The sequence below is a fragment of the Silene latifolia genome, chromosome 6, assembly GCF_048544455.1.
Source record: "Silene latifolia isolate original U9 population chromosome 6, ASM4854445v1, whole genome shotgun sequence".
Taxonomy (NCBI): Eukaryota; Viridiplantae; Streptophyta; class Magnoliopsida; order Caryophyllales; family Caryophyllaceae; genus Silene; species Silene latifolia.
In genome coordinates, this window is record NC_133531.1 from 28,613,287 (window position 1) to 28,685,375 (window position 72,089).

Sequence of the window (72,089 nt, forward strand, 5' to 3'; positions counted from 1 at the left end):
ATGTTCATTTTCCCCTAGTCACTAGGAAGCGCAGACGCCACCACACCGTCATACCGACAAGAGCGGTAGTCTTTATCGAAGCGGATGTCGGCTCACACTGTCATACCGACAAGAGCGGCAGTCTCCATGAAGAAATAGGCGCCGTCGCAGTCACCCCAAGTAGTAGACGCCACTAGCGATCACCCCAAGAGGTTTGACGCCGTCGATCACTCCAGTGGTAGACGCCACAGCGATCTCCATGAAGAAATAGCGCCGTCGCAGATCACCCCAAGTAGTAGACGCCACGGCGATCACCCCAAGAGGTTTGACGCCGTCGCAATCACTCCAAGTGGTAGACACCACTAGCGAGTCTCCATGAAGAAATAGGCGCCGTCGCGATCACCCCCAAGTAGTAGACGCCACAGCGATCACCCCAAGAGGTTTGACGCCGTCGTGATCACTCCAAGTGGTAGACACCACGGCGTCAATAACAAGAAGCGAGATCTTTGGCTCACACTGTCACACACCGACAAGAGCGGCAATCACCACCAGGAAGCGGACACCTCGATGGTCACGACCGGCGCAGGTGATACTCGCATAAGCGTTCAAAATGCCTCGAAGCGTTAACACGATTGAGATACGCACTCTAGACGCCTCGGCCAAGCCGAGGCGGAAACAAAAGAGACACTCAATTAATAACGAAGGAGACAACCAGACGAAGACATAGACGCTAAAGTACAACCGAGACGCTCAAATACTAGCGCAAGAAAAAGAAGTGAGGTAAAAACCTCGGCCAGGCGGAGGCGAAGAAACGAAGTCTTATTAAAAATGTTCAACGAATTACAAGAAATTACAAGGATAAGCCAAAAGACAAAAGGCTACGGATATCATCTCCTATGTCCGTTGTTGCTCGCCATCGGCAGCCGGCACCTTCTCCGATGGGTAACCCAAATAGTTCCTTAGCGGCCTCGGCTTCGGCAGCCTCGGCCTTAGCCTCGGCGACCTCGGCCTTTGCCCTTGCCCGATCGGCTTCCTCCTTGGCCGCTTTAGCCTTCTCAAGCAAGAGCGCCTTCTCCGCGGCCGCCTCCTTCTCTATCTTCGCCTCACCGCCTCCTTGGCCTTCTCCGCCACGGCTTTCTCCTTGGCTTCAAGCTTGTCATCAAGCGGCTCGTCATATCCGCCCACGGAAAGGAACCATCAAGAGGGAAGAGATCCCCAATCACTTCCCTAGCAGCTCCTTCGGCCAAATCCGGAACTCAAAGACACATGTTAGGGAGCATGACGGTTTGGAGCATCTCAATGTCCTTCTCCTTTTGCCTGGTGACGGCCTCTTTGCTCCGAATCACCTCCGCTTTGGGCCTTAAATAGGTCCCCGGATTCGTTCCTCTGGAGGTAGAGGTCGGCGTGCCTCCGAACAAGTTTACACTTCTCCCAGCTTTCGCAGCTTCGGCTGCCGCGGCCTCGGCCTTGGCTCTCTCGTGAGGACCTCCTTTTCGGCGTCCGCCTGAGTTTTCTTTCAGACCAAGAGCGCCTTCTCAAAGCATCTCCCTAAGCCTCTGCTCATTGAGAAGATCCGGCTTCGCCTTCGCGGCCACCTTCTTAGTGGCATTAAGCTCAAAAGCGGATTGAGCCACGGCTTTCTCCTGCTCTATGATACGAGCACCGGTAAGATCGTTCCACCTCTCCGGCTCCTTAATCGCTCCGTGCCTTCCTCTATAAGTCGGGAGACGGAAACCTTCCGGGATGAGGGAACAGTGGTGACATTTTGATCACCGGCCTATAGTTGGGAGAGGAAGCCTTCCGAGATGAAGAGACAGTGGTGACATTTTGATCACCGGCTTTGTAGCTGGGAGGGAAGCCTTCCGGGGACGAAGAGTTCACGGTGACGTCTTGATCACCAGCCCGCACATAATTCCCCCCTCCACTTGCCGCCCAACAAGAGCGGCGGACGATGCGGGCCGATCTACAAAATTTAAAGTAAGCATCGTATCAACATACACAGACATGCCGGAGAGCTCACACGGCAGCGCCTAAGGAACCGGCTAAGTCTCGAGCCACGAGTGATCAATACCGTGCTTGGCCTTCTTGGCCGAAAGGGCGCACTTCCTCGTCGCCAGTTAAAGGAAACGCGGCGGTAAAGGCATCCGCTTTCTTTTTACGGACAAGGCGACCCCTCCTCTTCATCGGAGTCATCCCGTTGGAGATATAAACGACCTCCACCGTCTCCTTACGAACAGGGGAGATGGAAGGCGGAGCCGATGTCGATGCCATCACCGCCGAAGGTTTTGTTTTTCGCGTATGGCGCGGCATGTTACTAACAACCTTCGCCAGGCCTCCACCGCATTCATGTTTTTTGACTGGTCCATAAGATCATTCGGAGACGTCCTACGGTCATGGGTCAGAGCCTTGGGATGCAGGTTAGCAACGGTTTTGTCTTTGTGCAGCCCCATTCTCCGGAGGAAATCCTCAGACAAATCCCGTCCAAAGTGGTCTGCAAAAGAAATAAAAGCAAGAGTTAAGTAGAAGAAATGAATCAAAGTTCGAGACACAATGAGAACGGTGATGGGCCTCACACCGACCCCACTCACCCTGCGCTAGGGCCGGTATGAGGCCGACATGGCAAAGCGGCTCATCCTGAAGAATGATCTGCGTTGGGGGGATCCATCTTTTCGGCAGCCCGCTCTTGTCCAACTCAAAAAGCCTCATCGCCAGCTTCTCGTCCTCCTTGAGAAGGACCTTGCTGGCATCCATTTTAAGCTTCTTCCGGCTGACCCATCTGTCATGCTCCGCCTTAGTCTCACGCCGCAAATTCACTTGGTGCTGAAAGGAGAGGGGCAGCGGATAGTCATCCGGCACCTTAACATACACCCACCGATCTCTCCAGTATTTGCAAGAAGTAAGTTTGTCAACAGAGACATAACCTTTCTCCGTGTGCACACTGTACCAACCGACGCGGCCAGAGATCGACGGCTGGAGATAATGAAGCCGACGGAACAAATTTACCGTCGGGGCCTCCCCCTTGAAGAGACAAAGCCACACAAAGCCGACTATCGTCCTCATGGCCAACGGATGCAGTTGGGCCACAGCGACGTTCATAGCTTTAATGATGGCCATGACGTACTCATTCAGCGGAAACCGGAGCCCGTACTCCAAGTGTCGCATGTATACGCCGGTATGGCCCGGCGGAGGGCAACAGACGGCCTGGCCCTCCTCAGGGATAACAATCTTGTATCCCCTGCCAAAGAAGAAATGACCCTCGAAAAATTTCTCACCAGAACAACTGGCCAACTTATGGGTCCAAGTTCGGTCAACGCGTACCTTGCGAGGACGTCACCGTGATCCATAACGCACCGCCTCACCTCTTTGGGACGAGCCTCAAAGCATCATCACCAAAATCGTCTGCGTCATCATCGACATCAGATGCATCCTCCCATTCCTCCAAAATTCGAGGATCGACTTCAGGAGAAGGAGACCTAGGGCCCCCAGGCCTTATCAGGAGGGCGTCCAACTTCTCCTCCTCATCAAGGCGCGACGGGGAACCCCCCCGCGTCGGTTTTCTAGGCCCGCATCGTGAGAAGACATGTTTACAATAATAACTTACAGAGTTAAGAAATTGGAAAGTTTGTTTACCTTGAAGAAAAACACTCGCCGGAGTAACAACTGAAAATCAGAAGACGAAGAAGCCTTTGAAAGTTTAGAGGAAAATTTTGGAGAACGAAATTGGTGGCCAATTTCACGGGATAATCGCCCTATTTATAGGAGAAGCCCATGAAGAAGGACCAATCGAGAGAATGACTTGACCCATGAAGCGTCAACCAATGCGTGCGGAGACACGTGTCGGACATGCAACCACGGGATGTCAATCGTTGCAACGCGATTATACGTCAATCAATGCAACAAGAACCAAGCGTCTTCAACACGCCTATTCATATCTCTTGCCTATTCACCTTCCTCAACAAATTCCCAAGCATACATTCTCCGCGCCACATGGTCAACCAAGCTAAATAGCGCGCCGGGGGCAATCAAAAACAACCGGCACACTCAATCCTCGGTCTCGGCGGCGTCACTTCCTTTTCCACATCGGATGCCCTTTACACATCCATGTGGAGGGGGGATATGGTAAGGCCTAAGAAAGACCAGGCCGAGGTAAAAGAAGCCGCCGCAGAAGAAGCCGATCGAAAAATTTTCCGCAAATTACTTACGCAGAATATACGCTCAAACGTACATCGGAGCCCATACCACGGCATAGACTACGCCGGGGGCAAATTGATGGGGCATATTGACGCACCGCCGACCAAGTCAACATATTGAGCAAGGTCAAAGATATCCACAACAAGTCAACGACTTAGACAAACCTAGCCGATGCTGACCCATCGGCCGGTCGGCACGGGTCTCGGCATGGCAACCTGCCGCCAAAGGGACACATACCCGCGTACTCATATCCAAGACCCCTCGGTGAGTCAACAGGGTCCGCCGGCCTACCATAGGTCCCTCGGCCGAGGGGTAGATCAGTCTTTCCACCTGCTAGCCACTTGGCCACTTGGCCACTACGTGACAAAAGGTGAAAGCCTATAAATACTCCTCAACCTTCATTGAGGAAAGGATCCAACCAATCCACAACTAAACCTAAATACACTATTCATCTGGTAATATCTTCCTTATCTCTCTACAATATACATTCAACCAAGTAACAACTTATCCCTTAAGTTTACTGACTTGAGCGTCGGAGTGAGTACGCTTGGCACAAAGCCAAGCCCTCAGTTCGTTCATTGTTGCAGGAGAGGCCGAGAGGAACGATTAAGACCAAAGGAGAATCCAACTCAAGACATCATTCAACAAGCCACGGGTGGTAACTATACTTGCTCTGGAATTATACCCGGAACAATAATAATAATCCTCCCTCCATACCACACCAATGGTAACATTGACTTTTTCGCACTTGTCGAGACACGTTTTGCAACGTAAATATATTTTGTTACACATTATTAAAAATTATAAAAATTTGATATTCTTATAGCATTTATGACGATAAATCAAACAAGATCTCACATGACTATATTTTATCTTATAGATTAAGAATAATATCGAAAATCCCCTACGACCATAAATAGTGGCAAAACGGTTAATGTTACCATTGGTCTGGTATGGAGGAGTAATAATAATAATAATAATAATAATAATAATAATAATAATAATAATAATAATAATAATAATAATAATAATAATAATAATAATAATAATAATAATAATAATAATAATAATAATAATAATAATAATAATAATAATAATAATAATAATAATAATAATAATAATAATAATAATAATAATAATAATAATAATAATAATAATAATAATAATAATAATAATAATAATAATAATAATAATAATAATAATAATAATAATAATAATAATAATAATAATAATAATAATAATAATAATAATAATAATAATAATAATAATAATAATAATAATAATAATAATAATAATAATAATAATAATAATAATAATAATAATAATAATAATAATAATAATAATAATAATAATAATAATAATAATAATAATAATAATAATAATAATAATAATAATAATAATAATAATAATAATAATAATAATAATAATAATAATAATAAATAATAATAATAAAAATTACTCCCTCCAATTCACAATAAACCTCCTTATTTCCTTTTTCGGTTATTCACAATAACCTCCCCATTTTCTTTTTTGGTAAATGTTTGTGTGGTCCAAATTTAATTATATGGTGGGGTAGTGTATTTTTGTGGTCCAAATTTAATTATATGATGGGGTAGTGTGTTTCCTTAATTTTTGTGCCAAAATGAAATGGGAGGTTTATTGTGAATTGGAGGGAGTAATAAGTCAGAAAGAACAGGGCCTAACAGAAGCTACCTTGATCTTTAATTGATAGAATTTAAATAACACCGATAAGAAATAATCCGACTCTATCAAAACATTACCATGAACTAGAGTGGCCTAATCAAAACACAAATTCTCACTTTAGACCCACTTGTATTTTGTGAGAGGACCACTATCCGTCTATAGCTTTAGAGAGATAATGTCCGTCTACAATGAAAATAATCATTAACAAGAAAGGTGAAATAAACTATTTCTAGAGAATAAATCCACACAGAATTTGTAATTATGATCCTCTCCATTTGTTTCTCTCCATTTTCTCTCACAAACTCATTTAATAATATTTTCTCTACACAATATTAAACCTTTATTTCTTTGTATAAATCTTGAACCGTTTGATATTAACAGGATGTAATCTGTTCCGTTGAAAGGAAATGGCATTTCCTTTTCATTTTAGGAAATGGAGAGGATCTTGACTTCAGAATTTGAGAGCAAAGTAGCTACTTCAAGTAGGCTTTACTTTGTACACAGAATTAGACGCAAGTGAGAAATTTTTACAAGAGTAAAGTCACTATCTCAGGTAGCGGCTTTGCTCCTAGTGTTTAATACAATGGAGTTATTGAAGTAAAAAGTAACGTCGTTACTAAAGTATCGGCTTTGCCTCTATCAGATTTTTCCTTATAAAATATGCGTTGTTTTGTATATATAGGGCAAGCAGCAAGGTCACTACTTACTTTAGTCCGTCCTTATCCTACGTACACTCATTCTCTACAAATAGTTTCACCTCTAAGGCTCTACCCCATTTGCAAATATTTTTGGTTTTGAGACTTGGGTTACCAAATCGTTCCTCGTATAATTACAAGTAGAATGAAACTGAAACTCAAAATGAATTGATTAATAAATAACCCTGATTTTACAGGAAATACAGTGTTTGTTTTTCCGGAAACCAGTGTTCGATAGTGTTTGTAGCTAGCATTCTTTTTGGTGAATAGTCCTGAGATAGGTGAAGTAATATGATCGCGATGAACAACAGTACATCGTATGTTTCTTATTACAGGTATAAGCTTTACAACCTTGCTGAAATCCCTAGCATCATACATTGTTCTGAACTTCTGATCATGATGCTGTAGGATGTAAATACCTATCCAATCTTATCTATATTCAGTAAAAATTCACGATCATCATTCAAAAATACCTTTTGTCGAAGGCCATAGATTACTTGGTTGTGTATACATTCAAATGTAACCACGAACTATGAGCCAAGAGTTGCTTTCTATCCATGATGCACTACAATGTAGCAACCACCACAATCCTCGTTGGAACGGATCTTCTAGCATGAACAACAAAAATGATAAATTGGAAAAAATGATTTTAAAACTATACTTATTTTTTAGTCATCATAAGATCATACTATACCAATTTAACCATCACATAAAACGACCTCATTTAATTCAATTAATTACACATAAAAATAACATATCTTATTTTATTTTTTACCTTCTAATTTTATTTTACTTTTACTACAATCTCTCTTCATACGAATATTTCAAGTACCTCCCTTTACTAAAAGATCCATGCCAAGGTGTAGATTTGTGCAGTCATCGCTTCACATTAGTACACTTGAATGATAAAATTTGGCTTACTCGCCAATAGATCATGACAACGTGATCATAAATCAAGATACAATGCATACATTGATGGAACTCATCAACTTACCACGAAATGTCCTCGCTCGAATGATATGTCGAGAGCCGTCACCATCTCCTAATAAGTGAACTTAGCAACTGCAGTAAACCAAAAAAACTCAAAGTGGGGCATCAAGCAAAAATTATGTACATTTAAAGTGTTACATTTAAACATTTACTGAAGAGCAATGTTACTCAGCAATTCAGCATCTTCATACTAATTATGTACTTGTGTGCTGTGTCAAATACTTGGCACTAGGATATGATCATACACTTGAACATGTCATTTAAGACAGACATCCCCAAGTCTTTCATAAACAAGAGTCCAACCTATGTTACTCCGACACTTCACTTAGCTGCCGTGTCGAGTGTCCGACACCTATGTGCTCGACACCGACACAACACTTTGACACTTCATTTTAGACCTAAAATTTGAAATATTCGCACAAAATAGCCGTATCCGACACTCGACACGTGTCGGACACGACACCCGTGTCGGAGAGTCAGGGTAACACAGAGTCCAACACTTCAACAGGCCCCTGCCTAAAACCCTAATTTAAATAAGCACGCTTGAAGCATGAGCTCATCAACTGCTCAAGGATCACTGAGGCCTCAGCCAAAATGCATAGAGTGGCATATAGCGTCTTTGCATAAGGCGCATCTCAAAGACGCGTCTAGCTCTTATATTAAGCCTTTTGTTTTGGCTTATCATACCTCGCTTTTATTTTTGTAGATGCTAACACTCTCTTAAATCCAAAACAAGAAAATTGTTGCAAATAATATAGATATGAAAATACATATTGTTGGCAAAAACAGAGGCACGCCAAGTAACACAACTCAAGGATAAGCGATTTATGGTTCTATAACCTAGAACTAATAACAAAAGACGACATTTTCATTTGAGCATATTTCAAAATGATTCTTGAATAATACTTCCTCTGTTTCATTAAGGTGTATACATTTTCAATATATGTGAGAAGGATTTTGAAAATGTACACATTTAATGGACCGGAGGAAGTAATTAATAGTGATGAGGATCTGACAATTAGAGAGTGAACTTCTGACAATCCTATAGATAATTCCCTTTTGAACTCTAAATAGCAAGGGAGGGGGAGGAGGAGAGAAGGGAAAGGAAAGTTAGCTATAACTATTTTCCTTCCAAAAAACTGCAATGTTGGAAAGGTTGTAATTTAGCTTGGTGGAGGAGATGGGTTCCCTTCATTTCCCTCTCAACTTATCAACCAAACAATCGAAATTAGCCCTTTTCCCTTCTTTACAAATCCCTGCATCTAAACAAGACCTAAGGAGTCTTAAGCTCCACCTTTTATAACCTGAAGCTCAACATATTTTTCAAATGAGTGATAACTACTGTGACGAAGAAGAACAATTCAATACCTTGAATAATTCAAACGGACTTCCTTTCCTGTACACATCATCTTTTTTGCTCCCGCCACTGGGAAGAATTTGGAATAACAGTGCCCTCCAACCGATAAGCAAAACCGCTGTGCTACCAAGAGTCACCAAAGCGAAATTGGTGGGAGGCAGGTGTCCTGAAGTCAATGCTCTTATCCCCAGTCCTATCTGTCAAAAAACAATGGATGTGCACAAAGCAGCAGTCAGCTATATCCACGTGTAAAATTGCAACAAAATTTTAGCGAGTGCGATCGAACATTTTATGACAAATTCCTCACCAAATCAACACCAAAACACACGACACCAAATCATTTCACTAAAACACTTTCAGCTTTGCTCAAATACAAGAACAAGAACATTACCCATTCCATGAAGAGCTCTTATTAATGGTGCAGTGGTGAAGGGTCAAAGAGTGTTTCTCAAATGACCTAATTATGCCTACTTTCAGCTTTCCTCAAAACAAAAAATGCACAGAATGCACAATTTCACAACATTTAAGTTAACACAACAACTACTGTATATAATGATCTCTTTTGGCTAAAACTGTAATTAAAACCCGAAAATGTATAAGAGGTTAAAAACCCATAGTAGAAGCGTCAAAAAAGTATCTAGAACAATATTGGACTAAGGTTATCGATAAGAGGATAAGATTCGGGAAAGCCACTTTCCTTTTGTGCTCATCAAGCAAGACTGTAAGAGTCAAGATAGGTACCAGTGAGCAGCACTGGGGAATGTAGGATTTAGGTGGGGGTACAGGATAAAAATATGACAACATGGCTATCAGGTTACTGAGCCTAGGCCAGAGGCAGCAGGACTTGGAAGTTGGAACACAATAGTTACGAATTCAGTTTACAAGACAAGAATTGAAGAATCTTTCAGGTAAGGGTTAAATGATCCAAAAATTTTGGTTAAATCAATATATTGTAGCCTTGCAAGAACTAAATGCCCTACAAGAAACAATTCGACATATTAGACAGTTGTTCATGAGATTTTCTTTTGTCCATAAGGTGTCGGCACAACAAGCCATAACACTATAGTTGGATACGAGCATACAGAAGCACTTTGCATATTTATACAAGCAGCTTAAATTTCGAGCTACATAATTTAGTAATGACCAATAGCCGAACAAGGTTTTGCATGTAGTCTAACTAAGTGCAAGTGCGCTACACTGGAATGAGCAGAGTAACATGTGGAAATAAAAGAAATTCCTCCTACAGACTTCATCTTAGTTCTATACTCATCTTCCTATTTCACATGCCATAGATGCATTCCTTTGTAAACATGCTTACTATAAGTTTTGCCACGAGGAAAACCATAGTCTAGAAAATGTTGCATAACTATCTTATTGATCAAGCTCGTTTCAAGTTTGAAAAGGGAGACCAGGCACCTTCTCCAACAAACAAACTTGCCTCAATTATGCCACCACATTTGAATCATGCTGACTAGGCGATCACTAAAATGTCTGTAGAAGAAAAGGTTACAATACGAGACGTTATAAAGCGAAATGGCTCACTCAATTGATTGCACTTCTTATTTAGTGACGTTACTAAATACGTCTGACTATCTACCCTGCGGTAGACGGGATCGGCATTGGGTTAAAAATATTGTCGGTATTGGTAGTGATAACTTCCTCCAAAATTAAACTTATAGTGGGATGATGGGCAACTGCAATAATTTGGTTTCTCAGTGCGTTCCCTGGGACAACTTAGAAATATTAAATCCCACGATGGAGAGTTCCTAGTTCCTAGTTCCTAGTTCCTAGTTCCTACTAGAGAACGCTTTACTAAAACAGGTACTAATTGGAAGATATGTACAGGAAAAGCGCTTCAGCCTGCTGGAATCTGATTCTCCTCTTCCAAATCATATCATCGTCTTGTTGTGAGATAAGATAAGGGGTGCGTATCACATTTCGGCTCAAAGATGTGGACCATGACACTTGTGTCATCAGAGCACGCTTGAAGCATCCCATTTTTAAGTGACTCGTTGGTTCATTGATCAGTACAATGAATGTCTATTGGTTAATGGGCATCTTCTAGAAATAATCCCATAGGTTCCTTTACAAAAGAGATGTGGTGCGTCTTACATATTTATCTACTTGATCAAAACCTACCAATTGTAGTATGCAAACTAGTTTTTTGTTATTCTTTTCTTCCTATTGGTTTAGTTTATCTGTGTGTGTGAACACGTACTCAACTATCCTAAAGCTACAGTCTACAGATGGAAGCCATTGAAGAACTTTAATGAATCACCATGTGAAGCTGTTCTGCAAATTGCAATCATGTAACGGCACTATATACCAGCAGAACGACGTCATTTATCATTTTCAGCTTAGAATTTAGAGCTTCTGCAAGCGGTGTGAGATTACAGCATTGTAATGAATTCAGCCAAACTGGTTATTAATTAGAAAAAGGTTATGCAACAGACTGTAGCTCCAGGTGCGCATATATTTCTTAGCATGGTAGACAATTTCATATGTTTTAGGAATACACAGTAATGCAAGCTACCTCGCTCTAATTACTAGAGAATTATTTCAGCAATTCTACAAATAATTGACCACAATCATATCTGTATTCGAGAAAACAAAATGAGGAAAAGATAAGAGCTAACATCTGAGATGGTCTGACACACTCGGGATGGGGAACGAACTCCCAAGTCTCAAAATGCATTGAATGCACACAAAGTTCTCACACGATAGCTAAATGCCCCAACTCTTTACTCCTTAGCGAGACTTGCACCTCTAAACAACAGAACTTTAAGGAACTAAGCTTTAAGCTAAGAAATCTTCAATCTTGAGATAACAGCTATTGGTGGTTGTACACTCTACCTGATACGCATAATGGGAGAACCCACCCCAAAAACCTATCTTAAAGTGTGGAAGAGTCCATTTCTATACAAACCTTACATCAAGCCCTCAATATGACCGACATGGGCCTCAAGTCCCACACCTTGCAACAATGTAATGAACATCATGATATTAAATATCAGCCATTATGCGACGTGTTCTGTTGTTACGTAAAGGATATTTAGCTTCCTGAGCCAATATTCTCCTATATGTAAACAGATACCAAATATACAATATTTGAAAAAATATAACCAATGTTTGACTAATACAACAGCGAGTTCACTGATGCGACCGACACTTGAGTGGTACAAAACAAATTCAATGAATACTAGGCCGGTAAAAATAAGTTGTGATAAGATGCGACAGTGAACTTGACACCATGTCCTAGTAAGCTATAGGGTTCGCAATCGGTATCGCGATTCAACAACAAGAAACAAACTACAAATGCATTAAAAGGCAAGAAAAAGGGAGTGTGAAGAGTCCATCTGCGAAGCTGCTACTCAAAACCACTTTCCCCCGTGATTTACGGTTCTCAATGTCCACGTGCTTGGTTTTCATAATTTCTATAGATATTTTCTAGGAAAAGCTTAGTTAAAAAAAGCTTGAAATGTTGATGATAATGACTTGCCAAAGATATTCGACATCTTATTTAGGGATGGCAATGGGTCGGGTTGGATCGGGTTTTGCAAGATCCAAACCCGATCCACTTACTTATTGGATCACAGATCCATATCCATACCCGATCCATATCCAAAATTTTAAAATCCATACCCGATCCATTATACTTTTTTCAAACCCATACCCGCTCCAAATCCATACCCGATCCACTACATAATCCAAAACCCAATACGAAACTTGATTTGACTACATAAAAATTTAATCTTATATAAGAAAATTTAAATTTCAAGGTTAATAAAGCCTAAATTTTCAATAATATCCACTTGGATTGGGTTCGGGTTTGGATTTGGTTCGGGTTTTCCAATAGTGGATATGGATATGGGTTTTTAAATAGTGGATCGGGAACGGGTTTTTAAAGAGTGGGTTTGGATCGAATTTTTTCCTTCGGTTCGATTCGGGTTCGGTTCGGTTTGGGTCATAATTGCCATCCCTAATCTTATTGCTCAAAAATACTTTTTCTCTACTCTGAAACTGCACTCCCTTTTCATTTCCATAACTAGCACTCTAATCAAAATAATCTAAGGCTACCAATCACAAAATTTCTTGTGAGATTCTGATCTTCAACATGGCTAACAGAAAGGCACGGTAACCATGCGAATCTCCTAGGGTTAAGACTTGTAAATTCTAATATATGGAAAATTAGGTTTAGAAAGAAGTACCTATAGACGTAAAAACCGGTACGGTGTTGTTACTTTTTTTCAAATTACACTTTCCTAATATCCTGGATTAGGAACTGTGTTACACTGACTCTCCGACACGGGTGTCGTATCCGACACGTGTCGAGTGTCGGATACGGCTATTTTGTGCGAATATTTCAAATTTTAGGTCTAAAATGAAGTGTCAAAGTGTTGTGTCGGGCACATAGGTGTCGGACACTCGACACGGCAGCTAAGCTAAGTGAAGTGTCGGAGTAACATAGATTAGGAAGGATCAGGTACGGATATTATTTACCCATATCCTTGATTATTCTGTGGTACATGGGTATGACCTTAGAAATGAAGTATCGCTGTCCTGTAACATAGAGCATCTCATAGAGGATAATAATTTCCTGCAACATTATGAACTACCTTTACAAGCTGAGTTACTAACATAACTATGAAATGTGGATATAGCAAATAATAATCTACTAGCAAACAAAATTCAAAACCATAAATCTTCGCATTTTTCGACTTACTGGAATACCCAATGCCCATGATTTAGCAGCAGCCGAAACAGCCTTATTTGAACCATTCATCCCTCGACCATCCTCGCTATATCCTCCCAGAAAATATGCACTAAGAAACCATCCTGCATCAAATTCCAGCAGTTTGATAAATACAACCAACAATAAACACTCAAATGAGCCCTGCATAATTATTAACTCAATAGTCATCTTAATATCACAAACCTGCAATAAAAGGATCAGCTGTGCGCAGCGTTTCAGCATCAAAAACAGTGAACCCATGACTGAACCTTCCAATTGCAGCAAACATAAACAATGCCAACACATCACCGCCTGCTAACAATGCAATTCTCCTGCATCATTAAAAAACAATAAGAATCATGAAAAATTTCCCAAAACATGCACAAATACCCCCAGTCCCCACACACCTAACTTGATTGGCCACATCGAAATTTTAGGTCGCATTTTTGACAATCATTAGTACCCCCTTCAATTTCACCCAATCTAAAAGTATATGTAAGCATATGGATGGACAACAATGCGTAGTTGCCAAAGGTCATGATTCATAAGTCCTCATAACAAGGGTTAATAAAGTAGTAGTCAAGAAACTAGTGGTTCCTGCATTACTAGTTAGAGAAATACGTCTTAAGAGTTGACTAGATCGTGTTCAAAGTCTTATCCCTCCCAATTATTCCCAATTTTGCAACACCAACATAAGTCTCCTTCTCCTACTAGCGGAAACTTGTACAGAGAGTGATCCAACTTGGAAACCAATCTGTAAAATTGTAAAAATTCCCAAGAATGTAACTCAATAGGAGTACCTTCTATTATTCTCCAATCTCTGTCTAAAGTATCATATGGAATCTAGTACTCCCTTTTTCCGTATCATTTGTTTACCTTGGATTAAAACACAAAAAATAAAAAAGGGTAAATAAATGAATGAGACGAAGGGATTACAATGTTAAGAATACTAAAGTACCATCAAGGTTTCAATCTCCTTATCAAGTTTCTATGTCACACCCCCTACTACAAGTTACTCAATTCATCTACTGCGTTACAATTATACATTATATAAGAAGAACAAACAAACATGCAAAAGAAGGGAAGAGAAAAGTACCCCCATTTCTGAACCCGAGAAGAGGAAACAGATGGTTTATCAAACTGAATAACACCTTCCAAAGGAACACCGTCTTGTCCAACTGAAACGACGTCGGTTTGCTGAAAAGGAGGGGGTGATTTGGTGACAGGGGTAGAATTGGAATCCGAAGATTTAGCGACAACGAGGGGAAATCGAGTGTTGTTACTAGTATTGTTGCTAAGATTGGTGGTGTTGCGTTTTGAGAAGAGGGTGGTGATGGGCTGGTTGTTGCGGCGGCGAGTGTTGACTGCAGCGGTAGACGCGGCGGAGGAACAGGTGCATCGGCTGGTACTGGGTCCCGCTTGGCTTAGCACCAGCATTTTTGAGTCGATAGATTCAAGGGATAGATAAGGTAGGAATGTAGAATTTAGAATGACCCAATTGAGGAAAACTAAAGCTGATGAATTCAAATTCGATCGTACACTTGTCTTGACAGTAATGGGATGTCATTTGGGCGGATCTTGCCCGCACCCATCCTAGATGAAGCGGGTGCGAGTAATGATTTAATGGGCTGTGAGGCCAGGATAGGTATCAAAAGTGTTATCCACTGCGGGTTATGGGGCGGATGTGGGTATCACATAGGGATGGCAATGGATAGGGTCTGGGTAGGGTCCGCCTAGACCCGGACCCCAGATTTTCCCTTTGGACCCGTACCCGACCCAGACCCGCAAGGGTCTAAAATTTGAGGACCCATACCCGGACCCTATGGGTAAGGGTAGGGTCGGTCTGCATGGTCAGGAGTTTCAAGTGACCACTTTAATGAATGGTAAGATTAACGGTATGGGGTCTATAATATTAAAAAATAAAATTCATACTAATTTAACATTATGAGTTTATTAATCTGCCGTTAATGGTGGTTGTCAGTCGCCGCCTATTAGAGAGGTGGTTGTCAGTCGCGTATCAGTGCTGTGGTAGTGGTTTTATTGTGTATGTGGTGGTATTGCTAGAAGAGTTTGGTTGGGTTTTATCACTTTATGGGATGAGGGAAGAGAAAGAGACTTTAGTTGGGTTTCTACAGTCACAAGAGTATGAATTGAGAGAAAAGTTGTGATTTTGATTTTTTTTTTCTTTAATAAAGGGTCTGAGGGTCTGGTATGGGTCTCATAACTTAGACCCGGACCCGGACCCAAAATATTTTCTTAAGACCCATACCCGACCCATACCCATTGGGGCTGAAAAAATGAGACCCATACCCGACCCATTAGGGTCCGACCCTCAGGGTCTGGGTCGGGTCCCCGACCCACTGCCATCCCTAGTATCACATGAGACCTGCCCTATACCCACCTCACCCCGCTTAACCTGCCTTGACCCACCTATCTAACTAAAATATATACTCCATTTCATCCAAATCAAATATAACACTTTTTTTTTGGCATTATTTATGGTCGTGCGGAATCTTTGCTATCATTTTTCATCTATAAAACAAATATAGTCATGTGAGATATTGTTTGATTTATCGTCATGAATGATATAAAAAAGGACTTGCTAAATCCCGCACACAATTTTACTAAATCTCGCACATTTTTACGTATAATTCCTAGTCTACCCCTTTCATCCCCCCCCCCCCTCTAAAGAGAGACACAAAACAAAAACCCTAAAAAATAAGAAATTGCCCCTATGGATCACTACTCTCCCTCAGTCCCTCACCTCCAAATGTTTTCACCCACCAGCCGTCCTACCAACTGATCGACGATAGTGAACGATGAAAGTCGACGACGACGTATTATTCTGAGTAAGGATGGCGTTGGAGACGAGAAAAGGGGTTTGGTTCAACGACGGTGTTCATGTGTCGCTCACCAGGCTGGGTTCGACGAAGTGGATAGGGTAGTCGTCTAGGTGAGGGGGTCAAGGCTGGGGGAAGGGTGGCCGGAGTAAGGGGGAGAGGAGGGTGGCCCGGGTTGTCGGGGTGAGGGTGGGATTGGGATTGGGTATTTTTAATTATTTTTTTGTTTTATTTTTAATAATTTTTATTGTTTTTAAGATAAAGGGTAATAATGGAAAAAGATGGAAAAATGTGTAGGATATAGCAAAATTGTGTATAGGATTTAGCAATTACGTATAAAAATATCAATTTTTTATAATTTTTAATAATATGTACTCCCTCCTATTCACCATTTTCTTCCTTATTTCATTTTACGGATTATTCACGTTTTCTTCCCTATTTTCTTTTTTGGGTTGATTTGTGTGGTCCAAATTCAATAGCATGTGGGATAGTGTGTGTTATGTGGTCCACATTCAATTTCTTATTTCTTGTGCAAAATGGAAATGGGAAGAAAATAGTGAACAGGAGGGAGTAACTAAAGTCTAAAGATATTCACGTTGTAAAACGTGTCTCGGCAAGTGCGATAAAACAACTGTTACTTTTAGTAGAGAGGGAGTACAATAAATATACTATAAAAAATAAAAAAATAAAAAGAGAAAGCCTAAACTGATGATTCATCAAAACCCATCTACTTGCCCGTCCAAATTTATTTCAGATCATTTTGTGGTAACTTATTTGTATAAGTTGACGAGACTAGTATGTTTTAGATTCAAGAAGTATATTTTTAAAAATTATTTTATGACGGGAAAGGTAATTTGGCGGGTCAACCACGGGGTCGGGCGGTTTTGAAAAGTTCCACCTGCACGGGGAGTGGGTCGGGCGTGGTTACGCATTATAGTTCGCGGGTGTGAGTGCGAGTTACCCCATCTCCGCACCCACCCCGCATGATTGACATCGCTACTTGACACTTGAGAACGATATATCATATATTGGTACTTGGTAGTCTCACGGGATCACGGTCATTCGATTCGGATTTGGAGCGAGTGTAAATTAAGTCGGTCATTACTAAATCCATAATTATGAGAAAGATTATAAATTGAGAGCACTTTATAGGAGGATAAAACTTTTTAACAAGAGTCCAATTGGTTCAGATCAGTTTTAGATATGTTACGTATATGTTAAATTTAGTTTAATTTCGATTGAATAGGGTTTTGGGTACAATTCAAGTTAGTTGTATTGGGCACAAATCATATTGGATTAGTTCTTCAGCTTAAGGTTATTTTGCCATTTTATTTAAGGAAAATTTTAGCTACTTGTTTGTTCTTGTATATGTAGGATTAGACATGGAACCGTTGTCAAAAAGACCGTGTTAAATGTTCATAACTGTTACTGAAAAATATGGGAATGTTGTTAAAATAAAACAACGGTTATACAAAAGTTGTAGTAATCTAACATCTAACACCTTTATAAAATATGAGAGCTCTAACACCTTTATAAAATATGAGAGCACTCATGTTACTATTCATCAATGAATAGTAACTTACACAATGAATAGTAACATCTATGGGGACTGGGCATGATGCTTTGTGCGGGTTTTGAGACTCCTTTGGGCCTCCTCTTGCTAGACTGTCAACTTAACAAAAAGGCCGGACTCTCTTCTGTTCTCCTCTCAACTCTCCTGATTTTTACTTCGTTATTTTACTTTTCCTATCAAGTTTTTTTTAAGAGAAAATACTAATAGTTGCTTTTATATTATTGGCTTTTTATTTTGTGTACTTACCAAATTGAGTGCTACTTATCTACCTGAGGTCCTATGAGAACTTTATTTTCGGGACTGACTTTTTTTGCAGGGGCGGTATATATGTACTTTCCTTTCGAGTTCCGCCTGTCTACTTTCACGGGCCACCCAAAGTCAAATGCAAAATGAAGGTACGTATTAATGTCATTGAAATTTGCGTTTGAGATAAGAGTTTTTGATCGTTTTTATGTTCGGTCGTTAGTCGTTACTACATTAATTCATCATGGATCTATGAAACTTTGTTAATAGGTAAGTGGCTATAATGGAAGTATAAACAGAATCCGTTTTTAAAATAATGTTCAAAAATAAAATATTTATTGTTTTGGGTCGGTTTTGAAACTATTTGTTAAAATGGTGTCCACGTAGGTTCAGATTTTTAAAACCTGAAACACGAAGTAAACACGCCATTGTCAATGACGTGTTTACTGGAAAAAAAATAACTGACGTAAACATGCCATTAACAATGGCGTGTCTTTTGGGATAGACACGCCAATAGTAGTGGCGTGTATTTTAGAAATCTTAAAAATCAAGCAGTACTTGTGTATTGTCAGCACCGCACCTCTTTTCTCTGTCCTCCTACCATCAAACTCCCATCACTAGGCCAAATTAATCCTCCATTGTCACAAGATCTCTCCTTCCATAACAAAAACCACCAACAAGTATCATTTATATAATTAAAAAGTTATTGTGATTGTGGCTTTTCAAATTGATATGAATAATCAACTACATCACTGGTATTCCTTCTCTTAATTCGTTTGTTCATTTCAATCTCAATTTATATGGCGATCACCATCACACAATAACCACCAGCACATATCTTACTTCACACCATCCCTACCACCACTCGACCACCTTAACCCATCGCTCTCACCATTTCGAACAACCATAAATTGACCCAAATACCGAGAGACTCTTAGCACGGGGCTTGATTTAAGTCCACCGGACAACATGCATAATGTACTTCGAGATCCCGTATTTGGGGGTGAGGATGAGCTTGAATGTTTGATGTTGTAAAGATATGGAAAATGGGTGAAGAATACATCCACTTTAGTTTGCTTTCTAGTTTGATAAAGACACGCCAATTACAATGGCGTGTTTCCCTTTTTTTTTTTTTTTTTTTTTTTTCAAATTCTGTTGGTTGAAGAAAAAATTTGTTGTAAAGACACGCCACTGCTAATTGCGTGTTTCCTTCACAAAACACGTCATTGGTAGTGGCGTGTTTCAGGTCTAGAAATCCCGAGCCTACGTGGACACCATTTTGACAAATATTTTCAAAACCGACCCAAAACGATAAATATTTTATTTTTGAGCATTATTTCAAAAATGGACTCGTATAAACAACATAAAATAAAGGCAGTGGTCTTAAGCAATGTTACTGTTTTGTCTAATTGTCTGAAACTAATTTTCTTCAGGGGGGGACTCGGATAAAGCTTCAAAAAAATACCAAGGATTATTGAGAATCTTCTAGACTTTCGGCCTTTACTTTTGCCATGTATCTAAACATGAAATTATTCAACTGATTTAAATTCACAGGATTTGATATGAATCGAACCCATACTAAATCTGGCCTGAATGGATGATGGCTTGAACCCAACCAAACCATAACCATATACGTACCGACAATATGCGAATGCGATGTGACCTATCCGACCTCTATTTGAAATTGTCCCCTGCCATTTTGGTAGCTTTTTTGTAGGAGGTAAATCATGAGTTTTTTTTTAATTTTGATTAGGTAATAAAACTAGATTGATCCTCTAATGTAGGACCAACCTATTTCATCCTTTCGAATGATAGAGGTAAGTTGAAGCCACCGGTTTTCAAACCACCTCGAAAGAGTTGGACATGAATGTCCAATAGAAGCCATAAAGTCAGCAACTTTGTTGGCTTCACGAAAGCAATGTTTTATTATCACTTCATCAAAGAATTGAAGATCTAATTTTACATCCTTAATAATACTAGAAATTTCCCAAGGAATTTGCCAAGTACTACGGATTGAGTTGATAACACATAAATTATCACCTTCTACAATTAACTTCGAGATTCCTAAGTATTTAGCTGTTAAAATGCCTTCTTTTAAAGCGAGAGTTTCAGCAACAAGAATACTATTAGATCCGCAATTTTTTGCTCCTAGCAAAACGACTTTACCATTATGTTCTCTTATAGAATATCCTAGAGCAGCTTTGTTACCATCTATTTTTGATCCGTCAAAATTTAGCTTTAGAAACCCATTTTTAGGTTTCTCCCACCAAATTTCTTCCTTAGTAGTAGTATTTCTAACTGACACGTCTTTATCAGGATTGTTAAGATCCTTATATCTAGTCTCATTCCAAATCTTGATGCTACTATTACATAACATGATAATTTTGCTAATATTAAAATGAACATCATTAAAAATAATGTCATTTCTATGGAACCATGCATTCCACCAAATAAATACAATATTAATGAAATCGGCTTTTGGAATTAAACTTTTAAAATGATTAAGTTTCTCTATAGAGCTCTGACTTGCAATATTATCGTATATTGCCAAAATATTGTTAAAGTTAATAATATTCATGTCTTGGATGGACCGATGTAATCAAGGGACACTTGAAAAAGAAATGATCTTTATCTTCAATTGGATGATTGCAGAAAACACATTGAGGTGGGACAATTATATGATTTCTTAGAAGCCTACTTTTCATAGGGAGACCATCTACACAAGTTTTCCAAAGAAAAAATTTCAATTTTGGAGGAACATTTAGTTTCCAAATCCAGTAAAATTCACATTTGTTAATATTTCTATCGAACAAGCCTTGTGCTAACCATGTCGCTGTTTTGGTCGAAAAATTTCCATCCACAGACAATCCCCAAAGAAGGGTATCTGGAATATCATTGTGTGGCAATGGAATATTAACTATCTGGTTAACAATATCATTACTTACTATATCTGATAATTTACTAACATCCCATTGTTTATCAGGGGTTATGAAATCTTTAACCAAAAGATTTAGATCAAGGTTACTATGACCATCTATATTTCTAGTAAGAGGGTAAGAAAAGACCCAACTGTCAGTCCAAAATTTGATATTGCTACCATTACCTACCTGCCATCTCAACCCCTTTCTAAACATGTCCCGAATACTCATGAGTTTACGCCATTGCCAGGAGCAAACTGAATTAGGCTTATGTTCAAAAAGTGAATAAATTCTCAAATATTTCTTAGTTACCACTTTGACCCATATATTATCTTTTTCCATAAGAATTTTCCATAAAAGTTTCATTTGAAGGGTTTTATTAGCTACTTCAGAGAATTTTATTCCTAATCCACCAAGAGACTTTGGTAAACAAACTTTATGCCAACCAATTAAATTAGGAGAACGCTGTGTAGGATTCTTATTCCATAAAAAATCTCTATTAATTTTGTCTAATTTGTTATGGATACTTGAGGGAAGGAGGGAACTTTGCATTTGAAAGGTTCCCTTCGAGGCAAGGTTAGCATTAACAAGAACCAGTCTACCAACTTGCGATAAAGAATTCGCTTTCCATTTCGATAATTGAGCGCAAGAGGAATTAATAATACTTTCAAACATATTTTTAGTAACTCTGCCGTCAATTAAAGGGCAACCTAAGTACTTACCCAAATGAGCTTCTTCGTTCATACCAAGAATACCTCGAAAAGACCCACGAAGTGAGCGATCAATATTTCTAGTGCACTGGAAAGTCGATTTGTCGAAATTAACAAATTGTCCAGAAATCGTGCAAAAATTATCCAAAATAGATTTAATAGTTCTACAGCTCTGATTAGAGGCTTTAGCAAAAATGATAGTGTCATCCGCAAAAGTCAGGAATGGAATTTTTTCCAATCCAGATCCAATTCTAATACCAATATCACTAGAACTAATATCGCTATTCTTTTGTAGAGATCTTGTTAAAACCTCAACACACATAATAAAAATATATGGCGAAAGTGGGTCTCCCTGTCTAATACCTCGAGTAGGTGTGAACACGTTCCCCGGTCTTCCATTTAGAAGAACCGAGAAAGAAACAGTTTTAATACATTCCATAATCCAAGAAATCCAAGTAGGATTAAAACCCATTTGCGTAAAAGTCCTTCAATAAAGTTTCATTCAACTCGATCATAAGCTTTCTCCATATCAAGTTTAATAGCAATCCATCCCCCTTTACCTTTTTTACGCTTAAAAGAGTTAAAGATCTCATGCGCTAGAAGGATATTATCCTGAATAAAACGATTAGGTGTAAATGCACCTTGATACGGATGTATAACCTTATGTAATACACTTCGGAGACGAGTTGCTAAAATTTTCGATATAATTTTATAAATTGTTGAACAAAGACTAATTGGCTGAAAATGGTTTGCTGATTGGGGGTTATCAAATTTAGGGACTAATGCTATAAAAGTATGATTGACTTTTTTAAGAAGTTTACTAGAATGGAAAAATGCTAAAACTGCTTTGGTAACAGAATTTCCTACTATATCCCAGTATTTTCGAAAAAATTCTGCAGGATAGCCATCAGGTCCAGGACTTTTATCTGCAGCTAAATTGAAAACAGTTTCTTTAACCTCTTCCTTACTAACCTTACTCGTAAGAAAGTTGTTATCTGCATCCGTTATTATTCCACTAATAGACCTAAAGTCCTCATTTTTATCAAAATGACAAAGATGATTCTTTGTAAACCTCAATTTGAACTCATTAGATATCTCTTGTTGAATGAGATCTTGATCAATAAAAAGAGCACCATCCTTATTAATAAATTGCTTAATACCATTTCTATTACGTCTAATTGTAGCATGATTTTGAAAATACTTAGTATTATTATCTCCAAAGTTAGCTTTGTCTATTCGAGTTTTTTGTTGCCAATAGATACGTTTGTAGTCGAGGAGGGCATCACGCTTTTTTAGCCATTTCAACTGTGCGACTTCTAAACCGATGAATGAGAAGAACCAAGTTGGTTTTGTATATTCTCTAACTTTTTTTCAGCAATCGAAAGTTGTCTAAAAATATTTCCGAAAGTAGATTGATTCCATTTTTTAGCCTTTTGCTTCAAGAATTTGCATTTTTGGGAAAGACAAAACATATAAGACCCCTGAAACTGGTATTGCCAACACTTTTTTTACCAATTTACTAAAATCATCTCGAAGAGTCCACATAAGTTCAAATCGAAAAGGCGGGGCTTTCGTATGAATTTGGTCATGAAACTTCACAGAAATTGGACAATGGTCGGAGCTAGTGAACGCATGATGCACAAACTGCATGTTTGGATAAATACTAATCCAATTAGGAGATGCTTAGGTAAGTCATGAGTTAAATACTTACATCATTACATGCCAATTTTTAGGGAATCATTTACAGCTGACATGACAAAAAGAAAGAAGTTTTCATCAGTTTGAAATGAAATCTATTGGAATCTTGCTCCATAAGAATTCCCTCAAAGAGGATTTATTGAAGATTTTGTACCGCCGGAAAAAACTGAATAAAGAGAACAGCTGGTTCATCTGTTTTGCACGATAGCTGTAACATATGGACTACAATTGTAATTCAAACTTAATTTCTAATTTTGGATCGATTATACATCACTCAAAGAAAATAACCTCGGGTATTAAGACATTTCTACGTCCACCTAAGATTATTGATATTGAATGTCAAATTTTATGCTTTTTCAAACCATGATAAAATCTTGGGAATTTGTTTGTTTTTATGGTATTTACTCCAATACAAAATAAGAAATGTGAAGGACTGGTTACATCTTAAGGATAAATGTGGATCCAACCTTTCATAGACTACCTTTAGTAGTATAGCCCGAAAGAAATTTTTGGACTGATTGTAGCCACAAAATTTCGTTCGGACATTTGTCCCCTTATTTAGAGATTGTCCGTGCATAAAAAGGGTGTCAATTGCGTGTGTTTCTTATAGTGACTTTCGTGAGTTACACTCGAGACATAAAACTACAAAGATATAAATACCTTGGAGTACGGTGCGCGAAGCGCGCCGTAAACCAACTAGTAATGAAAAGACAACGGTTATTGGGCACAAATCATATTGGATTAGTTCTTCAGCTTAAGGTTTATTTTGCCATTTTATTTGAGGAAAATTTTAACTAGTTGTTTGTTCTTGTATATGTAGGATTAGACATGGAACCGTTGTTGTAAAAAAGACCGTGTTAAATGTTTATAACTGTTACTGAAAAATACGGAACTGTTGTTAAAATAAAACAACGGTTATACAAAAGTTGTAGTAATAATGAAAAGACAACGGTTATGGCAAAAACCGTTGTTAAAAGTGTAACAAAAGACAATGGTTATGCCAAATAACCGTTGTTAAAAGTGTGACAAAAGACAATTATTGACATAGCCGTTGTCTTTTGTTACACTTTTAAGACAATAAATACACTAAACACAAGAAATACTGTACTTAACCCTGAATTATAAAAAATTGAAATGTGTGTAGAAATTTTAAATTTTCTTAGATTAAGTTAACAAATTAACTACACATCTAAAATTACTAACTTAACCCTAAACTAACCACTTGAGGTTAAATCACAATTGGCACGTGTCAATTTCTAATTGGTTGTGTGTTGAAATTTTCTCACATTGTGTAAGCATATCAACTTCCTTTCTACTATACTTCTATGTTATAAAACGACTGTATAAAAGAATTGTTATAAGAAAATATTACTTCCAATTCAGTTCAAAATATACATTTACTTTATTTTTCCCTTAAAAAATAAAAATAAGTGTAAATTATTTACGGTGACAGAAGAGTAGGAATTAAGAACTAGAGAAAAAATTAAGCGGCTTTATGGGGCCGATGGATTCAATTCTTGCAGACTCCTTATTCGTGGAGTCGTGGATCACTGATAAAAGGGCTTGGGCTCATATTATCACAAGATTTCCCCTTATCTTATGGGCCTATTACTAATCACAACGGCCTGCTCTTCACGTGCTTGCTATCTTTGGTTTGTTACCCTTCACGTTTTTTATAATACTCTATGTAAACCGAAGACGTTATTTGGATGGGCTACACTCTTAAAAAGGTCCAACTAATCCGGTGCCCAGTCCTAGGTATCAGAGCCTATGACGAAAGACCTGAAAATGATGAATTAAACGGGCTTTTAATTGAAACCGACGGAAAATAACACGGTTTGTTTTGAGAATTGGAAGAGAGGACTAATCTTATCTTTATTAATTCAGAAGACAATACTGATTCCAGGACGCGCCACATCATTAATACAACTTTTTTTTTTAATTTTTTTTTTGGAAATTTAGGTTATGGTGGGACCCGTTAGTGTGCAAAGTATTTATTTCTTTAGAATCCGTCAATACAAACATGCGACAAATTCCGTCTTAGAACAAATACTATGAAATAATTTTATACATTCCGAATAAATGAAATTAATGGCATATAAGCGGAATGAATTATAAATCGGAATAAATGAAACTAATTACAAATTATTGATTTACATAATTTAAAAAAAAAATAACAATAAAATTACATAATTACGAGAAGGAATTATATTTAATTATGGGATTGAATTACATATAATGCGAATAAATTACATGCATAATTTTTTAAAACTAGATAGTATGATATATTTTTTAAAAAAATTATGACCGGAGTATTTACTTATAGTAAAAAAAAACTCGGCAACTTAACTACCAGCCGCGCAAACCGAAAATGGTAGGTGACAATGATACGCTACCAGGTAAATTTACTGTTCAACAAGCGTTTCAAGCAAATTTTATTTTTTTCTCTCTAAAAAAACAAATAAATGTTGACATTTGTTGAAATATTTAAATTTACAAATTTTTAAAAATTATCACACAGATGATTAAAAATTGTTTTACTAAATATTTTTCTAAAATATAACACGAAAATTAAACAATTGTAAAACTTTAACATATATTTTTTTAAAAAAAAATCCGAGGATTTATTTACTTGGAGCAAAAATTATGACAAATTTACTATCAGTCGCGCACTAAGCCCGTCCACAACTTAAAACCGTGTACGAATCCTATTAAGACATTAGTAAATGTCACTTATCTGGATCTGCTTGCACAATTGTGAAATCCGGAATATCTCTAGCAAAGGGCAATCCTCGCCCATACTCACGAGTTTGTTGAATCAGTAAATGAATATGTTTTGTCGCTTATTAAAAAGGATGAGAGAAATTATTTAAGCTCCGATGAGGTGTGTAGTGATGACAGAGGTACAGGTGACGGTGGCATTCACTCTAATGAATTCATCAACAGTATAAAATGCGTCGGACTCCCGAATCACCAATTGAGGTTGAAGGTCGGTGCTATGGTGATGCTTTTGCGAAACATTGATCAATCATGTGGGTTGTGTAATGGTACGAGACTAATTGTGACTGGTCTGGGGGCACATGTGATAAGACGTACTCTCTTAGGTAATAGAGTGCATATTGCTCGACTACGACTACTAATGTAATCTATCATGAAATTTGTGATTCAGATATGCGTACTTCTACCACGACTACTAATGTAGTCTATCATGAAATTTTTCAATTTTTAGAATAATTTGCATATGTTAAAGTTGATTATTAAATTATATTTCTTTTATCGGGATGTAAAGTTTTTTATGTAGGCAAATTTTATTTACAATAGTAGATTACGTTATTTTCTCTTAAACCATTGCATGTGAACACGTATTTGTAACAAGTTTAAACATTAATTATGTAGATCGCTGATTTAGACCAACTAGATAAGTAGAATAGAAATGCAAGAAAAAAAAATACATCCAAAAATATTAATACCGGCCCAAATACATACCCGTGCAATTTTGCACGGGTTTAAAACTAGTTGCTTCTGAGTCTAATGTAAAATGGGCCTCACAAGGAGTGAGAAGAAACTCATATAAAATATTCACATGTGAGTGTCTTATATTGATAAATATGGAGAGAGTTTACCACTTTACAAGCTTTGGAGCTACTCTCTTTAATTTATTGTCAATTGGTTTTACAGTGGAACTCCTTTGAACTAACGAAACAGATTCTTTCAACTCCTTTTAGGTGCGACCTAAGCCCGTTTGCATGCTTTGACAAAACTGAATTGAACTAATAATGAAACTAAACTTACAAAAATTGAAATTGAGGCCGAAAAAACAGACTCAGGAGCAATTTAACATAAATGCATGAGAATTGAGGAGAATCAAGGACAGATAGGAGCAGGTCAAATGGTCAACTTTGTAGTTAGTAAAGGAGGAGTTGGGAAATGGAGAAGGATAACCTTGAGAAATGATGCATAAAAGGCCTAGAGATTGAAATGTGTAGCTAACAATACCCTTGGAATTAGTGTCTTTAATTAAGCAAACAATTAGTTGTGGTTAGGACAAAAGGAGGACAAAGCATGGTTGGGCATCTCCTTGAACACATGAATTTACCTCTTGTTTACGTTTATCAAGGTAAAAAAAAGTTGATTATTACAACATTGCCTTTGGGATATTGTACTTAACTTTCCGTTTTGACTTGAGATAAGTGAACTAAGCTTGGTTTCCACAACCTCTATGCATCGGAATTATGTCCTTTTAGTTGTTTACTCTTTTGGGTAGTTGGTTGGCTCAATAGCCTAATACATGTGGTGAGATTTCTCTCTGTGTGGCTCGCGGTTTAACTTTTTGAAGCAATTACAAAGTTATCTAACACATTGATATTACTCTAGTGACTAAATGACTCTCGAAGGGTTAGATATACCAGTCTTATCTTAGGTTAGCAATACAAAAAATTGTTTCTGAATGACATAAGATAAAAATTGATTAGAGAAGTGCTAGTTCACAATAAAGAGAAATGAAATCAATTTAGTTAATTATTTTGCTTTATTTCATCATAATCCATAACCTAAGAGTAATGAGATTTCTGCTTAACAAAGTTATCTAATACTTTAATGGTGTGTTTGGGAACATATATTGTTGATGGGGCATATTCTGCACCGCTGACCAAGTCAACATATTGAGCAAGGTCAAAGATATCCACAGCAAGTCAACGGCTCAGACAGCCTAGCCGTCGACCCATCGGCTGTCGGCTGGGCCTCGGCATGGCAACTGCCAGTAGGACACATACCCGCGTACTCACATCCAAGACCCCTCGGCGGTGAGTCAACAGGGCCCGCCGCCTGCCATAGGTCCCTCGGCCGAGGGGTAGATCGATCTTTCCACCGCTAGCCACTTGGCCACTTGGCCACTACGTGACAAAAGGTGAAAGTCTATAAATACTCCTCAACCTTCATTGAGGAAAGGATCCACTGTTGAACCTAAGAAACACTATTCATCCGGTATAATCTTCCTTATCTCTCTACAATATACATTTAGCCAAGGAACAACTTATCCCTAAGTTCCGACTTGAGCGTCGGAGTGAGTACGCTTGGCACAAAGCCAAGCCCTCGGTTCGTTCATTGTTGCAGGAGAGGCCGAGAGGAACGATAAAGACAAGAAGGATTCAACCAAGGACATCATTCTACAAGCAACGGGTGGTAACGAATATCCGCTCCGGGGATTACACCAGGAACAATTGGCGCCGTCTGTGGGGACTCGCTACTAGAAGCTAGTCACATTCATTCCCAAACAAAAAAAAAAAAAAAACAACAAAAACCCACCCAAAAAGCTAAGAAGATGTCGAAACAACAAGACGCGGTCGTGACCGACGAAACCGCATTCTACCAAGACGATACCTTCAACAGTCTCGAGTCGTGCGGCCCTCCACCGGCGTGAGTAATCCAACCGGAGTTCGGGATGCCAATAATACGGACACGCCGCCGATAGCCAACAGGTCACCATCATGGGACATGTGGTTGACATAAAAACCGAAAATGGTCCTGGACCTAATTAGTAATACGCCTGCTCACACCGTCACGCCGACAAGAGCGGCGGAAACCGTCCAGGAGACCGGGGCCCAAAATGTGACTCCGAGAAATTTGAACGGAGCACTAGGAGAAGCCGACCCAGTCAAGTCGCCGGGGGAGCCCAAAGTGGGCGTGGTAGACCTAAGTCCTTCCTGCGCTCATGGGAGGACGGCGTCCCCGCAAAGACGAACGAGGCTTACCCCAAAGGAGCGAGGAGTCCGGCTCAGAGTTGGAGAAGAAGTCCGAGTCGAAGAAGGAGTCCTTCCCGCTACGAGGAGAGGAGCCGGATTAGGAATGCGAGGAGCCGATCGCCGCGTGTCGTTCGACACGTGGTCGACGACCCCTCAACGCCTACGTCCTAGAAGTCCGGTGCCAACTAAGCTCAAGTTGTCACCCCTATCATACAAAGGAGATAGTGATCCAGCCGACCACGCCGAGGCTTTCGAGTCTTACATGTCGGTATGGGAGCGCCCGATGAGGTGCAGTGCCGAGTTTTCCCAACAACTTTGCATGGGATGGCTCAAAGTTGGTACAAAGGGCTTCCCGACGGCTCGGTATACTATTACGCCGACCTAAGAGACGCCTTTCTAGCCCAGTACTCTTGCAACAAGAGAAGGGTCGTGGAGACATCGGACCTCCTAACTATCAAACAGGAGGGGGCGAGTCTCTACGAAGCTATGTGAAGAGGTTCGATGGAAAGGTCCAGCAGATTCGAGAAATTAATCCCGAATCGCGGCCTTCGCGGCGATGAAGGGCCTCCCGGGGAGACTTAAAAATGAGCTCATCAAGTGCGGAGGCACTGGGCTTGGATGCCGCCGGGAAGATGGTGACCAAGCAATCAAGGTAGAAGACTATCACAAAACCCGGGTAGGCCCAGCGAGGCCGAGCACTCGACAAGAAGAGCCACCAGGAGGACAACCCGGATGAAAGACGCCGTGACCACAACGGGTCACGGTCCGATGAAAGACGCCGTGACAACAACGGGTCAAGGTCCGATGAAAGACGTCGTGAGAATAATAGGTCACGGTCGGACAAATCTGCCAGGAAACAGGACTCGACGGGCGCCGGGTGGAGTTCAGAACGTACCACCGAGGCGGTATAATGATAAAACCCCTCTCGTCGTATCGGCCGCCGAGGTCTTCGCCCGAGCAAAACGAGGGCGAAGTGGGAGAGACTCCCCAAGCCAAAAAGTGACGGTGACACGAGCCGATCATTGTGAGTACCACGGCCACACCGGCCATTTAACCAACGATCCGGCATCCGAAGAATGCCATTGAAGAGCCGATCCGGAAGGGGAGCCTCGGCAAGTACGTTGCCAAAGGCCAAAAGACTGACGCCGACAGTTCAGGTAAGAAATCCGTCTTCGAACGGATAGGAGTGATCCATGTTGTCATCGGTGGCAACGAGAACGGAGGGTCCGCTCATGGGCACAAACGGCACCTGAACGAGCTATATCAGGCCATCAACTTTGTGCCCAACACAGCGATCCCTGCTTCCAACATCCCCGATATAACCATTGGGAGGAAGGACTACGAAGGAGTCATCGCTCCTCACAGCGACCCACTTGTAGTCAATTTGGACATATCCAACCACCTGGTCAAGAGGTGCCTGATTGACACAGGCGCGTACACGAATATCATGTTCGGGAGTGCTTCCTCGGCCTCGGCACGAAAGTCAAGGACTTGAGCCCCCGCACCAACCCACTATACAGACTTCTGCGGGGCCGGCCTGGTACCACCGGGATCAATCGGACTCCCGGTGACGTTCGGCGAAAAGAATGCGGCTAAGAATGTCCTAGCTGAGTTCGTGGTCATCGACGGCTCGTCCGCCTACAACGTTCTCATAGGCCGAGTCACCCTGAGCGAGGCTGACGCAGTGATGTCCATCCGGGCCCTAACACTGATGTATGTCTCGGACCGGGGGGAAGCGCATAAGCTCGTCTCCAAAGACGAGAATGACGAGGTGGTCAACGTCCGGATAGCGCCGGAGGATGCAACATGCAATCCCTCAAAGTAGCAAAGAAATCGGAGAAAGGGAAAAGTCTATCCTTACAACAGGAGGGCGACCTCATGGATGTAACTAGCGGCTGACTAGGACGGTGTGCCTTTGATAGGCCATTAGGACGCTGGTAATCTCGGGAATACTCTATGTAGCGGCGGAGGTGTCCAAAACAGCTGTGGGCACCCCGACGCATGTTTTTACCTAATGAAAAATCGTCCAAGTCTTCCATCAAAATGTTCTTCCCCCCCTAGTCACTAGGAAGCAGCAGACGCCGGCTCACACTGTCATACCGACAAGAGCGGTAGTCTTTATCAGTAAGCAGATGTCGGCTCACACTGTCATACCGACAAGAGCGATCTCCATGAAGAAATAGGCGCCGTCGCGATCACCCCAAGTAGTAGACGCCACGGCGATCACCCCAAGAGGTTTGACGCCGTCGCAGATCACTCCAAGTGGTAGACGCCACGACGATCAATAACAAGAAGCAGATCTTTGACTCACATCGTCACACACCGACAAGAGCGGCAATCACCACCAGGGAAGCGGACACCTCGATGGTAACGACCAGCGCAGGTGATACTCGCAAAGCGTTCAAAATGCCTCAGAAGCGTTAACACGATTGAGATACGCACTCTAGACCGCCTCGGCCAAGCCGAGGCGGAAACAAAAGAGACACTCAATTAATAACGTAAGGAGACAACCCTGACGAAGACATAGACGCTAAAGTACAATTGAGACGCTCAAATACTAGCGCAAGAAAAAGAAGTGAGGTAAAAACCTCGGCCAGGCGGAGGCGAAGAAACGAACTCTTATTAAAAATGTTCAACGAATTGCAAGAAATTACAAGGATAAGCCAAAAGACAAAAGGTTACAGATATCATCTCCCTATGTCTGTTGTTGCTCGCCATCAGCAGCGGTAGCAGAACCTTCTTCGATGGGTAACCCAGCAGTTCCCTTAGCAGCCTCAGCCTTAGCCTCGGCAGCCTCAGCTGCCCTTGCCCACTCGGCTTCCTCCTTGGCCGCCTTAGCCTTCTCAAAGAAGAGTATTTTTGCCTCCTCGGCCGCCTCTTGCTCTATCTTCACCCTCACCGCCTCCTTGGCCTTCTCCTCCACGGCCTTCTCCTTAGCTTCGAGCTTGTCGTCAAACAGCTCGTCGAATTTGCTCCACGGAAAGGAACCTTCAAGAGGGAAAAGCTCCTCAATTGTTTCCTGGCATTTTGCGGTCGGATCCGAATTCGGAGCACATGTCGGGAGCATTTTGGTTTGGAGCATCTCAATGTCGTCCTCCTTTTGCCTGATGATGGCCTCCTTGCTCTGAATCACCTTCCCCGGATCTCGAAACCGTTCCCGAATTCATTCCTCTGCTGGAAATAGAGGTCGGCGTGCCTCTGAACGAGGTCACACTTCGCCGGACTTTTCAACTTCGGCCGCAGCTAGTCTCGGCCTTGGCTCTCTCAACAAGGACCTCCTTTTCGGGCGTCCTCCCGAGTTTTCTCTCAGCCAAGAGCGCCTCCTCGGCCTCCCCCCTAAGCCTCTGCTCATTGAGAAGATCCAGCTTCGCCTTCGCGGCCACCTTCTTAGTGGCATTAAGCTCAAAAGCGGATTGAGCCACGGCCTTCTCCTGCTCCATGATACGAGCACCGGTCAGCTCGTTCCACCTCGCCGATCTCTTGATCAACCTCGCGCTTTCGCTACAAGCCGAGAGGGGGAAGCCTTTGCAGGATGAAGAGCCGGTGGCGACGTTTCGATCACCGACTGCGGTCGGGAAGGAAACCTTATGGGATGAAGAGTCAATGGCGACGTTCTGATCACCAGCCTGCGCGGGGTTCTCCTCCACTTGCTGCTCAACAAGAGCGGCGGCCGACAGCGGCTGATCTACAAAAAAAAAAAAAAAAAAAAAAGAGCATCAGTATCAACATACATAGGCATGCCGAAGAGCCTGTCATCAGCAGCGCCTGATGAACCGGCTAAATCTGAGCCACCGGATAGATCAATACCGTGCTTGGCCTTCTTGGCCGAAGGACGCATTTCCTCGTCAGCAGCAGGAGCAACGGCAGCGGTAAAGGCTGTCTGCTTTCTTTTACGGACAAGGGGCGACCCCTCCTCCCCATCGGAGTCATCCCCATTGGAGATATAAACGATCTCCACCGTCTCCTTCTGAACAGGGGGGATGGAAGGCGGAGCCGATGTCGACGCCATCACCGCCGAAGGCTTTGTTTTTCGCGTGTGGCGCGGCATGTTGCTTACAACCTTCGCCTGGGCCTCCACCACATTCAAACTTTTTTCTTTGGTCCATAAGATCATTCGGCAACGCGTCCTACGGTCATGGGTCAGAGCCTTGGGATGCAAGTTAGCAACGGTTTTGTCTTTGTGCAGCCCCATTCTCCGGAGGATATCCTCAGACAAATCCGGTCCAAAGTAGTCTGCGAAAGAAATAAAAGCAATAATTAAGTAGAAGAAATAAATCGAAGTTCGAAAAACAAGAACATTAAGAGCGGTGATGGGCCTCATACCGACCCCACTCACCTTGTGCTAGGGCCGGTATGAGGCCGACATGGCAGAGCGGCTCATCCTGAAGAATGATCTGCGTCGGGGGAATCCATTTTTTCGGCACCCCACCCTTGTCCGCCTCAAAAGCCTCATCGCCTTTGCCTTCTCATCCTCTTTAAGAAGGACCTTCTTTGGCATCCATCTTGAGCTTCTTCCGGTGACCCATCCGTCATGCTCCGCCTTAGTCTCACACCGCAAATTCACTTGTGTCTTTGAAAGGAGAGGGGCAGCGGATAGTCATCGGCACCTTAACATACACCCACCGATCTCTCCAGTCTTTGCAAGAAGTAAGTTTGTCAACAGAGACATAACCTTTCTCCGTGTGCACACTGTACCAACCGACGCGCCAGAGATTGTGGTGGAGATAATGAAGCCGGCGGAATAAATTCACCGTCGGGGCCTCCCCCTTGAAGAGACAAAGCCACACAAAGCCGACTATCGTCCTCATGGCCAACGGATGCAGTTGGGCCACAACGACGTTCATAGCTTTAATGATGGCCATGACGTACTCATTCAGCGGAAACCGGAGCCCGTACTCCAAGTGTCGCATGTATACGCCGGTATGGCCCGGCGGAGGGCAACAGACGGCCTGACCCTCCTCAGGGATAACAATCTTGTATCCCCTGCCAAAGAAGAAATGGCCCTCGAAAAATTTCTCACCGGAACAACTGGCCAGCTTATGGGTCCAAGCTCGGTCAACGCGTACCTTGCAGACGTCACCGTGATCCATAACGTACTGCCTCCCCTATTTGGGACGAGCCTTTTCAGCATCATCACCAAAATCGTCTGCGTCATCATCGACATCAGAGTCATCCTCCCATTCCTCTAAAATCCGAGGATCGACTTCAGGAGAAGGAGACCTAGGGCCCCCAGGCCTTATCAGGAGGGCGTCCAACTTCTCCTCCTCATCAAGACGCGACGGGGAACCCCCCGGCGCCGGTTTACTAGGCCCGGCATCAACAGAAGACATGTTTACAATAAAAACTTCAAAGTTAAGAAGTTGGAAAGTTTGTTTGTTTACCTTGAAGAAAAACACCCGCCGGAGTAACAACTCTGAAAATTAGAAGACAAAGAAGCCTTTGAAAGTTTAGAGAGAAGAAAATTTTGGAGAATGAAATTGGTGGCCAATTTCACGGAATAACTGCCCTATTTATAGGGAAAAGCCCATGAAGAAGGACCAATCGAGAAACACCCATGAAGCGTCAACCAATCAGCGTGCGGACACGTGTCGGACATGCAACCACGTGATGTCAATCGTTGCAACAGTCGAACGTCAATCAATGCAACAGTGACCAAGCGTCTTCAACACGCCCATTCGTATCTCTCCGCCTATTCACCTTCCTCAACAAATTCCCAAGCATCTGTTCTCCGCCGGCCACATGATCAACCAAGCTAAGTAGCGGTACGGGGCAATCAAAAACAATCGGCTCTCTCAACCCTGGTTTCGCCGGCGTCACTTTCTTTTCCACATCGGATGCCCTTTACGCATCCATGCGGAGGGGGATATGGTACGGCCTAAGAAAAGACCAGGCCGAGGTAAAAGAAGCCGCTTGAGAAGAAGCCGATGCGAGAAAATTTTTTACAAATTACTTTGCGCAGAATATACGCTCAAACGTACATCGGAGCCCATACCACGGCATAGACTACGCCGGGGGCAAATTGATGGGGCATATTCTGCACCGCCGACCAAGTCAACATATTGAGCAAGGTCAAAGATATCCACAAGCAAGTCAACGGCTCTCGAACTGACCTAGCCGATGCGACCCCCATCGGCTGTCGGCTGGGCCTCGGCATGGCAACCCGCCGCCCGGGACACATACCCGCGTACTCACATCCAAGACCCCTCGGCGGTGAGTCAACAGGACCCGCCGGCCTGCCATAGGTCCCTCGGCCGAGGGGTAGATCAGTCTTTCCACCTGCTAGCCACTCGGCCACTTGGCCACTACGTGACAAAAGGTGAAAGTCTATAAATACTCCTCAACCTTCATTGAGGAAAGGATCCACAACTGAACCTAAGAAACACTATTCATCTGGTATAATCTTCCTTATCTCTCTACAATATACATTTAGCCAAGGAACAACTTATCCCTAAGTTCGACTTGAGCGTCGGAGTGAGTACGCTTGGCACAAAGCCAAGCCCTCAGTTCGTTCATTGTTGCAGGAGAGGCCGAGAGGAACGATAAAGACAAGAAGGATTCAACCAAGGACATCATTCTACAAGCAACGGGTGGTAACGAATATCTGCTCTGGGATTACACCCGGAACAATTGTATTCTCAAATTCAGATTTGGACCAATTTACATGTTTGGCAAACCTATTAGATTGGAATTTCCAAATCCATACAAAATCTAAATAAGGCTAAAATAAACTCATTCGAAATCCACTCTCTAACCCCCCTCATTTCCAAATCTTTATTTCACTTTACTAAATTTAAAATAAGGCATTTTAAATTAAATTTTTATTCCCAAACACTCTCTAATTTATATGAAATGTTTAAATATATAAGACCATATCAAAATGTATTGGTACATCATGACCTTGTCTATGTTATTATACACATACAGAGTATTTAACAATCACCAATTCTCCTTTCGTGTCCAAAAAAAAAAAAAACAATCACCAATTCTCACTGAATATACACTTTTCATAACAGGCTAAAGAATGGCCAAATGTCGCAATTTGAACGACAAAATGTGATCATTTTAATGACAAACTGTTATAGCTTAGAAAATTATTATGATAACTCTTTATCTAAAAATGGTTACTTTCGTCTTAAATGGGTCACATTTTACCCATTTTTCAGCTTATGACGAAATGTTGCTCGTATTCAGCAAGACTTATTGTTTAATATTAAAGCATCCTATTTATACAAGGACTAAGATTATGTTAGCTAAGATATTTACCTAATACCAATGCTAGAAATTAGGAACTAATGCTAACTAAATATACATTTACTAAACTAAAGCTTAACAGAATATACAATAATATAGGAAAGAATATTGACATATTCTAATATTTAACAATAGCAATTGTACTATGTTGTACAAGGCATCATACAACGTATATAATGACTTCACATAAAATCAATTGTTCATTTATTGAGAATACTCCGAAGATTCAATTTTTTTGTATTTTGTAGATTTAATAAGACTGATAATATTAGATACAATACACTCTTTTTTTTTTAAAAAAAAATATAAGTCTATGAGCATTGAGCAAATAGTGATGAAGTTCATCACTATCAATTGACGATCAAATTTCATGATCATAAGGGGTCTCTTGCGTAGTTGAATGCGAATGGTGCATATATGAGGTTAAACTGATGAAATGAATTGTACGCATTATTTTCTCAAGGGATCCTAAACTTAGCTCATAGCCACGAGATCTTATCCGCGTCAAACTGCATAGAACAATATTGAGCTATGTTTACAAGGATTTAAAAACATGTTACTCGTATATTTCAATTCTCAATCAAGGTTAAAAACTTACAGCTACTCCTGCTTGTGACGGGCTAATCTCATCACAAACTTGTAACCTCTCACAAAAAGGGAGAGGGGACAAGGTGGGGCACCCTCCATGTGCTTTCCCACTCAGTCACTCATCTCTTATAAGCATTTTGTGAGAAGAAACGATATCCGTCACAAGTTTGTGACGGATACCACCGTCACAAATGAGAAGTTGTGAAAAACTTAAGGCTATAAAACATAAAGTAACATAGAGATAGTAATTTAGAAGACAATGTATAAAAAAAACAATGCAAATTGAGTTATGCATTTATAGCTAGTGACGCATAAAGAATTATAAACTGGGATTAAGGTTTGAGTAAATATTATAAGGGTAAGATTATCCGTCAGATTTTTATAGGTCTTAAAACTTTGTCACATCATGTTAGGCGAGATATTATTTGGTTAATAGCAAATGATTTAGTCAAATATTCTATTCCTTTATTTGGGTGATACATCCCTGATTTATTGCTATTAGTTGCTATTCCTATGCTAGGCATGTAACCTATTTTATATGTCTCTGTCTCCCTAATCAACATGGTATCAGAGCCAATATTTCCTCAAACCCTAATATTTTTTCACTACCATTTTTTTTCTATCGACATGTCTGTTGCTGCTTCAGACGTCGATCCCCCATTCACAATCGATCCTTTATCACCATTTTATCTCGGATCCCATGACATTCCCGGCATAAAAATTTCTAGCATTTCTCTAACTCATTCTAATTATGAGGATTGGAACCGCGATATTCTTATGTCGCTAAAGTCTCGTCGTAAATTCGGTTTTGCGATGGTTCTATTAAAAAGCCTACTGACAAGAACTTACTCGAACAGTGGGAGGTAGTTCACTGTACCATTGTTCGCTGGATTCGTAACATGATCGATCCCTCGGCGATCTCCTCTGTTCCGTTTGTTGAAGATGCCTCGGTTCTCTGGCGCGACTTGGAGGAGCGTTTTGCGGTGGCTGATGGTACCTCTATTCATTCCCTCAAGACGGATCTCGCTAATTGCAAACAACTCAAAGGTATGTCTATAACCGAATACTATGGTAAATTAAAGACTCTTTGGGATGCCCTAGCAATTCATGAGCCTCCGTTTGCGTGTAAGTGTGGCCGGTGCATCTGTGATATATCGTCTCAGGCGATTAAGCATCTTGATATTTTTATGGGTCTCGATCCTAGTCTATATAGCACCCTTCGGAATCAACAATTTCAATTAGAACCTTTGCCTACCCTTAACCGCGGGTACCACGCGGCTTTACAGTCTGAACGGCTCCTTCAAGGTGATGCACCTCCATCCGAGATTACTAATATTATGGCCTTTGCTGTCCCTGGGGCTTCACGCACTCCGACTGACTGGAAAGCGATACATGAGAAAGAAAAATTGGAGCGGCGTAAGCTTTTTTGCTCTCACTGTCAAGTGCATGGTCATGAAGTGCAAAATTGTTTTATTAAAGCTAATAAATTCCTGGATTGGTGGGGTAGTCGACCTCGAACTTTAGAGGAACTCCGTCGCCGCAAAGGGAACGGACCAAATGCTTCTGAGTCTGGGTCCACATCTCGAGGTGAACCTGTACACGCTAATGCGACTTTCACAGCCTCCTCGGATCGGTTGTCCGGTACGTGTACTTCTTGCATAATAGACGCTGGTGCTTCTAATCATGTCACAGGTGATATATCTTTGTTTTTCGACACCATGGTGATTCCTCCACACGCGGTGGGGTTACCAAATGGGAAACAGATCCTTGCATCCAAAATGGGTACCGTCTGTATTGACAACAATATCACTCTTCGACGGGTTTTATTTGTTCCTTACTTGAGTTGTAACTTAATTTCCGTATCGCAATTAACGGCTGACTATGATTATATATTAGAGTTTACTAAGGATTTTTGTCTTATTCAGGACCGGCACTACTACAGATACAGGCTATAACAACGGGTAAAAACCGTTGTAAAAACAAAAAGCGGACGTTGTTAAAGCGGCTGTTGTAGAAGGTATTTACAATGGTTTGGTTATTTAATGAAACCGTTGTCGAATGTATTCACCACGGTTAAAAGCCGTTGTTGTTGGGTGTTCTCCGTTGTGGAAAGTGTTTCAAAAATTTGGAGGGAATAATATAACAACGGTTGTCATATGTATAACCGTTGTTGTAACTTTCCCTCCAAAATTGTGAAGTCTTTTAACAACGGGTTTATGCTACATACCCGTTGTTGAAATTGTTAGTAACAACGGTTCTTAGTTTAAAACCCATTGTTGTAACTTTACCTCCAAAATTGTGAAGACTTTTAACAACGGTTCTTCGTTTAAAACCTGTTGTTGAATATTATGCGCGGTATTTGTGAAAGTCATTCACAACGGTGTTATTTTTATTAACCGTTGTGAAAGGTATTCACAACGGTTTTTTTTAGTAACCGTTTTTATTACGAACTTCTAATGTTTTGAAAAATTAAATTTGTTTCATGCCATTCAAAAACCGCATATATCAAAGACACCGTATACCAAAGACAAAGATAAATCACAGCTGGGTTCATCAGAACTCAATAGATTCAATTCAACCACAACAACAGCATCATATATATATATATATTTACTTACAAGGAGTTGAATTTACATGAACTAATCATTCCCTAACTTCAACAAAAAATTTACTAATAAGTTGATCTAAACTCTGAGTATCATGCATTTCTATTTTCTAAGACGTATTTGCCCAACATGTCCCTTACCTCGTCTATATCAATACTTGAGTACTCCTTAATCTGTTGTGACGGGTTGATTACATACTGCGAAAAAACAAAGAGAAGACATTATTGTAACAACATCAATTACTGCATAGCAACATCTAGTATATATAGCAGCAAGCAAGACAACATTAGCTCTAATTTAAAAAAAGTAATAAACACATTATTAAATTACTAACCTTTTCTGGAATAATGATATATCTTCGCCTAATAATCTCCAACATGAACCGACAAACGTAGTATCCACATTGTATGCTATCTGGCTGGCGAGGGGCCTATTATTACATAAAAACAAACAGACGAGAGAAGGCTCACATCAGAATCTTGAACTTTAGGTATTGTATTAGTATTAAAAACAGATTTTTGCACTTAATGTTATTGTATTTGAGCACGTACCCCTGTTATCGTAATAAAATCAGGGCCAACATCAGAATCTTTCATGGGTTGATCCTGCTCGTTTGCTCTTCTCTTCTCAAAAGCCCTTTTTTTTAAAAATAAAAAAGGAGGCAGAAACTCATTTTTTTAGGGGCAAAAATGAGCTTTTTTCTATAAATAAAAATTGAAACTTAATGTTATTATAAATAAATCAGTATTATAAACTTACTTATTAATCAAGCGCTTAAAAGTCTCGCTTGGTGGATGATGTATAGAGTCCAACCAGAATACTTTTTTCCTTGTCGGCATGATGGCTGCTAGCACCCAATGAGTCCTACATCAAGAGACATCATCATTATTAACAAGTACATATATTAGTTATGAAAATGCAATTGTAGGGGAAAACGTAATATTAATTTGTTTATTACCCTTTTTCATTATAAGCGCCAAAAATCAGCTTCTTGGTTGTCGCCAATTGCTGAGCAATATAATCTACCCGTTCTTCGAATGAGAAATCCGGAATAAATAAAGATAAAACATAGGGGCACAAGAATCCGTATTGATCAGATGGAATATTCTTCTCGGGGATCACTCTCAATTTCAATATCCTACATTATTACGATATTAATTCCGGTATTTAAAACACTATCTAGTAGTTAGAATATTAGAATATGAAATTATTTATTAAGAAACTTACTTCATCCAAACAAATAGGTGTGCCACATCAATCTGGTCTAGGCCAGCCCAAACGGCTAGCATATCCCATGATATAAGTGCTTGGCGCTCAACCCCTAGAATATCCTCCTCGAGCGGAATAACTATCAATTGCTCGGTGGCTATGCGATGGCCAGCCTCCTCATGCAGTTTCCTCATCGTCGCCGTTCTTACTTTTTGCATGTAATCCTTCCCAGAATATTGTGAGTCGTTTAAACTCCTAACTTCTTTCAGGTCCGGGAAAGAATGAGTCTTTGATTTTGTGCTACTACCACCAGCCTACACATGTAGTAGATAATTAAAATAATAAAAAATCCAAAGGTAACATATCCTAGTTGGAGTAATAAAAATAAAAGCGTACTTAATTAAATACCTCGTCAACCTGCTCTTTCAATGATGAGGTAGTAGTAGCGAGTGTAAGACCGGGGACTTAGGCTTATCGGTCTTTTTGTCCCCTACACAAAATTACCATACTTTTTATAAATACAGACAAAATATAAATAAAGGGAGCGAGGTTTTTAAAAAAATGGAGATGTTAATTAAATACCTCATCAAGTTGTTGTCTCGACGAGGTCGTTGGCATGTCTGTGGACTTAGGCTTATCCGCCAAAGCCGGCTTTTTTGTTCCCTACAAAAAAAATAACATATAAATTTAACATATAAAAACATTCAACAATTAAAAATTTAACATATATATAAAGGTATTTCTTCTAACCCCAACTGCTTTCCGTTGCTTAGGCGGAGACGGCCGAGCCAAGTAGATGTGAGTTTCAGGCCATTGGATGAAACTTCCAACCGCATCTCCGAGAATGGTAATGTCGTCACGAACTGGGACAGGCAGTTGAAAGTCTTCATGGCCTGGAAAGACTGTAGTTATCTCTACTTTGGTATGATTCGGCAAAAGTTTTTCGCCATGAACTACAGTTTCCGCTGCTGCAGATTTGGTGTGCATTTCTACGAGACCCCGGCCAACACGCACATGTGGCTTTTCGGTTTTAAGGTCGCAAGAATAATGGCCTCTTGTTTACGGCTTTGAAGAATATACACATACATTATTATATCCCAAAATTTAATAGAATTCATATAAATTTAACTAATTAAACACTTCATGCATACCTTATCAAAAAACAGGAACTGACTTGAAGGAGATGTATGCTGTTTTCCATCAGCCGTCTTCTCAAGTTGCATCTCCTTTTCAGACCCATTATTTACCTAATAAAATTAACCAATGTGGCACCAAGTCAGAAGTTATAGCATTAGATCTTGCAGGGAACACACCCCCTGATCTTACCCAAAAAAAAGAAAAGAAAAATAAGGAAGTATTAGGTACCTGATCGGCTTTAGTTGTTACAACTTCAGAAGCATTATTAGGTACCTGATCTTTCTGAATCTCGTTGACCGATACTTCCTTCTCATGTATTGCCAAGGTAGTAGCGGCCTCTTGACCAATCTGTTGTACCTTATTATTACCCCCTTTAGAAATGACATCCTCCATCATCTTCACTTCTTCTTCGAAAAGCTTGCCTCCAGCATTCAGCTTTAGTAGTACGGATGCCATTAACTGAAGCTGCGTGCCAAGAATGTAACGTGTCAGCAATTTTTATCCCAACAATAACATGTGAATTGAACTTAAATGAAAATAATAGAATAAATGTTACCATGTCAGCCTTCTCAGACTTAGTCTTCCTTTTCTTCTTTATCGGGGCAGTTTTCCCATAATATTTCGTTACTCCAACCTGTAACGGGACGCCCCTCAAACGACCTGGATGTTCGGGTCGGCCGATCGCTCTAGCAAGAACGTCATTACGACCACTGGGAGTGAATTTCCCTTCTTCTACCTCTTTCAATACGTTGTCCTATAATATATTAAATAAACTTCAAATTATATTTGTGACTAAAATAATAAAGTTAGTAATGAACTCGTCTTAATAAAATAATGCTTACTATGTTGGCCAACACTTCCTTATCATATTTGTCACGCGACCGGGATCCTTTATGCGTGTGCCCTTCTTTATAAGTTACATGCCGATCCACCTCTTTCACTCCCTTTGCCACCTACACATTAACATGGTAACATTTATACACGTAAATGTGTATCAATGCAAGTCCAAGTGTGATTAAAAAAATAAAGTCTCACAAGGGAATAATGCATGCTACTTACGAGGTTCTCTTCTATCTTTCTGTAACCGCCTCGAGAACCATACCATTTCCCCTTCTTGCATGAAATGTTAGCACGATTTCTTCTGCTAACGGCCTTCAAATAATTATATAAAAGCGCAAGTAGATGAGATAATAAAAAGATTATATAAGGGACTCATTAATTTAAAAAATGATAGGTAAATCGTTAAAAGGCGAGGATATTTAACCTGAAACTTCTCAGTAGTTCTCATCTTTTTGAAAAGATCCCATTGTTCCTGACTGATGGTGGGACACTTGTTTTCCGGTGGGTTCTTACGCATCTCCCCCGTTGCCTTGTCCACATACAACCAATCCCTAGCAACGTCACACCTCCACTGCCTTATGCATTAAATACTTATCATGGCTTTCATCGGGTATAATAAAGCCTTCCTTTACACGAGCCAAGTATAACTCCGCCAATTTTGGATTCAAAGTTCTAACATCATCTAAATGGATAGGCACAAACTGTCTTGTGCAAGTACCAATCCAACTGGAGAAAAACCCGCATTTGGACCAAAGAGGGAAACCCATCTCACTCCATGTTATTTCCAACTACTGTTTAGCGGCTATAGCTCCAAGGACTTTCTTGCACTTCGTAGCACCCCTCTCACCAGGCTTATTATCCTCAGGCTTATTATTCTTTTGACTTCTTTTACGTTTTTCACCCATGATAATCCTAAAACTCAAATATGAATGATATAGGAAATGAACAACTTAACAACGTACATGCAGAGTATTATCTAAAACCCTAAACCCTAATAGGAATGAAAATTTAAAACAACAGATTGAGCTTCTAAAATCCTAAACCCTAATAAGAGGAGTGAAGTAGATGATGCGGGATGATAAAGATAACAAAGAAGACGAAAAACAAACAGATGCATGAAAAAGAAAAAAGATGATCGTCTTAAAACCCTAATGACGAAACACAAAATTAAAGTGAACATACCTGATGATGATGATGATAAAGAGAACGAGCAGGATGATAAGGGAAGGCAACGGAATCTGGGCGTCGGAAATTGGGCGACGGCCGACAACGAGAATGTAGAAAGCGAGGAGGAGAGAAGAATTGACTCAGGATACCAACGGTTGAACTAACGTTGTGTGTGTTTGTGTATGGTATGTTGTATGGGTTTGTAAATTAGTTTTTTATTAAGACAAACTATTGACAAAGCGTTCTCAAAGAAGAACCGTTGTTATATGTTAATAACAACGGGTCAATAAAAGTCAACCGTTGTCAAAACTTTATTACAACGGTTAAAATATACCCGTTGTAATATATTTTCACCAAATTTGCGCCAAAATGAAATATGTCAAAAAATCATTGACAACGGGTAGAGGTACTACACCCGTTGTTGAAAGTATTAACAACGGGTAATTTAAATATAACCGTTGTTATTGTTGAACCTTGTTTTTTTTTTAAAAAATTACTGTAATTCCATTACAGTCCAAACCTATAACAATACATACTGTAACAGTAGAAGCACCATATCTTTGCAACATTATTCAGCAATTTCAACACCAAAGATCCACATCTAATAATAAGATCAAGAAAATAAGACAACACCAAAGATGCATCCGCATATCTAAGCTACAGGATTTACCATGCCATGCAAATTTGAGAATTTTTATTTAACAATATAATGACCATTATTGATTTACTAATAAATTAAACCATCAAATTATTAATCTGAAAATGACTCAAAATGTTGGTCGTCCATATCACTGTGTCCTGATGAACTATCTCAGGATCGGGGACGTTTCTTGGATGTCATAGTTTCTTCGTTAACCCAAATACCTTCACCATGGTCATCACGCATATAGATGCGTTCAGTGTCCTCATGATTAGTGTCAACATCGTCGAAATAAGATACAGTGGTAGACTGATCCATTCCCTCAAAAACGACATCCTGATCATCATCACCATTATCGGATGGACTACTCCTTCTACTCCTTATAGACAGTACAACAGACCACTTCTTATCCATAGGATCGGTGACATAGAACACTTGTTTAGCTTGGGATGCCATTATGAAAGGATCATCCTTATTATTGCCAACCTTACCCAGATTGACTAACGTAAATCCCATCTTATCCTTTCGGACACAATGGATGTTGTTATCAACCCAGTTACATCGAAACAAAGGCATTGTGAAATCAATGTAATCTAGTACCAATATTTCTTGAATAACACCATAATAAAGGCATTTTCTCCAAATAGGCTTTTTATCTTTTGAAGTAGCAAAGTGCATTGCCTCAAATTCAGAACTCACACCACTATTTTGCATTGTGCTCAACTCATCTTGCTCGCGGGTGTAAAAATTATATCCATTAATGGCAAAACTGTTGTAAAAGGCGACCCTGGCATTTGGACCTAAACCAAGACGTAGTAACCTAGGAGAGATGTCATCACCAGTTTGATTAGTACACTCTAAGACAATATTCCTAAACCACTTTGCAAACGTCTCCGTATGCTCGTTCGCAATCCACTTCTCGGTCTTATTTGGGTGATCGTATTTGAGCTCATCTTTGTGTTGTTGAATATAAGGTTGCACCTCATCTTCGTTGTTTAGCACATACGTGTGTGCTAAATGCAACATTTCACGTGTCACAATTTTTTCAACCCGGCCCCTAATACCTTTTCCGGTCATCCAGTCACTATGACGATTCTTAGAAACGCCAATCAACTCCTCAGGGGAGAGAGATGAGCGTAACAATATGAAAGAGCTTCGTCTAAAATAGCGCGTTCAGCAATACAACCTTTCGGACGATACCGATTAGTTGTATAGTCCTTGTAGACTTTCATCAATCTTTCGAAAGGATACTGGTATCTCAAGTACATGGGCCCAACGTACAAAATCTCCCTAACCAAGTGAATGGTCAGATGAATCATGATAGTAAAGAAAGAGGGTGGAAAATACATTTCCAACTGACAAAGAGAGGTTACAACGAGGTCCTGCAATGAATCCGCGTCATCGGGATCGATGACTTTCTCGCATATGGACTGGAAGAAGAGACAGAATCTAGTTATAGCATTTCTTACCTTTTCAGGTAAAATGGAACGAATAGCCACAGGTAGTAATTGTTGCATCAAAGTGTGTCAATCATGTGACTTTAACCCGGTGAGTTTTAGGACTTGCATCGACACTAGGCTTTTGATGTTCGACGAATAACCATGTGGCACTTTAATTCCATTCAAGCATGCACAGAAATCTTTTTTCTCATTCCGTGAAAGGGTATAAGTGTTTGGCGGTAAAAATGTACGATTACCTCTCTTCTGTGGTGCCAACTCTAGCCTAATACCCATCATTTTCATATCTTCTCTAGCTGCGGCGTTATCCTTTGTTTTACCAGGAACATTCAGAAGGGTATTGATAATATTATCACAGACATTTTTCTCAATGTGCACGAAATCGAGGCAATGCCTGACCTCCAGGTCAGGCCAATATGGAAGTTTATAAAAAAATATGGATCTTTTCTTATACCCACGAGTAGACAATTTAGAGCCGCTCTTCTTCCCATAATCTATCTCAATATGCTTTACTTTCTGATAAACTTCATGCCCACTCAAAATTCTAGGAGGTTGACGAAGTTCTTGTCTTCCATTGAATGCTTTCTGCATGTTGCGATAACAATGGTCATGATACAAGAACCTCCTATTTCCCATATACACATACTTACGAGAAGACTTCAAGTATTCAGACTCGATATCCTCCCCACACAATGGACAAGCCTCTTTCCCATGAACTGTGTGCCCAGAAAGGTCACCATAAGCCGGATAGTCAGTTATTGTACACAATAACATCGCTCTCAAATTGAAAGTTTCGTTCTTATATGCATCAAATACTTTCCCACTATCCCACAACAATCGCAAATCATCTAGAAGAGGTTCCAAATATACATCTATATCATTTCCAGGTTGTTTAGGGCTGGAAAATAACAACGACAACATCAAATACTTTCTTTTCATGCACACATATGGAGGTAAGTTATAAATAGCCAACACTACTGGCCAAGTACTATGTTGGCTACTCATGTTTCCGTGTGGGTTCATTCCATCAGTGGACAGCGCTAGACGTAAGTTTCTAGGTTCATTGCCGAACTCGGGATACTTAGCGTCGAACGATTTCCATTGCATACCATCTCTTAGGGTGTCTTAGCTTTCCATCATTTATTCTTCTGTTTCATGCCAAGTTAACATTTTTGCATCATCGGGATTCGCATAAATCCTTATGACTCTTGGTATCAATGGAAAATACCACAACACCTTAGCCGGGATCCCTTCCTTATCCTTATAACGCCACTCCAAACATTTAGGGCAATTGGTTAAGTTTTGATATAATTTCCGATACAATATGCAATCATTTGGACATGCATGTATTTTCTCATATTTCATACCCACTCCTCTTATTAGTTTTTTCGCCTCATATGTCTTAACAGGTAGAACATTACCATCAGGAAGCAACTCCTTTATCAAGGCTAAAAAACTAGTGAAACACGTGTCACTCACCCCATTTGCCCCCTTGATATTATACAACTTCACCACAGCCGACATTTTTATGAACTTACAACCAGGATACAGAGGTGCTTCAGACTCACACAACTTCTCATACATGTTGTTAAGGTCATCCCAATTACTAGTGTCATCACCTACATCTTCAAAAGCAATGGACTCATCATCATTCTCTTCATTATCTATAGACCCAACATTCAACTTCTCAACTTCCAACTCTTCCAACTCAAAAAACTCGGCAAACTCAGGATCATCAGTTAGCCTTTCGTGTACCTCAACATCATCTTCTTCAGAGTTATTCTCTTCCTCTAATGATTCCCCATGAAAAATCCAACGTGTATAGGATCGACTAAATCTCCACTTTACTAGGTGTATTTTAACATCCGGAAAAGCCATATAGCTAATATTACCACATCTTTCACAAGGACATGCAATATTAGAAGAACCTTTCAAATTGTTCGAAACGAATTCATAAAATTCAGCTAAACCATCCTTGTAGGTGCGGTCACTCATATTTGCATCAATCATCCAAGTTCGAGTCATTATTCTACATTCGTAATAATAGGCAACTAATTCAGAAAATACAATAATAGGCAACCAAATAAACGAAATTCAGGAAAGCAATTAAGCTAAATTATCAACAAATTAGATAATAACCCAAAAAATCCTATATCTATAAGCGTTGCTAAGAAACATATATATACCTGATTGATAAACACGATGAGGGAGAGAAGACGGTGACAACAGTGACGGAGATGAAGACAGAGAGACGATCAGGGAGGAATGGAGGATGATATAGTAGCAGTATTAGCTTGTGTTTGTGTTTTGTAGCGTATAGAAGAATAAAGAAATCTGTTGCTCTTAAGATTTTCATAACATTAATAACAACGGTTATTGAGTCTACAACCGTTGTTAAAAAGTATTAAAAACGGATTCTAATATAACCGTTGTGATTACTTTTCACTAATTTGGCGCCAAACCATTAACAACGGTTAAAATTTAACCGTTGTTATTAGTTTTTTCATTAACAACGGTTTTTCAAGTATGACCCGTTGTTAAAACTAATAACAACGGTTATCAACACAGAACCGTTGTAATTAAGTTTGGTAAAATTCGCGGAATCAATTCTACAACGTGTTTTGATGATTTTCGTGAATAAGCGTTGTTAAAGGGCCGTTGTGGTTGCCTGTATTTGTAGTAGTGCGGTCTACGAGGACAACGATTGGAGCTGGTGAACTTAATGATGGACTGTTTTGCTCTCTTCACATCCGCTCTCTTTGGTAAACACGGTTGGCATAGCCGGGGACTACAATTTGTGGCATCGTCGGTTTGGTCATCCGGGGGATAATGCGGTTACATTTACTTCTTTAGCTCGAACAATTTCGTTTAATAAGAATACGGTGTGTGATGTATGCCATTTAGCCAAACAAACTTGATCTAGTTTTCATACTAGTGATGCTATTGCTTCCGAAATTTGTCAATTGATTCATTGTGATCTTTGGGGTCCTTATCGTATTCCTTCTACATGTGGCGCAAAATATTTTTTGACTATCGTTGATGATTGCTTACGCTCCGTTTGGGTATATTTACTGCTTGCTAAAACTAAAGTTACGAGCTTATTTATGTATTTTTTATCTATGATTCGAACTCAATTCTCGAAACAGGTGAAGACTGTTCGTAGCGATAACGGCAATGAGTTCAATCATATGGCTAATTATTTCTTGCAGAATGGGATCCAATTTCAGACCTCTTGTGTCGGCACGCCCCAACAAAATGGGCGTGTCGAGCGTAACACCGTCTGTAGACACCTCGTTTCTGCACCTCCCGCAAACCACCCGGTGATGATTGGGCCGCATGTTTGATTCGCGGAACGATTTTTGACAGTTCGTAAGATTATCGTCAAGTGTTTGCTCAAATATTAATGTCAACTTCTTAGTTGTCATCTACGTCCTGATACGGTCATTTTGGCAGTAATTAGAGTACATTCGGAGTCCGGGTCAAAAACCGTCTCCATTTTCTGATAACTGTTAAATCCCGAGTCGAATGTTCGGAATGTTAGGATATTTCTATTCCATATTTTACAAATTTTATCTTTGGGCAAATAATATCCCGTAATATTCACAAGATAATCGAATTATTTCCGTCCTACCATAACTCAAACGCGGAAATCTTTCTTCAGCAAGAGGAAACCTCCTGGGAATAGACGCAGCAGGTGCTGCGCCTCTTCCAAGAGACGCAGTGGCTGCTGCGCCTCTTCCCAAGCCCTTCTTTGCATGATTTACATATCTTTTTTATATCTTTCCGAGATTCACTTCCAAAGAGTCTCCGAAACCCTATTCCTTCACGTGATTAGTATAAATAGGAGCTTTCGTTCCTCATATTTCTCACGCGAGTGTCCGCCCTTCTCTTCTCCCTTTGCATTCTAGACTTTGTTCTTACTAATTGGCGCCTACGTGCTTGGACTTCGACCACGTAAGCTCGGATCTTTCCGGGTACCAGCCTCTCCGTTGCATGACCGACCAATTTGACCAACTACACTTAATCAATCTTAATCAATCAATCGTTTTCCTCTTACGAGGGCACTCTCTTTGCATTCGCGTCGAGCATCACTAATCGATATCTTAGTACATCTCGTTTCGTCAACATGTAAGTCTGAGGGTGTAATCTCTCTTTTATTTATTGTATTTTATTTATCATATCATTATTGTAAGGTTTATGTCGAATACACCGTTAAAACTGATTTCTAAAACCGTGCTTTAAAACTCTGTTTTTGCGGATTTCCGATGAAGAGATGACGTCGAGAAAAAGACGCAAGAATCTGCGCCTCTTGAAGGAGCGCAGATTCTCGCGCCTCTTCGTGAGGCTGCCGCAGTTCCTGCTTCTTTTCTTCTTCCTCGTCCTCTGTAATTCGTCTTTATTTATTTGTTTTTCACTTGTTTTCTTAAATTATTCGTTCATCATCATTAATATTCACATATATATAATTCATCATTCATCCACATGTTTAATCATCAAAAGTCCGACTTAAATCCTAAATAATCCAATATTCGCGGGTTTTCGTCATTAAATTCAATTCCGGGTTGTAGAGATTCAATTTGTTCATATTGGGTTTCTGGAATTCGTCTTTGATATAGTTTTCGTTTGTTTATTCACATGTTTGTCGTATATTCGTTGTACATTCATCGTTTCTAACCTAGTTATTTGATTTCAATAGAGGACTCATTCATTAACATCGCTCCTTCATGTAATTAATCCGTCTTATTTCCGTCTCATTCATGTTTACTGTTTTTATGACTAATTCACATGTTAAATAATCTATTAATCACTTTCATCCGAGTCAATAATCTAATCAATCTTTAAATTCACCAATCGACATTAACGGTTTGCGATTAAAACTACGCCGAGAATTCACCCTTGGAACAGACGCGTAAAGAAGCTGCTGCGCCTCTTCCAGAGGGCGCGATCTCTTGCGCTTTGTTCAGGATGAGTTACGCCTTCGAACTCCGTTTCTGCCTTGACCTAGTTTAATTAGTCTACGTTTAATCAACTATTATCCGTAGTATATCGCTAATTCCTGTTCGTTAATTTATTTAATATTTCTCTTTTATTCCTTTTTCTCAAATTATCCGTTTTAGCGGTATTTTCGACATAAATCGCCTATTCCAATGTAATTAATGTAATTTCCATTATTGTAATTTATAATTATTGTATTTCTTTCATTGTTTGTATGCTTTCACATGTAAATCAACATTAAATCCGACTTCGACCCAATTGTATGCTAATTACGTGTCAACCGACTTAGTTAAATTCTCACATGTTAGGATTAAAACTTGGATGTTGCATTGCATGCATATAGCCGACGATATATCAAGTACGAATAACTTCCTAATCATTAGTAGAGGCCGCTATCGAGGCGGGCGGGATTAGGTGTTCGATCAAAAGAGCTTCCCTACGTGCCCTCACCCCTTACTCCGGATCTCCGTGAGCACCCGTGTTCATTGGCATCCACGAGTCATTCTAGACATAGAATGCTAAGGGTAACGATTGCTTAGTGTTCATGTCACTACTTTGTGTCTTGACATGACACGAGGTATTGAACGGTTCCAATTTCCCATAAAAATTGGTGGCGACTCCACAAATGCAAACGCTTGTTCCCGTTTCTCACCAAAGCGCCCCGTGGGCGGCCCGCCCTGTCCACAGTTTGGCGACTCCGCTGGGGATAATACACTTACGTGTAGCAAGGGTGAAACTTGAACAAGGTTAGGGAATAAGTTTGTACAAGACAATTGTCGGTTTTCATAACTCGGTCTTCCTAGACCGTTTATTCGGCCTTCCTAGGCCCAACCCAACCCATTCGACCAATCGTCCCGTCTAAACGGTCCTAATTCTTATTTGGGCCTAAGGATGGATAGCGATTGACGTCATCCATACCATGATGCTTACTCTTGTTTGTATCAAGGGCCTTCACTACTTGAGGAAATGGACTAGGAATCGGCCTTACTCTTGTTTGGCACGAGCCTCTCCACGAGACCGGGTTTGATGGTTCGGTATGGCAACCCACCCTTTAAACCAAAACCCTTTTAAATGCACTCAGCATCCCGTTATAATGCTTGTATAAATGTGTAAACCTTACGTGATCACCACTTCTAAACAAAACCATGACGAATTTTCAAAAAATCAAAATCCTCATTTTCAAACAAGAATTTCGAAAAAGTAGGCCTTTAATTAGCGCAAAATCCGATCAAAACTCTGTCCGTTTGTCAAATCAAAATTCGGGCCACAAGCCCATTTCAAAACCTCACTTCGAGTCCACTCCTACAACTACACTACAGTTGGCTAGGACGCACATTTTCAAAGACCTTGTCTTTCTTCAAAACTCACTCAACACAAGTGGCATACACCCACTTCACGAGTCAAAACTTTTTCTCTTTTAGCAAGTATGATAGAATGGTCGATCGTGTTTTGATTCGTCGCCGATCTCTTATCCAGTTTCCAAGATGCCTGGGTCAAGTGATGAAACAAACCTCCAGCAAATTCAAGAAAGTAATGATCGAATCCTAGCCGCGATAACCCAAATGCAAATCACTCAAGAACAAACCTATGACCGCCTTGAACTTATCGAAGGCCGTATCTTTGATGTAGAGGGAAGGTTGCCTCCCCTTAAAGGTGAAGTACTACAATTTTCCGATGACGAGTCTAAAGATGAGAATCTTGTCCTAGGGACAACCTTGGTGAGAAAAGACTCCAATACCTAGAGGAGCAATTGATGTACCTTAAGGGGGATGATATTTATAGGGAAAACAATCGCAAGTATGAAGCCGTCAATTCCAAATTGCCCACTAACTTTAGCATGACGGATATCCCTAAGTTTAAAGGACATGAGAACCCTTTGAACCATATCCGTGCCTTCAAGGACTACATGTCTATCAAAGGCATCAAACCCGAGATGTTCTTAAAGATCTTTCCTTCATCTCTTGACACCATTCCGAAGCAATGGTTCTACACTTTAGATCACAAAAAGGTCGCTACTTGGGAAGACGCCGCGATCGAGTTCTCAAAACAATACGCGGATAATGCCGAGATCCAAGTCAATATGCGTACTCTAGAGGTTCTTACCCAAAATGACAAAGAAGGATTCACCGACTTCCTAAGTAGGTGGAGGAAGACTAGCACTCAACTAGTTGAACGCCCGGATGAGGCTACTCTTGTGGAAAAGTTCGTGGATAATCTCAAGCCCATATATGCCAACCATTTGAGATATCAAAACATCAAGACTTTCAAGGACTTAACCGTGCTAGGGACACGAATTGAAGATGACATCCGTAAAGGACTCTTGTCCAAAACGGTAGGTCGAGGATATCAAGGGTCCACAAGTCGTTCATACGGCTCTACTAGCAAGACCGACGAAGTCAACCTTCTCGAGCCATCCAAGAAAACTAGCCCACCAAGGAAGTTCACAAACCTCGGGGATACGTACTCCAACGCTCTAAAAAGGCTAATGAAGCAAGGTAAACTCCAACCCATTGGACCTACTCCCGAACCCGAAAAGAAGTCCAAGTTCGGGATGAAAACTCCTCTTGTGAATACCATAGGGGCAAAGGGCACGACACGGAAAAATGCTACAAGTTGAAACACGTGCTTCAAGATATGATCGAAGATGGTCGACTTCCAATTCCACCAGGAGGTAAGCCCAACAACACTCAGAATCCTCTTGGAGTTCTAGTGATTACAAGTGACGAATCTACCTTAGATTGCTCACACCTCATTTCTCCCACCGAAAATGAAATTCATGCAATTGAGAAAGAAAGGCTCTACTCTACTATCTCCCCTACCATCTCCGACTTCATCGCATGGGCAAGAAGTGTAGATAGACAAGTGTGGGAATTAGAAAACATGGTAACGGCCTTGAGCCATCCCAATGCAATGCCTAAAGAACGTGTACCATTGATCTTCTCTCAAAACGCCACTATGCAAGAAGTAGTCGCCGTGGTTGATAAACTAGTCGATCAAATCATACAACTAGAAAGTGATATCATGAGAATGAAGGAACTAGCTGCAGTCAATGGGGTTTGGGCCGATGACGATGAAGACGAATACCTCATTGAAAACTCCTTAGTCAAGGAAATAGTCCAAAATGGAGAAGACCAAGATGTGGATCACCTAACTCGTTCGGGTCGCCCATATCAAAGCACTACTCAAAACGGTCCAACCAATGTCATCACACCAAATGACAACGAAGATGACCCCACTGATCATTTGCTCAAGCAATTACAAAAGACCAAGGCTGATCTTTCAGTCTGGCAACTAGTGGCAAGTTCATTTCCGCATCGCCAAGCTTTACTGCAAGCTTTGGCCAAGCTAAATGTAGCACATAACTCCACTCCTGAAGATGTAGTCAACTTGGTCTTCCAAGAATCACCAAGGCTAAGTAATCCTATTACTTTCTCAGATGAAGACTTGCCACCTTTTGGCGCTAGTCACAACCTTGCTCTGTACATCACTGTCATTTGTCTAAAGAAGAACGTGCCAATGACTTTGGTAGATGATGGCTCCGCGGTCAACGTCATACCCCTCAAAACGGCATACAAGCTAGGCATGAAGGAGTCGGATTGGACTCCTACAAATCAAGGTGTACGTGCATATAACGGTACACGACGAAAAGTGGTTGGACTTGCTAGCCTAACCATAGCCACGGGACCAATCGAACGAAAAGTTAACTTCCAAATAGTGGACATCGAAGCTTCATTCAACATACTTCTGGGAAGGCCTTGGATTCACGCTTCCAAAGCGGTAACATCCACCCTTCATCAAAAGATCAAGATCCCACTAAATGGCAAAGTTGTGACAATCACTTCATCACCCATCAAGGCAATAATCGAAAAGCAATCAAACAATCAAGTCCTTGCGGATCCCATATACGAACTTGGGGGCTTCCAAAGTGTAAATGTCATAGAAAGTGAGTTGGCACCCTTATACTATAATCCCTACTCCAACTTAGTGGTCAACCACATACTCAAATCCCAGGGATACTTCCCTGGAATGCCTTTAAACCCAATTCGGAAGAACACCTTCGCACCATACAAGAAAGGCAACTCGACAAGGATACCACTTGGGCTAGGGTATAAACCCACAAAGGAAGAAGTTCTCGAAATGCTCGCTCAAGTCCAAAATCGCAAGCACGTGGGAGTCCAAATGAGACCGTATCTCCCCACTTTAAATGGATACTTCGTTCAAGAAGGAAGTTCAGAACTCTTCCATGGATTTCCCGAACCTTGGCATTATCTTGAGAGGAAGTTGGCCGGAATCGAGATCTTTCACGATTGCTACTTCATTCCTCCCGAAACGGTTCCTACCGTCAAAACCAGTCAAGCACCTTGCTTCGACGAACAAGCTGTTAGCCTATTGTTTGGAGAGGACCGATTCATTAGGGCCGCGCAGGATGAGATCATTACTATGATACTTCAAGACGATCGCTTCAACCCCACCGCGTTGATCACAGAAATCGACACAAAGCAGCAGAAAGGATGGAGAAAATCTATCAAATGGACCAACAACCAAGGAAGGCTCTTCAAGCTCACTACTGGAGAAGGAGAGATGTTCAAAGGAGAACCAGAAGACGACGAGTTCGAGTCGGAGTCGGAGTCGGAGTCAGAGTCAGAGTCTAGAGGAGTCGTTAGAGAGTCTACTCCTGTTGTCATCCCTACTCCCTTCGTTTCTCCTAGCTTAGCCTTGAGTAGTCACGGTAGTTCGGGGAATGCCCCAATTACTGTTCCTTTGCCGCCACTGACCATGGATCAGTTGACTTCTTTGTTTCAACTTTACTCAAATCTTAATATGAATAAATCAGGTTCTCGCTTACTCTGTGTTCTTTCGAGTGCAATTCTGTTTATGATGATCGAGGATGACAAAGACCCGGACTTGACCGAAATACCTCCCTACGTAGCCAAAGAAATATTACAAGAAGGGGAAGGGGGACCAGTAATAGAAGATACCGAACCCATCAACGTAGGAACCGAATTAGAACCCAAAGAACTTAGGATAGGGACTACCTTGAGCTCTACCGAAAGGGCCGATTTCATAGACCTCCTAAATGAATTCAAAGACGTTTCGCTTGGTCCTACAAAGACATGCCAGGGATCGACGGGGATATCGCCGAACATAGGATTCCGATTAAGCCGGGTTTCAAACTGTGAAACGAAGCTTGACGAATGAGAACAGAATGGGCTCTAAAGATTAAGGAAGAAGTTGATAAGCAATTCAAAGCCGGGTTCATCAAAGTTTCCGAGTACTGACATTTGGGTAGCTAACATAGTACCGTGCCCAAAAAGGACGGGAGAATCCGTGTTTGTGTTGACTTTAGGGACTTAAACAAAGCAAGTCCAAAAGATGACTTCCCTCTACCTCACATTGACATATTGGTGGACAAAACTGCAGACCACGCATTACTATCCTTCATGGATGGATATGCGGGTTATAACCAAATCAAGATGGCCATGGAAGATATGCACAAGACCGCATTCGTCACCCAATGGGGAACATATTGCTATCTGATAATGCCATTCGGATTGATCAACGCCGGAGCTACATACCAACGCACCGCAACTACACTCCTACATGACATGATGCACAAAGAAGTCGAGGTATATGTAGATGACATGATCGTCAAATCCAAGGAAAGAGAGGGACACATTGCAAACCTTCGCAAGTTCTTCGCAAGGCTACGAAAGTACAACATGAGGCTCAATCCTCAGAAATGCACATTCGGGGTAACATCCAGGAAAACTCCGGGATATGTCGTCACCAACGCGGTATAGAAATAGATCCCTCAAAATCAAAGCTCGATCGAAATGCCACAACCTCAAATAGAAAAAGAAGTCGAGGATTCTGGGAAAGGTACAATATATAAGTCGATTCATATCAAAACTTACCATGATTTGCGAGCCTATCTTCAAGAAACTCAAGAAAACAGACCACACCATGTGGGATGATGATTGTCAGAAGGCGTTTGACCGAATCAAAGAGATATTGGCTAAACCACCGGTGCTCATGCCGCCACAACGAGATCAACCTCTTGGTTTATATCTCACAAGAATCGAAAGCGCCATGGGTGCTATCTTTGGCTCAAACCGTAGGAAGTGAAGAAAAGAGCTATTTACTATCTAAGTAAGAAGTTCTTGGAATATGAGTGCAAATACTCGCAACTCGAAAAGACATGCCTCGCTCTTGTGTGGGCAACGAAGAAGCTACGTCACTACATGCTTAGCTACTCCGTCAAGATATATTCCAAAATGGATCCAAATCAAATACCTCTTGAGAAACCCGTCCTCAACGGACGTCTTGCAAGGTGGACTCGATGCTCTTAATTCGACCTCAAATATGTGCCACTAAAAGTCATAAAAGGTCGCGCCGTCGCCGAATTCTTCGCGAAAAATCCTATCAACGACGCACAAACCATAGACACTTGGTCATTTCCCGACGAGGATATACTCCAAACAGACGTAGACTCTTGGGATCTATACTTTGATGGAGCATCAAATTTAAGAGGATTCGGAATAGGAGTGTTGCTCATTTCTCCTGAAGGTGAGCATACACCGATTCTTTGTCAAACTCGACTTCGAGGTGACAAACAACGCCGCAGATATGAAGCTTGTCTCATTGGACTGCAAGCGGCGTAAAGTTTAGGCATCAAAAACCTCCGAGTACATGGGGATTCATCACTGATCATCAACCAAGTTACAGGATCCTGGAAAATCCGAAGCGAAAGCCTCGCACCCTATCAAGCTAGGATAGACCAAGTGGCTCAATTCTTTGATAACGTAACCTACTTACACCTACCTCGAGAGGAAAATCAATTTGCAGACGCTCTTGCGAAACTCGCATCTCTAATAAATATGCCAGATCACATGGTGGAAATGCCTTTGTGTATCGAACGACGATCAGAACCGGCTTATGTCCACCAAATCACCGATGAAGAAGAAATCGCACAGGAACCCTGGTTCCAAGCGATTCTGAATTTCAAGCTTAATGGTACCTATCCACCGGATATGGACAAAAGGGGACAACGTGCTATACGCCTATTAGCTTCCCAATACATTCTGATGCAAGGAGAGTTATACAAAAGAACACCTCTTGGTGTAGTCCTACGTTGCCTTGATCATTCACAGGCACGAAAGGTGAATGAAGAAGTCCACGACGGAGAATGCGGTCCTCACATGAGTGGGCCCATGATGGCAAAGAAAATCACACGTTTAGGGTATTATTGGACCACAATGGAATCTGATTGCATCAAATACGTGAGACATTGCCACAATTGCCAAATCTTCGGGAATGTACAACATGTCCCTCCTCCGTTGCTATACACAATGACATCTCCTTGGCCATTCTCCGCATGGGGAATTGACATAATCGGGAAGATAACCCCACTTAGGAACAGGAGGTCACTGTTTCATTCTAGTAGCAATTGACTATTTCACCAAGTGGGTAGAAGCGGCTTCCTACAATGCTCTTACGGCTAAAAATGTGGCAAAATTCATACAAAACAACATCATCGTCGATATGGTTGCCCACATGAGATCATCGGCGATAATGGGTCACACTTCCAAGCCGAAACCGAGCAATTGCTAGCCAAATACAAGATTAAGCATCACCACTCTTCGCCCCTACGGACCACGGACTAACGGCGCGGTAGAGGCGGCAAACAAGAACGTTGTCACAATTCTCAAGAAAATGACCGACAACGAGAGATTGGCCAAGCAAGATACCCTTTGCTTTATGGGGATATCGTACATCAGTTAGGACGCCCACTGGGGTTACTCCTTTCTATTTAACCTACGGCATGGAGGCCGTACAACCAGTCGAGCTAGAAATACCATCCTTGTGTATTCTACTCGAAAGTCAAATCCCTGAAGCCGATTGGAAGAAGGATAGGTATGAAGAACTCATCCTCCTGGATGAACGTAGGCTACGCGCCTTACATAATGTCCAAACATATCAAGCACGTATCAAACGAGCTTTCAACAAAAGAGTTAGGCCAAGAAACATCAAAGAAGGAGACTTAGTACTCAAATCGGTTAGAGCTCTTTTACCTGTCGACCCAAGGGGAAAATTCAAACCTAATTGGGCCGGACCATACCTAGTCAAATCCATACTTCCAGGGGGTGCGGTCAGAATCACAGACCTAGATGGGAATGAGTTTTCGAACCCCACAAACCTTGACCAACTGAAACGATACTATGCCTAGAATAGGACAAAAACGCGCCTCGCGTAAATCCATGTGTCGCTCTTGTGGCACTAAATAAACGGCCCCTGGCCAAGCTGAAACAAGCTAAATGTCACTATGCTCTTGCATTTTGACAAAATTGCCATCCTCATATCATCAAATAAACTAAATTCGCACCTTGAGAACAAGCAAAAGCTCATGCTTATTTTCTATGTTCATTACAAGCTCTTGCTTCGAACAATTATTCTTTTACATTTACTCGAACTACGCGCAAGGGTTTGATTTCGCTTTTTTTAAGTGAATACGTAGGCAATCCTTCACCGGATTCAACCCAATATACCTAAAATGTAAATAGAAGGACATTTGCATTGCATTTGAAATTCGACAAGAATAATAAAAGAAAATCACAGCGGTTTCATAACCATTTAATCTTTTTTATTCCATTCATTTTCTAATAATAATAGTACGATACATAATAAAAAATAGAATAGGCTAGGATTCTAAAAATCCCTCCTTTTTATTACAATAATAATTGATGGGGCATATTCTGCACCGCTGACCAAGTCAACATATTGAGCAAGGTCAAAGATATCCACAGCAAGTCAACGACTTAGACAGCCTAGCCGATGCGGCCCATCGGCTGTCGGACTGGTCTCGGCATGACAACTTTGCCCGGGGCACATACCCGCATCTCGACATCCAAGACCCCTCGGCGGTGAGTCAACGGAGGGCCCGCCGGCCTGCCATAGGTCCCTCGGCCGAGGGTAGATCGATCTTTCCACTGCTAGCCACTTGGCCACTTGGCCACTACGTGACAAAAGGTGAAAGCCTATAAATACTCCTCAACCTTCATTGAGGAAAGGATCCCAACTAATCCATAACTAAACCTAAATACACTATTCATCTGGTAATATCTTCCTTATCTCTCTACAATACACATTCAGCCAAGTAACAACTTATCTCTTAAGTTTACTGACTTGAGCGTCGGAGTGAGTACGCTTGGCACAAAGCCAAGCCCTCAGTTCGTTCATTGTTGCAGGAGAGGCCGTGAGGAACGATTGAGACCAAAGGAGAATCCAACTCAAGACATCATTCAACAAGCCACGGGTGGTAACTATACTTGCTGCGGAACTACACCGGAACAATTGGCGCCGTCGTGGAGAAAGACACTAGAAGCTAGTCACATTCATTCCCAAAAAAAAAAAAATAACAAAAACCCACCCAAAAAGCTAAGAAGATGTCAAAACAACAAGACGCGGTCGTGACCGACGAAACCGCATTCTACCACGATGACACTTTCAACAATTCTGAGTCGTGCGGCCCTCGGCGGAGTAATCCAACCGGAGTTCGGGATGCCAATAATGCGGACACGCCATTTTGCCGACCAACCAGGTCACCATCATGGGACATGTGGTTGACATAGCAAAGCTGAAAATGGTCCTGGACCTAATTAGTAATACGCCTGCTCACCTTTGTCACGCCGACAAGAGCGGCGGAAAACGCCCGGGAGACCGGGGCCCAAAACGTGACTCGAGAAATTTGAACGAGCACCGGGAGAAGCCGACCCGGCCTAAGTCGCAGGGGAGCCCAAAGTGGGCGTGGTAGACCTAAGTCCTTCCCGCACTCATGGGAGGACGGCGTCCCCGCAACACGAACGAGGCTTACCCCGGAGGAACCAGAGGAGTCCGACTCGGCGAGTTGGAGAAGAAGTCCGAGTCGAAGAAGGAGTCCTCCCCGCTACGAGGAGAGGAGCCGGAGTAGGAACGCGAGGAGCCGATCGCCGCGTGTCGTTCGACACATGGTCAGACAGCCCCTCAACGCCTACGTCCTAGAAGTCCAGGTGCCAACTAAGCTCAAGTTGCCACCCCTATCGTACAAAGGAGATAGTGATCCAGCCGACCACGCCGAGGCTTTTGAGTCTTACATGTCGGTATGGGAGCGGCCCGATGAGGTGCAGTGCCGAGTTTTCCCAACAACTTTACATGGGATGGCTCAAAGTTGGTACAAAGGGCTTCCCGACGGCTCGGTGTACTACTACGCCGACCTAAGGGAAGCCTTTCACCAAGATACTCTTGCAACAAGAGAAGGGCCGTGGAGACATCGGACCTCCTAACTATCAAACGGGAAGGGGGCGAGTCTCTACGAAGCTATGTGAAGAGGTTCGACGGAAGGTCCAGACAGATTCGGGAAATTAATCCCGAATTGGCGGCCTGTGCCCGATGAAAGGCCTCCCAAGGGGAGACTTGAAAAATGAGCTCATCAAGTGCGGAGGCCTGAGCTTGGATGCCGCCAGGAGGATGGCCGACCAGGCCATCAAGGTAGAAGACTATCACAAGACATGGGTAGGCCCCAGCGAGGCCGAGCACTCAGAAAAGAAGAGTCACCGGGAGGACAACCCGGATGAGAGACGCCGTGACAACAACGGGTCACGGTCCGATGAAAGACGCCGTGAGAACAATAGGTCACGGTCGGACAAACTGCCGGGAGACGAGGACTCGACGGGCGCCGGGTGGAGTTCGGGAACGTACCACCAGAGGCGGTATAGTGATAAAACCCCTCTCGTCGTATCAGCCGCCGAGGTCTTTGCCCTGAGCAAAAGCGAGGGCCAGAAGTGGGAGAGACCCCCCAAGCCAAAAAGTGACGGTGACACGAGCCAGTACTGTGAGTACCACGGCCACACCGGCCATTTAACCAACGACCGCCGACATCCGAAGAATGCCATTGAAGAGCCGATCGGAAGGGGAGCCTCGGCAAAGTACGTTGCCAAAAGGCCAAAAGACCGACGCCAAACGGCTCGGGTAAGAAATCCGTCTTCGAACGGATAGGAGTGATCCATGTTGTCATCGGGGCAACGAGAATGGTGGGTCCGCTCATGGGCACAAACGGCACCTGAACGAGCTATATCAGGCCATCAACTTTGTGCCCAACACAGCGATCCCCGCTTCCAACATCCCCGATATAACCATCGGAAAGAAGGACTACGAAGGAGTCATCGCTCCTCACAGCGACCCACTTGTAGTCAATTTGGACATATCCAACCACCTGGTCAAGAGGTGCCTGATTGACACAGGCGCGTACACGAACATCATGTTCAGGGAGTGCTTCCTCGGCCTCGGCACTGAAAGTCAAGGACTTGAGCCCCCGCACCAACCCACTATACGACTTCTCGGGGCCGGCCTGGTACCACCGGGATCAATCGGACTCCGGTGACGTTCGGCGAAAAGAATGCGGCTAAAAATGTCCTAGCTGAGTTCGTGGTCATCGACGGCTCGTCCGCCTACAACGTTCTCATAGGCCGAGTCACCCGAGCGAGGCGACGCAGTGATGTCCATCCGGGCCCTAACACGATGTATGTCTCGGACCGGGGGAAGCGCATAAGCTCGTCTCCAAAGACGAGAATGACGAGGTGGTCAACGTCCGGATAGCCGCCGAGAGGATGCAACATGCAATCCCTCAAAGTGGCAAAGAAATCGGAGAAAGGGAAAGGTCTATCCTTACAACAGGAGGGCGACCTCATGGATGTAACTAGCGGCTGACTAGGACGTTGTGCCTTCGACAGGCCATTAGGACGCTGGTAATCTCGGGAATAATCTATGTAAGCGGAGGTGTCCAAAACATTTGTGGACACCCCGACGCATGTTTTTACCTAAATGAAAAATCATCCAAGTCTTCCATCAAAATGTTCACTCTTCCCATAGTCACAGGAAACGCAGACGCCGACTCACACCGTCATACCGACAAGAGCGGCAGTCTTTATCGATAGCGAGATGTCACCACACCTTTGTCATACCGACAAGAGCGGCGATCTCATGAAGAAATAGGCGCGTCGTCGCAGTCACCCCAAGTAGTAGACGCCACGGCAGTCACCCCAAGAGGTTGGACGCCGTCGCAGTCACTCCAAGTGGTAGACGCCACGGCAGACTCATGAAGAAGCAGAGGCTGGCTCACACTGTCACATCGACAAGAGCGGCAATCACGACCATCGCAGTTGATACTCGCAAAGCAATCAAAATGCCTTAGAAGCGTTAACACGATTGAGATACGCGCTCTAGACTGCCTCGGCCAAGCCGAGGCGGAAACAAAAGAGACTCTCAATTAATAACGTAAGGAGACAACCCAGACGAGGACAGAGACGCTAAAATACAGTTGAGGCTCAAATACTACCGCAAGAAAAAGAGGTAAGGTAAAAACCTCGGCCAGGCCGGAGGCAGAAGAAACAAGCTCTTATTAAAAAAATGTTCAACGAATTACAAGAAATTACAAGGACAAACCAAAAGACAAAAGGCTACGGATATCATCTCCTATGTCCGCGTTGTTGCTCGCCATCAGCAGCGGTAGCAGCACCTTCTTCAAGGGGCAACCCAGTAGCTCCCTTAGCAGCCTCAGCTTCAGCAGCCCCAGCCTTAGCCTCGGCAGCCTCAACTGCCCTTGCCCAATCGGCTTCCGCCTTGGCCGCTTTAGCCTTCTCAGCGATAGCTGCCGCCTCCTCGGCCGCTTTTTGCTCTATCTTCACTCTCGCCGCCTCCTTGACCCTCTCCTCCACGACTTTCTCCTTGGCTTCGAGCTTATCGTCAAACAGCTTGTCATATTTGTCCCACGGAAAGGAACCTTCAAGAGGAAAAAGCTCCTCAATTACTTCCCTGGCAGCTGCTTCGGCCAGATCCCGGAATTCGGAACACAGGTCAGGGAGCATTTTGGTTTGGAGCATCTCAATGTCGTCCTCCTTTTGCCTGATGATGGCCTCCTTGCTCCGGATCACCTTCCCCTGGATCTGAAATTTGCCCCTAAATTCATTCCTCTGCTGGAGATAAAGGTCGGCATGCCTCTGAACAAGGTCACACTTCTCCAGCAACTTTGCAACTTCGGTCGCGCGGCGGCCTCGGCCTTGGCTCTCTCAAAGCAAGGACCTCCTTTTCAGCGTCCTCCTAAGCTTTCTCTCGGCCCAAGAGCGCTTTCTCGACATCTCCCCTAAGCCTTTGCTCATTGAGGAGATCCAGCCTCGCCTTCGCGGCCACCTTCTTAGTGACATCAAGCTCAAGAGCGGACTGAGCCACGGCCTTCTCTTGCTCTATAATGCGAGCACCGGCCAGCTCGTTCCACCTCTTGACTCCTCGACCAACCTCGCACCTCCCGCCACGAGCCGGGAGGGGGAAACCTTCTGGGATGAAGGGTCAACAATGACATTTCGATCACTAGTCTGCGGTCGGGAAAGGGAAACCTTTCGGGATGAAGACCCAATGGCGCGTCATGATCATCACTGCGCGGGTTTCTCTTCCACTTGCCGCTCAACAGGGAGCGGCGACCGACAATGGATCGATCTACAAAATTTAAAGAAAGCATCGAGTATCAACATACATCGACATGCCGAAGAGCTTGTCATCGGCAGCGCTGATGAACCGGCTAAAAACGAGCCACCGGATAGATCGATCACGTGCTTGGCCTTCTTGGCCGAAGGGCGCATCTCCTCGTCGGCGAGCGAAGCAACGGCAGCGGTAAAGGTTGTCTGCTTTCTCTTACGGACAAGGGGAGACCCCTCCTCCTCGTCAGAATCATCCCCATTAGAGATGTAAACGATCTCCACCGTCTCCTTCGAATAGGGGGATGGGGGTGGAAGCGATGTCGGCGCCACCACCGCCGAAGACTTTGTTCTTCGCGTACGACGCGGCACGTGACTAACGACCCTCGCTTTGGGCTTCCACCGCATTCAAGCATCTCAGTGGCGATCCATAAGCTCATTCGGCGACGTCCTGCGGTCATGGGTTAGAGCCTTGGGATGCAATTTAGCAACGGTCTTATCTTTGTGCAGCCCCATTCTCCGGAGGATATTCTCGGCAGTCCGCCCAAAGCGGTGCAAAGGAAACAAAGCGGGAGTTAGGTGGAAGAAATAAATCAAAGTTCGAAGAACAAGAACATTGAGAGCGATGAGGGGCCTTGCACCGACCCCACTCACCCGCGCTAGGGCGGTATGAGACCGACATAGCAAAGCGGCTCATCCCGAAGAATGATCTGCGTCGGGGGAATCCATTTTCTCGGCACCCCACTCTTATCCGTCTCAAAGAGCCTCATCGCTGACTTCTCATCCGCGTTAAGGTAGACACGGTGGCATCCATCTTGAGTTTCTTGTATGAAACCCACCATCACGCTCCGCCTTAGTCTCGCACCGCAAATTAACCGGGTCTTTGGAAGGAGCGAGGCGGCGGATAGTCATCCGGCACCTTAACGTACACCCACCGATCCCTCCGGTCCTTGCGGGAGGTAAGTTTGTCACAGAGGCATAACCATGCTCCATTTGCACACCGTACCATCCGACACGGTTAGGCGATGGCGGAGATAATGAAGCCGGCGGAATAAATTCACTTTGTCGGAGCCTCTCTCTTGAAGAGACACAGCCAAACAAAACCGACTATGGTCCTCATGGCCAACGGGTGTAGTTGGGCAACGACAACGTTCATGGCTCTAATGATAGCCATAACGTACTCATTTAGCGGAAACCGGAGCCCGTACTCCAAATGCCGCATGTATACACCAGTATGACCCGGTGGAGGACAACAGACCTTTGACCCTCCCTAGGAATAACGATCTCGTACCCCTCGCCAAAGAAGAAATGGTCCTCGAAAAATCTCTCGCCGGAACAACGGGCAAGCTTATGGGTCCAAGCACAGTCTAGGCGGACCTTACAAGCGTCGCCGTGATCCATAACACACTGCCTCTCCTCATTAGGGCGAGCCTTTTCAGCATCATCACCAAAATCGTCATCAACCTCATCGGAGTCATCCCATTCCTCCAAAACTCGAGGATCAACTTCAGGAGAAGGAGACATAGGACCCCCCGGTGCAGAAGTACTAGCCCCGGCGTCGACAGAAGACATGATAGCAATAGTTACTTAACAAAATAAGGAGGAAGTTTGTTTGTTTACCTTAAAGAAAACACTCGCCGGAGTAACAACTCTGAAGATTAGAAGACAAAGAAAACCTTTGAAAGTTTAGAGAGGAAAATTTTGGAGAATGAAATTGGTGGCCAATTTCACGGGGCAACTACCCTATTTATATGAAAAAGCCCATAGAGAAGGACCAATCAGGGAACAGCCCATGAAGCGTCAGCCAATCAGCGGACAGACACGTGTCGGACATGCAACCACGGGATGTCAATCGTTGCAACAGTTGAACGTCAATCAGTGCAACAGTGACCAAACGTCTTCAACACGCCCATTCGTATCTCTCCGCCTATTCACCTTCCTCAACAAATTCCCAGGCATCAGTTCTCCGCCGGCCACCATGTCAACCAGGCTATATAGCGCCGGCCGGAGGCAATCAAAAACAACCGGCACTCTCAACCCTGGTCTCCGCAGGCGCCACTCTCTTTTTCCACATCGGATGCCCTTTACGCATCCATGTGGAGGGGGGATATGGTACGGCCTAAGAAAGAAGCCGCCACAGAAGAAGCCGATGCAGGAAATTTCCCGCAAATTATTTACGCAGAATATACGCTTAAACGTACATCGGAGCCCATACCACGGCATAGACTACGCTGGGGGCAAATTGATGGGGCATATTCTGCACCGCTGACCAAGTCAACATATTGAGCAAGGTCAAAGATATCCACAGCAAGTCAACGACTTAGAACGGCCTAGCCGATCGGCCCATCGGCTGTCGCCTGGTCTCGGCATGGCAACTTGCCGCCCGGGGCACATACCCGCGTACTAACATCCAAGACCCCTCGGCGGTGAGTCAACAGGGCCCGCCGGCCTGCCATAGGTCCCTCGGCCGAGGGGTAGATCAGTCTTTCCACCTGCTAGCCACTTGGCCACTACGTGACAAAAGGTGAAAGCCTATAAATACTCCTCAACCTTCATTGAGGAAAGGATCCCAACTAATCCATAACTAAACCTAAATACACTATTCATCTGGTAATATCTTCCTTATCTCTCTACAATACACATTCAGCCAAGTAACAACTTATCTCTTAAGTTTCTCGACTTGAGCGTGTCGGAGTGAGTACGCTTGGCACAAAGCCAAGCCCTCAGTTCGTTCATTGTTGCAGGAGAGGCCGTGAGGAACGATTGAGACCAAAGGAGAATCCAACTCAAGACATCATTCAACAAGCCACGGGTGGTAACTATACTTGCTCTGGAACTACACCCGGAACAATAATAATAATAATCAAATAATAAATAAGGACTCGGGCTATTCCTCCATCTTCCCCTTGCCCTTGTCATTCTTGTCATGTTTCTTGTCACGACCTCGAGCCGGGCGCTCTTGCACCACTTCAGACCTAATCACCAACGGTCTTTCTCGAGGCCTGACCCTTCCATTCTTGCCAACCACCATCTCTGCAACAGGAGTAGTCTTTGATTTCTTCGAAGGATGAATGACCTGAAATCCAGCTTCTTCTTCTCCTTCTGTCAGATGCTTCTCCTTCTCTTTCTCTCCCTCGCGCACCTTGTAGTCAACAGGCTCGCGTTTCCTCAGTCTTTCGCGTTCTTCCGAAGTTGCAGCCTTTCTCCACCTCAGATAGGAATCCGACACCCACAAAGCATTGGCGGAGAAGCTCAAGAACCACATGTTCCTTTGGGCCCATTTGATAGCCCACTCTCTTCGGCTCTCGGTGGTAAGCGCTACAGCGATGCGGAACAGTATCAAGCCTCGGGATAGTCCGCTTCAACCCAACTTGCCTCATCAATCTCTCCGGAAAGATGCACACCATGAACTCCAATCCCGGAATGCGCACGGACCTAGTAGGATCCAAAGAAGACACTCCGTGTGGAGACTTGAGGTGCCACCATGGTACGACCCACCTAATCAATGGGCCATCATCATTCTTGACTTGTTCTTCCAATAGTCACAGCACTCCGAGTGAAGTCCACCATGTACAACCGCGTCCTCATCGCAATCATACGGGAATGATAGGAAAGTGCATGAACTGGGGGCTCGAGCAGTCGGAGCCGTTCCATAAGCCAAACCTACCAAAAGCAGGTATTAGACACCCGAAAAAGAAAAAAAAAACGAAAAAAAAAAGAAAAAAAAAGAAAAAAAAAAAAGAAAACGAAAAGAAAAAAAGAAAAGGTGTCTTTTACCTGTAAGATATCGGGACTCCCCAAAAATGGAAGATCGCGGTTGGATTTCCTATTATTCAAACCCAAGATAATCTCCCCTAAGCACAAGCAAGCTGGGCTCCTGCGCAGCTCCATTTGCTCGATAAGACCCAAAAGACGGGGATCACCTCGCAAATCTTCATCAACGTGTCCATGGAAGACATACACATGCAGCAAACAAAAGCCAAATGCTCTCCTCCTAGCAACATAAGAGACAGTGGGGTCAGCCCTGTTGATGAATCGGTCTACAAAGTCCAGCATTCTCACGCCTTTCGGGGTAACCAAGCGATCCACCTCGAGTCTAGTCAATCCGAGCAGGTCTCTGAATTTTGTCTTATACCCTTGTGAAGTGGAAGGAATGGCAGGTAGATGCTCGGGGTCCCACCCACCAATAGCAGCAATTTCCTCCGGAAAAGGACAAATATCACCTCCTGGGAACGCAAAAACATGATAATTTGGGTCCCAATAGTCAAGACAAGCATCCAAGAACGGTTTTACAACCTTAATGAGTTTCAAACTCAATAGAGACCCAAGGTTATGAGCACCCATATCGTGCTTTTCAATATTCGAGAATTCATTAGTCCATTCCTTCAAGCGAATCTCCAAAGTATTCATGATGACAATTTTCTCTTGAAAATTTATTTTGGGAGTTTTTATGTGGATTAACGGAGAAGAGACGGAAGAATTATGTGATTTAAAGCTTCGTCGACGCTTCTATTTATACTAATTCTTTGTTTCCAAAAATCCCATGGAAGAGACAAGCTTGGGAACAGCGCGACTCTGCTGCGCCTATTCAAAGCGACGACTCATCTGCGCCTCTTCCCCAGACTAACTTTCGTGATTTCGCGTTTGGATCTTTCCTAATTCTATAACGAATAATTTCCTATTCCTACGGGATTTTATTTTGGTAAATACGAGCAATTTACCATGTTTCAAGTTTTCTAAATTCGCGGGCACGCATTTCGAGGCGACGTCGACACATTCGCCATTTTCATCGCACTTAATTCTTCTTTTTGTTATTATTTTAATTCATTTATTTATTTCTTTTCTTTTTCCTTTTTAGGAAGTAAATTTCTTTTTAGGAAATAATTTTCTTTTGTTTTCATTTCAACATTTTCATTTCTACACTTACAGATTTCTATTTTTTCTTTTTTTAGGGGGTAACCCTCCCTACCGTCCGGTCATTTCCGACAAAATTTTTGCATTTTTGCATTTTTGTCCTTTTGAGTCTCATTTTTGCGCTAATTAAGGCCATATGTGTATAAAATGTATGCTTTGGCGTGATTTCTATGTGAATTTCGGCAGCATGACGGCGTAAACCGTTGTCTACCAAACCTGTTCAAGAACTAACCTACAGGTACAAGCAACACAACCCAGCAGCAAAGGCACTCAGGCCATCATATATACAAATGTACAAGCAAACTGGGGGCTTGCGCCCGAATCAGTCCAAAGTCCAGTAACGGGGCTTGCGCCCAAACAAGTCCAAAAATGTTCAAAATCAGATGTACAAGCCTACAAAGCTACGCAAAACTACTGCTGGGCACCCTCCAACTCAGCAACCCTCGCCGTAAGAGCAGCAATCTCGGCATCCCGAAACTCGAGCTCCCTCGACAGGCGAGCCGTCTCCTCCCGAGACTGGGTCAACTCTCGTTCCAGCTCACGACCGGCCTGTGGACAACAAGAAATTGGCTCATGTCAATCAACTCAAACAAAACTGGAAAAAAAAAATCAAAACAAAAACAAATGAGGTTCATACCTGATGACCTCGACCACCGACGAGCGCCTCGATGGCAGTAGCTCGTAGCCGGTTGGCCACCCTCCATAGTGCCACGAACCGAGATGGCGCGACCTACATGTCAAAAGAAATTCTCAGTAAAGTGAACAAGTTCAAATCAAATGTGTTCTTACACGAAAGGTATATAAGCCGGAGGCTCACCTCCGAATCGATCTTGCCGTCGTCTAGGCCAAGATCCGTCACGCCTACGTCGAAGTCACGCAACTCGGAGATCGTCGTCCTCCCAGTCGCGTCGGTGTACTCAAGAGTCTCGGGGTACACTGGGGGCTCGATGCCCGCCGCCTCAACCTCCTGCAAAGACAAATAGCTCTCATTAATCGGTGATCTTTCATCGTAATTCCCGAAATCAAATCAAGAAAAATAAAGGATACTCACCACTACTGGCCAGTACGCCAACCTCCCGTAAAGGAACGCCGAGTAGTCCTCGCCAGGCAGAAGAAGGTCGTCGCCACTGGCACCAGCCAAGTCCGCCTCCCTCTCGGCCTCGCAGGCTCCCGAACATCGTCCTCGGAGGGTCAATGGGAACCGTCAACGCGCCCCGAGAGCACTGACGAGCCAAACGCTCGCCCAGATACCACACAGGACCCATCGACGTCCACAACAGCAGCCGACTCGGGCTCCTAGGTCGAAGGACCTCAGTAACAAAAGGAGGCGCTCCAGCGTACTCCGCCCAAGGTCTGGGCACTCACTGCGACAAGATAAGGCAAAGATCATTCCTATGATCAAGCGAAAGCAAAGGACAAGAAATATAAATGAATACGAGTGGGATACTCACGCTGCTCAGCTGAAGGGCGTTCACATCCCGCCGGTAGACATTGTGAGAAGAGCGCTTGCTCTTCGTCCGGCACATCACCCAATCCCTCACCACGAGATAGGCCTTCTCCAACGGCTCTGTCCTCTTCGGCGCAAGACTCGGGAAGTAAGAGTACACCCAGGCCTATAAAACAGAATAATCAATGACGATCTTTCGTAATTCGATAAAGAAAAGAATTTACTTTGGTCTAAAGGAAGGTTCATACTTCCAACAGTAGTCCAGGTCCGACAGCGCCAGGAGAAGTCCCCTTCTCCATCAACTCCGGACGAACCATGGCCCTCATGAAGCGGATGAGGACCGCAAAACCAGCAGTGACCCAATCCCAGCGCCCTAGGGAACTCAGGTCAGAAAGAAAGGGGAGAAGTTTCGTCGATAGCCTCTCGCCCTTGTCTCCGAGGTAAATCGAAGACAGGAACCACCAAAGCCACAGACGAGCTCTCGCTCGGTTTGTGCGGGGAGGAGGAGGATCTCCCTCCCATCGATCGTCACCGACTCCGGGTCTTCCCGCAAAGTAGTCTCGGACATAGGTATCGGGTACCAAGCCAAGATCGCAACATGACCTTCGGCGACAAGTTCAGCCGATCAACCTCCTCGCCTCGGCCGAATCCGCCCTCATAGCTGTCTCCGGCCACACCATCTCCTCGGTCCCACACGGCGGACGGAAATCATGCCGTAATCCTCCGAGTAACTCCCACCTCACCAAAAGGCGGGTGAAACGTGGAAGTCGTATCCTAGAATCGATCCAAGAAAGCGCGGACAAGGCTAAGGTTAGCCCGCAACTTCCTCTTCACAATATCCCTCCAGACCTGAACCAGAGGACCAAACGCTCCACGCTCGATCATGGCCCTCTCCTCCGCCGACAGTCGCTCGTAGTGCTCTATATTGTCGTGTAACCCGAGAACGACCGATGTTCCGGCCTCCT

At 42.4% G+C, this 72,089-nt stretch overlaps 2 protein-coding genes across 4 annotated transcripts; both read right to left on the reverse strand.

Annotated features, from left to right (window-relative positions):
* Window positions 1-6,825: 6,825 nt before the first annotated feature.
* On the reverse strand, window positions 6,826-15,211 carry LOC141586616 (uncharacterized). Of its 3 annotated transcripts, none has more exons than XM_074407906.1 (6): window positions 14,745-15,211; window positions 13,853-13,980; window positions 13,640-13,752; window positions 8,928-9,113; window positions 7,564-7,631; window positions 6,826-7,177 (listed from the first exon to the last, which is right to left on the reverse strand). In XM_074407906.1, the coding sequence occupies exons 1-5, from the start codon at window positions 15,083-15,085 to the stop codon at window positions 7,602-7,604; spliced, it is 798 nt and encodes a 265-aa protein (XP_074264007.1). In that variant the 5' UTR covers window positions 15,086-15,211; the 3' UTR covers window positions 6,826-7,177; window positions 7,564-7,601. The 3 variants fall into 3 exon arrangements, 2 of the variants coding, with proteins under 2 accessions (XP_074264007.1, XP_074264008.1); XM_074407907.1 differs by having other exon boundaries at window positions 6,826-7,174; window positions 14,745-15,199; XR_012519607.1 differs by having other exon boundaries at window positions 6,982-7,257; window positions 7,313-7,631; window positions 14,745-15,199.
* Window positions 15,212-19,804: 4,593 nt separating this feature from the next.
* LOC141587924 (uncharacterized) lies at window positions 19,805-23,582 on the reverse strand. The gene is made up of 5 exons (XM_074409388.1): window positions 23,445-23,582; window positions 22,493-23,237; window positions 21,131-22,115; window positions 20,471-20,691; window positions 19,805-19,821 (listed from the first exon to the last, which is right to left on the reverse strand). The coding sequence occupies exons 1-5, from the start codon at window positions 23,580-23,582 to the stop codon at window positions 19,805-19,807; spliced, it is 2,106 nt and encodes a 701-aa protein (XP_074265489.1).
* Between the last annotated feature and the right edge of the window lie 48,507 nt (window positions 23,583-72,089).

What these genes read in the sequence shown, in the direction of transcription:
- LOC141586616 (XM_074407906.1), bottom strand. Translation starts at nt 15,085, where the DNA reads ATGCTGGTGCTAAGCCAAGCGGGACCCAGTACCAGCCGATGCACCTGT. An exon ending in TCTCGGGTTCAGAAATGGGG is followed by an intron (nt 13,981 to 14,744) that starts GTACTTTTCTCT and finishes TTAATGATGCAG; the next exon opens with GAGAATTGCATTGTTAGCAG. An exon ending in AGCTGATCCTTTTATTGCAG is followed by an intron (nt 13,753 to 13,852) that starts GTTTGTGATATT and finishes AATTTGATGCAG; the next exon opens with GATGGTTTCTTAGTGCATAT.
- LOC141587924 (XM_074409388.1), bottom strand. Translation starts at nt 23,582, where the DNA reads ATGCAGTTTGTGCATCATGCGTTCACTAGCTCCGACCATTGTCCAATT. An exon ending in GAGATGATTTTAGTAAATTG is followed by an intron (nt 23,238 to 23,444) that starts GTAAAAAAAGTG and finishes GAAGTCGCACAG; the next exon opens with TTGAAATGGCTAAAAAAGCG. An exon ending in TCGACCAAAACAGCGACATG is followed by an intron (nt 20,692 to 21,130) that starts GTTAGCACAAGG and finishes TTTTAATATTAG; the next exon opens with CAAAATTATCATGTTATGTA.